At 45.0% G+C, this 72,089-nt stretch overlaps 3 pseudogenes across 1 annotated transcript; all 3 read right to left on the reverse strand.

The window, feature by feature from the left end:
* Nucleotides 1–22,565: 22,565 nt before the first annotated feature.
* Nucleotides 22,566–28,332, reverse strand: LOC147702718 (protocadherin gamma-B5 pseudogene; annotated as a pseudogene).
* Nucleotides 28,333–48,385: 20,053 nt separating this feature from the next.
* LOC147702719 (protocadherin gamma-B5 pseudogene) lies at nucleotides 48,386–51,060 on the reverse strand (annotated as a pseudogene). The gene has a single exon (XR_015297365.1). The product of XR_015297365.1 is annotated as a protocadherin gamma-B5 pseudogene (transcript).
* A 5,359-nt stretch (nucleotides 51,061–56,419) lies between these two features.
* LOC147702720 (protocadherin gamma-A12 pseudogene) lies at nucleotides 56,420–60,682 on the reverse strand (annotated as a pseudogene).
* Nucleotides 60,683–72,089: the final 11,407 nt, after the last annotated feature.

Below are 72,089 nucleotides of genomic sequence, written 5' to 3' on the forward strand. Positions count from 1 at the left end.
GTAGGGCGTTGTGGGGGTGAAAGCAACTCTTCCATGGGCGAAGGCAGCAAACTAAGCTGCCCATCCCCGTGCCCTGCCGGAGGAAGAAACGGCCTGCCCCTGAAGGATGGAAGACCCATGGACAAGTGAGGGGCCTGAGAGGTCTCCGGAGTAGGCGGAGAAGCCTGCAGGGCAACCAACTGTGAGGTGCGGAAGAGCGAGTCTGGGGGCTGTGGACCCGCCCTGGAAGCTGCTGGTTAATAGGCAACGACACAGCGCCCAGTCTCCGGTGAAGAGGAGACAAGAAGATGAAAATTCTCCGGAGAGGAAGGGACCTTCAGAGAAGAGTCGACGATCTGAAGTCGGGACGGCGCCGGAGAGTCCTCAATGGGCACGGCGCGTCCCCGATCGGTGCCGAAGTGTTCTCCATGGCTGCCGAGTCGAGCTCCACCCCCACATGCCTCATAGGAGAAAGGGGCAGGGGCAGCGCTGAAGCAACCAATGAATGGCACTAAAAGGCGCCAGCTCGGCCTCCAGTAAGACAGCCGCCTGCCCAGAGGACCGAGGGGGACTCAGGGATGAACCGTGAGTCCCTGCGACCTCTGCAGACCAAGGATAGGGCGTCGGTGACAAGCTGCAGGACTTACTGCCGGGTGAGCGACGCCCGTGGGGTGAAAGACAATGCCGTAGCTGGAATCAGCGACTCCTGCACCCCTCCGAGGTAGGGGATGGACGCTGTGATGAGACCGATCTGGACAAACGGGCCGAAAGCAATTTCATCCGGCGCTCCTGCCAGGACTTGAGATGCTGACAACCTTCGCAGTCCGTAGAATCATGGTGCTTATCCAAACACCACATACAAATAGGGTGGGGGTCCGTTGCCAACATCTGCCACATACAAGAAGTACACGCCTTGAAACCTGAAGGCATTTCACACTGTTCCCAATGCAAAAGCGTTAACAGAGGCCAGATAACAGGTCAAGGTAACACACTACGGATCTGCGTTGCACGTGCAAAAGAAGGAAAGCTGAAATCAGCGCGCCGGGGTGGGGCTTATGTGACCTCGCTGACATCACGTCCGTGGATGTCGGGGCCAGGGTCATGTGGTACCGCCCCCGGAGCGCGGGGATGCTGTGGCAAAAAAAATTCTGGATCCAGTCTCACGCCTGGGGATAATTCTACGTTAAGGAATCTGTGGCTAGTAGTCTCTATCAGATATGAGAGGACTTTACGGATTAAAAATTAGTCATGAGGTCAAACATAGCTTACAGCAATGAGTGTGTTCAACTGTGGAGCCAACAGCCCTGGCTTTCAGTCACTGAAAACACTAAAAGAATAAACCTTCAGATAGACCAGAGTTTCCATTACCAAATCTTAGCACCACATTCCCTAGCCATTTACTGAGTGAAACCATTGAACAACTTTATTAAAACCTCAATGTGGCCATATATTAAGTCTACCAATAATCCATGCATCCATCATGCATTCAGCTCTCATAAGTACCACCCATGAACTCATTACATTTTTCTGAAACAACTGTGCAACAGATTGTTTTAGCAAGGTGGCATCACCCATGCTGCATATAACACTGCTAATCCACCACACTCTGTGATGAGGTGCTACTGATTGACACACTGGACTTAAACCAAAAGCACCACAGTCAGAGATTATCAGTGACGCTCCCCCTTGTCATGACGGAAAGGACACCAAGCACTTTGCTGGGCTGAGGAGGTCACGACCAAAGGGCTGTGACATTTTCCGCCCAGCAATGTTCAGCTTAGGCAACCACAGCCTGCACATTTAGGGCATATGTAGCGCCTGACTTTAACATAAAGAGAGGCTGTCAGGGTGACCTCTGCTCAGCATGACAGACACTCTTATTGTCTGCCAAATGGTGGGGGGCAAGCCCCTCTGCCCTTCAGGACAGGACGCTGCTGCACAAAGCAACAGCGTTTTGGTATTTATGTCCCTGAGTAACAGGGTCTCGATGTCTGAGCCCCAGGAATAGTGATAGCGTATTGGTTTATGAGACATTCCAGACAGAGGACTCCCTCTGATTATCGGTGACAATGCTATGCTTTGTGTGATCTGGAAAGAAGCCCAGTTGTAGACTTCCTAGAATGACAGACTGCAGTGCGGGAGATTCTCAGAGGCATTCTTATCAATCCAGTGTTTGCTGTATATATACACCACATGGTATGAAGGATCTTCTTATGTTTTTTCCTTGGTTGGTGATCCTTGGTGCTCAGTGTCCAAATCAGTAAATGCAATAGACCACAGAATGCAGGACCCTGTTGCTAAACAGAAAATAGTGTTTTACTTTCATTTTCATTAGCTGAAGTTCCCTTGCCAAGAACTAGAAATCAGAGCCACATGGTATCTGTCACAACAAGAGGTCGGAGTTTCCAGTAGAGCGAGACATTTCAGGCCTAAGCTATATACTATTCTTTGGAACTAAATGACTACATGGCACACATAACTTAAGACTATAGCTTCTTAATGGAAATTAAACAAGCGCCCTAGGTAATAGCTGTACAATTACTTTTTCAGTTTTAAGACCATGTTTGATGATTTTAGGGAAAAGACCGTATTAGCTGCCAGTGTTATCTGGGGCTCTCCAAGTAGCCCTTTGTGCCTATTATCTGACTGGAATCAACAGTGTTGCTTAGGAGAGCACAGAGTCTAAACTAATCTTGTGTTTACGCGAGACAGACATTACTCCTACATCCCTCCCTCGCTTCGATTCATTGCCATTAAGGCTGTATCACCTCTAAAGATACCAACAGCAAGATCCCCTTGTTTACTTTAAAGACTCTCCTCCTGCCACTCCTATTTTTTGTCTTTTTAGACTTACTGATGCCGGTGAAGCCTCATCTGAGCAGGAATGGATTTCAATTTTCTTCTAAAAAGTTTAATTGAGCATTGAATGATTTCCCTGATCGGACATGGGATGATCCAGCAATAAAGTTAGGAATCCTCACTGCCCAATGTTAAGGCAAGTGGACTAGCTGACAGCGAGAGGCGAGAGAGAGAGAGCGAGAGAGAGAGAGAGAGAGAGACCATGACAGAGTCTGGTCAGCTCTCAGGTAGCAGGGGCTGCATTTCCTGGTTTAGAGGGCAGCGGGGATCACACTGGAGCAGAGTATAAGGGAAGGTTTGGTGAGTCGTCCTTTATGGCACATATTTACTTTTTTTCAATACTTATGCCGGATTACTTATGCCTGATTAAAGTTTTAGGGATTAGTAAATGATCCTCTAGCACCTTATTGGGCCAGTGACTTGAGTTACTTCAGTGTGTAAGTTTTGGTGACTAAGATAAGACTGCTATACAGATATAAGGAAGGAGACAGGGTGCTTCTCTTTACTTGCCGTTTTACTATGACGGGTAAAAGTGCTGTGAAGAGGAGACGTGTTATCTTCCTTGGATGAGGAAGGTCTGATACCGATCCAAAGGTCCCGATCAGAGGACAGAGTTTCACTTTCTAGGGATATTCCCTCAGTCATGACTCCTGCAGAGATCCAGGAAAAGACTGAGGGGAGACAGCCCTGGCTAGCAAGTCAAGAGATAAGGGCAAAAAGGCAAGAGCATCAAAATTGACTGTTAACGTTGATGACCAAGCCTCCTCCTTTTCTGATGCACAGGTTTTCCTACTACATCAAAAGGAAAATATGTCAGAAGGGAGGAGAAGTTGCACATCTTTTCATATTAGAGACAACCTGGGATTCCCTCCTTTCAGATGGATGAAGCATTATTCCCAAACTATGTCAAACAATTTCCCATAGCCATGTCTTTTCATGGGAAGCTAAGCGATCTTGGCATGATGGAGGTGGACACATCCTCAGTTCTGAGGTTTTTGCAAACATTGCACATGCTGGAGGGAGAGGGGATTTATTCCCAAGTCATCTAGGAGGATGCAGTCAGGGCCACAAGCAATCCGGTTGATTTTTTCTTATTCGGATCCATTAGATAGAAAAGTGAGCACTGTCCTAAAGAAGCTGTTTTCAGCTGGAAATCTTGCACTAAAGGCTAGTACCTACTCGGCATTTACAGTCCATTCAACAGTAAAAAAACTTTGATAAATTGGCAGCGGCCATTCAAGAGGAACAAAAATCTTCTGGATTATTAGCAGCAATAGAGCAACAGGCCAGATTGCTTGTGGGCATTTCCTCCAATGTTATTAGATCCATGGTATGGCATTTGGTGCAATGGTTTTTGGCAAGGAAGGCCTCTGGATGAGGGACTCAAAAGCACAGATGGCTGAAAAGACAGCCCTCCTAAAAATTCCCTTTCAGGGCTGCATGAAATATGGAGAGAAGTGGGATGTTATGATAACTAATGAGTTCAAAGACCACAAGCATGCTTTTGCTTACAAGAGGAAATCTGGTTTTAACATGTTTCTGGGCGGTACCTCAGAAACCTCCCCAAAGAAGGAATATAAGACCTTGTTCCTCAAAAGAAAGAAGTTTCAGCCCAAGAGATACTCCTCTGAAATAGACAACCCCAAGCACTCTGGTTCGAGTCAAAAGAAGTCCTGACAACTTTGAAGAATCCCAGGGGATCCTGTTGGGGAAGGATCCAGAAATATCTACAGACATGGGAAAGGGATGTGTCTGATAAGTGGGTCTTGAATATAGTCAAGAACAGCTATGCTATAGACTTCTCAGAGTTGATACCTGTAAGGCATCATCTGTATTCACTTGCCGATGGGGAAGACTAAAAAATTGGTATTGCTCTCAGGATTAGAGGCACTGCTGGAGAAAAAAGCCACCATTCTGGAGCCAGAGCAAGAAAAAAGGTAAGGGTTTATTTGATCCTCTTTATAGTTGAAAAGGCTCACACCCATGCTTAATTTATATAATGTGTAAACAGTGGATCAGGAAAGTCCATTTCTTGATAGTGAATCTATACACAATATTTTCCTTGATAAACCCAGGCTAATTCTTAACATCCATAGATTTGCAGGATATAAGGATTACAAACCAGGCATTTCTGGGTTTTAAAGTGGGAAATTTCCATGTACAATTCAGGGTTCTTCCCTTTGCGCAGAAACCTTCCCCAAGGGCCTTCATAAATAGGTTATCCAACCCCCTACTCCTTTTTGTCCCTGCTTTGTTTGGAAGAAATATTTCAACACCCTTACCTGAAAGACTGATTTATCCAAGCTCCATCAAGGGAGTTGGTCATGGCTAATACTCAAAGGGTGCATTGTCACTTCAAGAACATGTTTTTCTAATACAGTGGGAGAAATGTAATTTAGTTCATGCTTAAGATATTGTTTTTATAGGAGCTAGATTTTTCACTGACTGTGGAACAGTGGCTTTGTGAGAAAAGAGGCTACAATGAATGTAGGTTTATTTCAGAGATCTAACAGAACAAAAGGTATCAAGAGTCTCAGCCTAGCTAAATATCTAAGGGGACTTAACAGCAACAATTTTGCTGGTCCCTTGGACAAGAATTCAACTACACAAGTTGATTAAATGGATCTTAGTGAACTAGGCTCCATATTCGTAGAATCTATCAGTAGAAATCAAATTATAAGAATAACTTGAGTTGGTGGATGGTACCTCCTCACATTTTGAAAAGAGTTCTCCTGGATCTGCCATCTCAGATGATTATCACAACAGATGTCAGCCTCTCAGGATGCAGTGCCTGGCAGGAGATTTGCCAGTCACAATGGTTATGGTTGTTAAGAGACAAAGACTTCAAACTGCAGAGAGGTGTAGGCGGTAAGGTTGCCGTGTTAGCCTTTGAATCACAGAACAGAATCAGCTCAGACCTGATAAAGACAGACAATATCACAACCAAGGCTTGTGTCAACAAGCAGGATGGAATAAGATCATCCTCATTGGACACAGTAGCACACAAGACATTCCAGTGGGCTCAAAATTCTCAGATTTCTCTCTCTGAAATTCACATACAGCAAGTGGGCAATTTATAGACGATGTAAACAGAGATATTTCCTTGACTACGGACTTCGCTCTTCATCCAAAGATGGTCAATTTCTTGGTGTACTGATGGGGTTAACCAGTCATGGACCTATTTTTTTCCACCGGTAATGTGAAGTGGCAAATGTACTGTTCAAGAGGAAAGGAGAAAAAATCCCCGCTAATAGATACCCTTTCAAGCAAAAATGGCCCAGGGGTCACCTATATGCCTTTCCCCCAGTTGGTGGCTTCAGTATAGGCCCGAGCCAATTGGTTTCACTTGTTGACCGCCCGCAAGATATTGGAGGAGTGAAGACTACAGTCAGTTTTTTTCCTCTCCCTTTGCTAGTGCTTAGACAGGACTCCTTAAGGAGACTAAAATTAAGACCTGGAGGATCACTGTATAGCTTATAAGAGGCATTTCTCCCTCTCACAGTAGACATTGGGGTTCTTTAAGCTGTTGAAGTGCCTGAAGAATGTTGTACCCGCCTACTGTGGCTTTGGGTCATATCTTTGAGTTTTGGCAGGATGGATTTAAACTACGACAAAGTAGCTACTCCGAGTTTGCAGCCTTTATGGCTTTCAGGTGCTCTTGGAAAAATCTGTGGGCTGAGGATGGTTTGGCTCATAGATTGTATAAGGGCATAAACAATATCTCTCCAGTGCCTCCAAGGATATTCCCGGCTTGTGATCTGGTCCTGGTACTGGGAGCATTGAGGAGTTCTTCATTTGAAAATTTGGATAAGGTGGATTTAAAACATCCTAACTCTCAAAACATTTTTCCTAGCTGCTATTACCTCAGCTAAGAGGCTGGAAGAACTTGGAGCTCTTTCTTCTAAACATCCATTTTGCAGGGGTTTTCAAGCTAGAATTGTTTTGATGACTAGTCCATATTTTATCCCCAAGGCACACTTATTGTTTCTTAGACAACAGGAGGTGACCTTACCAGAAATTCTCTTATCTCCAACCGTAGATGAGGAACGTATACTATAGTTTTTGGAACTGAGAAAGGTCCTTTGTATGTATTATGGTGAGTAGAGCCCTTTACAAAGGCGGAGTCACTTTTTTGTAAAAGTTATGCCATACAGGAATTGAGCGAAACCAGCTACTTCATCATTAGGTAGATGGATCAGAGCCTAAATTACATTAGCTTATGGTGCTCTGTGTAAGGAGTCACCTTTGGGCGTACAGGGAAAGTTGACAAGAAGTATGTCATCTACGGTGGTAGAGTTGCAGGTTGCTACGATTAATGAAATATGTAGAGCAGGTAAGTGGTCTTCCCACTTGACGTTTATTAAGCACTATAGGGATTCAGAACAAACATATCTAGGTGAAATACTGGGATACAGAGTGCTTTCTTCTATGAAGTAACAGAGTGATGTGCAATTCTGTTCAATAAAAGACTTTCTATTTGAGCATTAAACTTCAGTTGTCCTATGTTTATTGCTTGCTAGCTCTCATTAGTAATGAATTTAAGTGAGGGAGGGACATAGGGGTAATGCCTTAACCTCTTTGCTGCTGATGACGAGCTCAGCTCGTCATCAGCCACGGTGGTCGTGTGCGGATGACGAGCTGAGCTCGTCATGTAACGCAGCTTTTTTAAATTTGCCGCACACAGCGGGAAAAGCCGCCGCAGCGATGCAATTAATTACTTGCCAGTAATTGCACTACTCTGAGTCCTACTCCCTCGCTTCAATTCATATACCATTCCAGACAGGAATAACTGAGTCTTAGCTTTGAACTATCAGAGGACCAACAGTGGGGGGAAGGGTTAAGTTTCATATTAAACAAAGGGGTTTTGGGTTCTTAAGAGGCTATACAGCATCATTGGCAATAAACTGAAGCAAGGAAGTGGAAATCAGAGTAATGCAATTAACAATATGTAACAAAGGCTTTAGAGGTTTTAGACACTGGGGAGAATGCAAGACATCGATTTGCTTTGTCGTGCACTTGCTGGGGAAATATCTGCTTCTACCGAGGATTGCCAATGAAAATTAACTTGTGTCAGGGCAGGGATGCTGAGCTTTTAATTGAATCCAATATTCTTAATGTACTTTTTCAGTTACCGGTTAACAATATGTAGGTGAGGTGTAGTAATATGCCTATTACCACCATCTCTATACATATATCAAGGATCCACTTTACAATTTTGCAGCCCTGACTCCAGAAACATATCAAGAAATGTATTGGAACATAGCAATGTGTGCTATCAAAACTTAGGCATTAGAGGAAAATTTCTTCTCTCTCACAGAACATAACTATCCTCGTCTGACAGCCTGGAGACAAAGGAGCAACATTAGGCATTCCTCATTCCAATGTGACAGGTAGTAACTGATCTTGAATGCAAGGCTGGGGTAGAGGGATAGGGAAATGTAATGACTCCCAGTGAGAGACAGGACATAGGGACAAGCCCAACGCAGAAGCAACCGGTTGGACCTTTCTCCAAGAGTCCCCAGGTAGCATCTGGTTTGCTTCCAGTCTGGGAAATTTTGAGGATGTGCTTGTAGCCATCAATAACAGTCATTGAAGGGCTGACTAGCCGTGATAGCATGCATCACCCAGTAATCTATAAGACAGTTGTTCAGGAAAAGGCTCAACATAAACATTTGTTACAGTGGAGCAATGCATACATTCTTACTTTGATGTAAAAAAAGTCACTGGTTTGATGACATAGGCACAGCTCCTAATAAACCAGCGATAGCCCACACACCTTGCAATTAGAGTAGATGGGACATTTTTATAAATGATGCACATAAGAATTTGGAGAACAGCTTTAGTGATGTATTTTCTACAACATTCAGGAAGTGGAATGTGGGAAATGGGCAGCCAGTCCACAAAAGTCATTAGAGGAGGCCAAAAAGAACCATGAATGCTGACTTATGTTAACAATTGATCTAACAGCTAATCATGCAAGAAGGGGATTGTTCCTCCACTCATGGATCACTGACAGTATATCGGTTACAAAAATAATGTGTGCACAGAATATTGTTTAAAAAAAATGAGGACTAAAATACTTACAAGGTAAGTGCAAATAGGTAAGCATAGATTTACTATTCTTTACTCTACATCTACATACCTTGAAGATATATAGATTGTCATGGTACAGATATGTGGAGTTATATATTTATAACTGGCTCTGCTGCTGGTTATTTTTAAACTGCTCTTAACTTATTGAGTTTTAATTTTCCATACATTCCTGTTTTATATTGTTACAGTGTTGACTGGGCATTAGGCATTCTCCGCTCACGCACTCGTGTGCTCCGACCCCGGTCCACCACAGCTGATGCTGTTTGAGTGGAGGGCAGACACACACGCATGACACACCCCCAGGCACGTCAGATGATAGGCGGCAGGCAGAATACCATTTAAACGCTGGATGCCACGGAAGCGCAGCGGACGCGCCAAAGGCAACCCTGTCTGTGCCTGTCCGCGCTTGGACCGGGCTCAGGGCCATTCTCTGTGGCCCTTTGTCACCAGGTATACTGTGTTATTCCAGAGATATACTTATGAGACTAGACCCTGTCAGGGGTAAGGCGAGCTACCCTAGGATCTCGCCCAGTATCCATCCCGAAGATCAAGAAGCCGCATGCACAATCTGCCTTTTGCCTCTTCCCCATATCATGGCTCTTTCTATTAATCATCTGCCCAATTCGACAGGATGTAATTCCAGGCAAAATGGTTCGCCTCTTATTACATGTCTCCTTCTCAATGCTAGGTCTCTGATTAAAAATAGTATGGAATGTGCTCTCTTTATTGAGGAACACAACATCAGGATGGCATTTATAACAGAGTCCTGGACTAATGATTCCTCTGGCCCTGATATTGTGAAAGCATTGCCCCCTGATTTTCTTTCCCACACCCTTAATAAACCCCTAAAGAGGGGCGGAGGACTAGCAGTTATTTATCACAATAGCTTAGAGCCCTCTTTTACCATAGCCTCTAACTTAGCTTGTGAAGCACTATCAATTAGTGTAAGGATCTCTCCCCATGACACTTTCAAAACTATTCTCATTCATCACCCATCTGGTCCCGGGAGTGTGTTTCTTGATTCCATCGACACTCTCCTGTAGGAGGGGCGGTGCGCCTCCTCTTTTACTATAATGGGTGACTTCAACTTTCATTTGGAGCATCCTTTGGACCCGGATAATATGAGGTTGAAGTAGATTATGAATGTAGGGGGCCTTGAGCAGAGGATAGCCAGCCCCATGCATGTAGCCAGACATTCCTTAGATGGATTTTTTTCCAATCTTTCTAGCCTTTCCATCGCTGAGGTACTACCACTCCCATGGATAGATCATGCCGCTATCATTTTCACTTTATCAAATACTCCTCATTTCCAACATAAACTTAAGCCTAAAGACAAGATAGCTATACGGTCTTGGAAAAATGTAAATAGCCTTGAATTAGGGAAGATTTTAATAGCAACTGCTCTGATTCTCCCAGTTGTAGTGGAGGAGGCTACGGCAGCAACTCGGGTTGGATTGAGGCCGCATGCAACACTTTAGCACCGGTTACACTATACACCCCTAAGCGCGCCTGTCCCTTTGCCTCCTGGTTTTCGGTTAACCTACCAAAACATAAAACAGACTGCAAAAGGCTCAAACGGTTATGGAGAAAGGGGTACAGCATTAATAACAAGGAGGCCTATAGAGCAAGCCTAGCAAAGTATAAAACATTACTCATGGAAACAAAAAAAGTATACTTTGCGGAGCAGATTAATGAGGCCAAATCCTCATCAAGAGAACTGTTCAAAACTATCACCAAGTTCCACATCATCCTGGATGACACGTTTCTAGACTCTTACTAACCTCCATGAACAAGTGATTACCATTGATTCATATCCTGTGCCTTTACTGTTACCACTATAATAATCATATTTAAGTTTAATAAGGAATATGCTACTTACCAGTATGCATCTGTTCTTGGCATGTAGGGCTGCTGACATTCATATCTGTGCATAGATCGCTGCCTAGTGTTGGGTCCGGATGATTGCACATTGTTGTCCTGGAAGAGTCTTCGAAGTATCACGAGATAGGTGGCCACTCCCTGGTCTACAGTGCGCATGGGCATCCTCTCCATCTTCAGATTGTTTTTCGCCATTGTGGCAGAGATGGAGTGTAATACAGTACCATGCCTGAGAATGATTCTGAGTGCTACAGCTGCGACAGGCACCGGGGAGGAGGGTGGGCGATATGAATGTCAGCAGCCCTACATGCCAAGAACAGATGCATACTGGTAAGTAGCATATTCCGTTCGAGGCATGTGGGCTGCTGAATTCATATCTGTGCATAGAATAAATAGCAGTTACCTCCTTAGTGGTGGTTGCCCGTGCCAGCTGCAACAGTCTGAAAAAGAGTTTTCAGAACAGCCTGTCCTACAGCAGCTTGATGTTTGGAGTGTACATCTACGCAGTAGTGTTTGGTAAATGTATGTATGGTAGTCCATGTGGCTGCTCTACATATATCCTCTAGAGGAATGTTACCCAGGAAAGCCATGGATGCCCCTAACTTGCCTGTGGAATGCGCTCTTGGGGGAACTGTTAACGTGCGTTTAGCCTTTTGATAACATATCTGTATGCACTTAACAATCCATCTGGCTATACCTGATTTGAAAATGGGGTTGCCTTTGTGTTTTGGAGAGAAGGCAACAAACAGTTGCTTAGTTTTCCTGAAATCTTTCGTCCTGTCAATGTAATACAGGAGAGCTCTTTTAACATCTAAAGTGTGCAGTGCTCGGTCTGCCACTGAATCTGGATTTGGGAAGAAAACGGGCAGTTCTATGGTTTGATTAAAGTGGAACTGCGACACCACCTTAGGCATGAATTTAGGGTTGGTACGCAGCACTACCCTATTAGCATGAATCTGTATGAAAGGCTCTTGAATAGTTAGGGCTTGAAGCTCACTAACTCTTCTTAGCGATGTGATTGCCACTAGAAAAGCCACTTTCCATGTCAGAAACTGTATCTCACAAGAGTGAAGAGGATCAAAGGGTGGTCCCATTAGTCTGGTGAGAACTATGTTCAGATTCCAGACTGGTGAAGGAGGGTGTCTGGGAGGAATCACTCTTTTGAGTCCTTCCATAAAAGCTTTAATGGCTGGTACCCTGAAAAGAGAAAGATGCTGTCTGTTTTGAAGATAAGCTGCCATTGCAACCAAATGTATCCTGATGGAACTACATGCCAGATTGCATCTGTATAGATGCAACAAATAACATATAATGTTTTGCGTGGACGCATCTAGCGGATTTATGTCATTATTGGAACAGTAAATGACAAATCACTTCCATTTGGCCGCATAGCATGCCCTGGTTGTAGGTCTTCTTGCCTCCTTGATGATGTTCATACAGTCAGGGGGAAAGTTGTGGTATCCAAACTATGACCTCAGGAGCCATATTGCAAGGCTCAACTGTTGCGGATCTGGGTGCTGAATGTCTCCATGGCTCTGAGTGAGGAGACTGGGCATGAGGCGCAGTCGTTGGTGAGGCACCACTGAAAGTTCTAGGAACGTGGTGTACCATGCCTGCCTTGCCCACGGAGCATCCAGGATGAGCGTCATGGAGTGCTGTTGCAGTTTGCGTGCCACTAGCGGGATGAGCGGTGCTGGAGGAAAAGCGTACACAAATCTGCCTGACCAGATCATCCATATCGCATTGCCCTGAGACTGGGAACCTGGCGGCGAAAGTTTGGCATTTTGCGTTTTCCTTTGTGGCGAATAGGTCTATCTCTGGAAGACCCCACTGCTGGAAATATGGTTGAAGCACCGAGGGGTGTATCTCCCACTCATGCATTTGATGGCTGTGCCTGCTGAGCAGGTTCGCCATCTGGTTGTCCTTGCCTGGGAGATGTTCCGCCATGAGGAACATGCTTCTCTGAATGGCCCACTTCCACATGCTCTGGGCTAGATGAGACAATTGTGGAGAGTGTGTGCCTCCCTGCATCTGGATGTAATACATGGCAGTCATGTTGTCCATCCGGATCAGCACGACTTTGTTGCACAAATGCAATTTGAACGCCTTCATTGCCATGAAGATTGCGATCAGCTCCAACAGGTTGATATGCATCTTTTGCTACTGCGTCGTCCATAGTCCCTGCACGGTATAATGGAGGACATGCGCTCCCCAGCCCTGGAGAGATGCGTCCGTCGTCAGCACTATTTGTGGTACAGGCTCTTGGAACGGTCGTCCCCTGCAAAGGTTTTGTGTGTTCCACCAATGCAGAGAGTTGTATGCACGACCGGTCACCAACACTAGGTCTTTTAGATGTCCATGAGCCTGGTTCCACTGTTGTGTCAAGCACTCTTGAAGGGGACGCATGTGTAGCCTCGCGTGCGGGACTATAAAGATGCAGGAGGCCATCATACCTACCAGATGCATAAATACCTGCGCTGGGAGTGAGTGTTGGGCCTGAATTTCTGAAACAGCAATTGCATGCTGTTGACTCTGGCAGAATTTGGCTGCGCTGTGCTGTCAGAGTGTTTATTGTCGCACCTAGGTACTGTTGCACATGTGCGGGTTGAAGGTGTGATTTCGGGTAATTCAGTGAAAATCCTAGACTGTGTAGGAGGTGAATCGTGCGGGACATGTGGCTGGTACATTGCTGGGCTAACTTTGCTTGGACAAGCCAGTCGTCCAGATAAGGATAGACATGGATGTGTTGTCTCCGAAGGTGCGCAGCCACTGTCGCCAAGCACTTGGTGAACACCCTGGGGGCAGAAGTGACCCTGAAAGGCAGGACCTTGAACTGGTAATGCTGGTTGTGTATGGTGAACCTGAGATATTTCCTGTGTCCTGGGTGAATGGGAATGTGGAAATATGCGTCCTTTAGGTCTAGAGTTGCTAGGAAGTCCCCCTGACTGAGAAATGGTAGAACATGCAGCAAAGTCAGCATGTGAATGTTCTGACAAGATGTACTGGTTCAGGGGTCTGAGGTCTAGAATGGGCCGAAGAGACCCATCCTTCTTTGGGATTAAGAAGTACAGTGAGTACACCCCTGTACCCTGCTGTTCTAAAGGCACGAGTTCTATGGCCCCTTTTTGCAGCATGCAGAGTACTTCTTGCTGCAATAAGTGCATGTGCTCTGCGGACATAGGACGGTGCCTTGGGGGTATGTTGGGTGGAGTGGAGGTTAGTTCCAGACAATAGCCTTATTGGATAAGTTGTCTCACCCACCTGTCTGTGGTAATGCCTTCCCAGACTGGCAGGAACTGCTGAAGTCTTCCCCCGACCGGTGTTATATGGTCTGGGGGCAGTGACAAGGCGTCACTGCTTATTGGTGACGGAGGATCTGGCATTATTATTTCCTCGTCCTCTGCCTTTGGTGCTGTTCCCACGATATCCACCCCTATTGTTCCTGTTATAGGTGGCCTGTGTGCTCCCTTTGTTGTATTGGGCTTGCTATGATGCTTGACCTCTAGAGGCTCCCCTGTTACCGGAGCAACGAAAGGAACCGCCCCTGAACTGTTGTGACTGCAGAGCCCCCATGGATTTTGCTGTCTCAGTGTCTTTTTTTTATTCTTTTCAAGGGTCGTGTCTACATCAGGACCAAAGAGGAAGTCAGGGTTAACAGGCTGATTGAGCAAAGTTGTTTGGATCTCTGGCTTAAAACCAGAGATGCGTAGCCAGGCATGCCTTCTAAGCATCACACTTGTGTTGATGGCCCTAGCTGCTGTGTTTGCTGCATCTAGTGCACACTTGATGGAAATCAACTTCCCCTCCTGTATCAGCATTTCTGCTCCCTCCTTATAGGCATCAGGCAGGTGTTGTAGTAGCTGCTCTAACGTGTCGTAGTGAGCCCTATCATATCTGGCTAATAGGGCCTGTGTATTTGAGATCCTCCAAATATTAGCCACTTGAGCCGCTACTCGTTTGCCAGAAGCTTCTAAGATTTTGGATTCTTTATCCGGAGGAGGAGCATCACCACTTGTTTGAGAGTTCGCTCTCTTACGAGCATTAGCCACCACTAGGGAGTCCAATGGGAGTTGGCCCTTGATGTACGTAGGGTCGACTGGCGCAGGCCGGTATTTCCTTTCAATCCTTGGGTTTACAACCCTTGCCCTTGTGGTCTCCTTGAAAATGTCTGTAGCGTGTTTAAGGACACCCTTTAGCATAGGCAATGTCTTTACTGATCTTTCTGAAGTTGAGAAAGTATCAAACAAAAAGTCCTCCTCCATTGGGTCAGCGTGCCTTTCCACATCATGGTTATTGGCTGCCCTTTCAATCAATGCGTTAAACGCAGCAGTATCTTCCGTAGGTGAGGTTTTGACGGTATAGGACTGAGTGTCAGGCGTGGTGTGTGGCTCACCAGGGTCAGTCCAAGGTTGAGGTTCCTCTTGATCTGTGTCAACAGGATAAGTAAATTCATCCTCATTGTATCCCTCCCCCACATCCTCATTGGTGCATGTGGGAGAATAGGCATAGTCTCGTCCATAGGACTCCACAGGTTCAAAAAGAACAGGTGAGGTGGCAGAATCCCTTTTCCTTTTGAGAGGGATTTTATATGACTCCAAAGGATTTTCCGGAATGATCTTCCGTTTGTAAATGGTGAGTCTGCCAGATTCCGAGTCGATGAACAATTTCGACTGATTGTCATAGGAGGGCGCTTGGAACACCACATCCTCCTCAGTGGGCTGAGTCCTTGAAACTACTGACACCTTTTTGGCCGTGTCGGCACTCTTTTGTGGCACGAACGCTTTGGGTCGAGCAGTCGGAGGCAGTCTGTACTTAATTGGTGGCCCAAGCATTGGAGACGAACCGACCTTCTTCGAGGGTGGCGCTGTCTTCGATCCGACTGACTTCGTGTGATCACCAGTTGGCTTGCGGCCTTGCGTCGACTCGAGCTCTCGGTGCGCAGCAGGCACGCTCTTTTGCTTCGACGCAACATGCTCTTTCGGGTCGGGTTTGCTCTTCGCCTTACTCAATATTGGCTTGGAGGCTGTAAGCTTCGGATCGATAGCCTTTTTAGGCTTGAGTCCTTTGCCATTGTCGCCATCTTTGGACGTCGACGGCGTCAAGGCGACGTGCTTGACCTTAGAGACAGGCTTCGGAGCCCCGGTCTTCGGGCCGACGCCCCCTTGTGACCCGGAAGCGTCGATGACATTCTTTGATTTGATTGGAGCCGACGAATCCGAGGCCGTCGATCCGAGGACTGGCTTTAGCAGTTTCGGTTTCGATTTAGCATCCGTCGGTTTCGGTTTCGATTTCACCGCTGAGAGTGGTTGATCGACCGATGGCTCTTTAGAAGTATTCTTAGCCTTGACGCGGGGCTTTAGAATGTGGATGACGATCTTGGCTAAGGCCTTCCGGCGATGCCTCGACCTGAGCCTTAGAGAGTACAGTGTCAGTATTGGGCCCCGCGACTGCGGGTGGGCCCTGCTCATCGCTCGAGTCGTCATCGACGGCTCCGATGGCCTCTGCGTCGTCTCCTACCTCGACGACGTCTTCCTCATGGACGTAGTCTTCTTCTTCGTCCACATCATAGGTAGAGTCGTGCTCCGACGCAGGGTCCGACTGCTGGTCAGGATCCTCTTCATCGACGCCCTCGTCGTCATCAGCCTCAAAGATGTTCTCCAGGTCGGGCGCCGTTGTCCGCGCCGACTGTCGTGCGACGCGTCGAAGCCGAAGTGTCTTCTTTGACCGGAACTTGGAACAGGCCATGCAGCTGGCCTCGTTGTGGTCCGGAGGTAGGCATTTATTGCACACTGGGTGCACATCAATGTGAGGGTATTTGGAGTTGCAGACGGGGCACCTCTTGAACGGGCCCCGTTCCATCATCGATCGTTGTTGGGAGGAGCCTTGGGGTCGAAAAAGGCAAACGGCCTTCGACGTCCTGTTCGAAGAACTGGATCAAGTACTAGGCACCGAACGAGAGACAATACCGACGCCCCAAAGGCCTTTTGGCCTTGCGAAATAGTTTTATATCGATTCAGAACTTGAGTCAAGAAAGTACATCCAAACCCAATGGTGGAAAAAACAATCTGAAGATGGAGAGGATGCCCATGCGCACAGTAGTCCAGGGGAGGAGCCACCTATCTCGTGATGCTTCGAAGACTCTTCCAGGACAACAATGTGCAATCATCCGGACCCAACACTAGGCGGCGATCTATGCACAGATATGAATTCAGCAGCCCACATGCCTCGAACCCATTGTTACATGTACTAGGCTGCTGCTGTATTTTAGGCCTGCCAATACATGATTGCTCTTGTGCCAACACATGCATAGAATGTTGGAAGTGTTTGATACAGCTCGACTAGCCGTTGCTCTTCCTTCCCTTCTCTTCTTCTTTCTTTTCTTTTTCCCTTCTTTTGCCTGTCCTTTCTTCTTCTACTATTGATCACTTGGGTTAGTCTCATGTTACCCATAAAGGCGCATTACACTCACTTTATGACTATATATGTATAACTTTGTCTTAGATATCTTATGCTAACCCTGTTACAGGCTGTCTGACCTTGTGAAATTCAATACAGTATTTTGAAAGAAAAAAAATGGAAAAAAAAGAAAAGAAAAAAAAACTATCACCAAGCTGACTAATCTGGATAGGCCCCAAACACCTAGCAGTTCTGTTCTTTGTGAATCACCGGCTTCCTTTTTTAGAAAAACGGTGGAAGCCATCTTCTCCTTTTCCCAACAGCAAAGAGGGGGGTTGGAGGTCTTAGTTAGGCCATTACCAGGTGCCCTAAAATCTGTACCTCTATTAGAGGATTTTACACTATTCGAGACACAAGATGTAGTCAATCTCTTAAAGGCATCTCAATCCGGATATCCCATGGCCCTTGTCCAGTGTCGGTGATTAAAAGTGTCCCTGGGGCCATTGCCCCTATCCTTACTACTTTGTTCAATATCAGCCTTAATTCTGGCCAGTTTCTCAAGTGCTGGAAATCAGCCTCAATACTGCTTATAAAAAAAAAATTTGACCTTTTGGATCCTAACAGCTATAGACCTATCTCGCACCTCCCATTACCAGCTAAAATGATTGAGAGGGCTATGAATGTACAACTCACTACATTTATTTAGATCAATAATGTGCTAGATCCTACGCAATTTGGCTTTCCTGCTGAACAATGCACAGAGCTTGCCTTGATCAAAGCTACGGAGGAGGTACGAGAGGAGATGGACCAAGTTGGCACAGCAATTCTGATTATGCTGGATTTATCTGCAGCCTTTGATATGTTCCATCATGAAGTTCTGATGGACTGGTTATCAGCTGCAGGGTTTCAGGGCAAAGCCTGGAACCTCTTGACATCTTTTCTGGCTGACAGAATGCAGATGTGGACTTGGGTAGGCATAAGTCAAAGCCGTTCTCCCTTACTTGCGGGGTCCGTCAGGGCTCCTCCCTTAGTCCATGCTTTTTAATATCTATGTGGGACCGCTGTCAGCACTGATAATATCATATGGACTCCAGTTAACATCTTATGCGGATGACTCACAAATTATGTTGTCCTTACAGCGAGGCAAGGAACTGGAAACTGGCCAAAAATGCTGTGACTGCATGAAAGCTATTGCCGGCTGGATGTCCTCAAATTGCCTAAAACTAAATGCAGGAAAGATAGTAGTCATTTTCGGTAACAACCCTAACATCTGGACCCCTGATTGTGGCCTGAAGAAATGGGAATGCCCCTGGCCCCTACTAGGAAAGCCAAGAACTTAGGGGTGATTATGGATAATAAACTAACTTTTGGGGAACAGGTTAGCGTAATTGTTTCAACAAGCTTTTATCTCCTCAAAGTTTTGAGTAAAAAAAAATTATTTCTATCGGAGGATAGTTTTAGGATGGCAGTCGCAGCGCTCATTTTTTCTCAGCTGGAATATTGCAATAGTCTGTATCTGAACAATCACAAGAAACATCTAAACAGACTCCAGCTGGTGCAAAATGTGGCAGCCAGGTTGCTAACTGGCACACCTAGGTTTGTCTCTGTTAGGAAGGAACCTAAGCAGCTTCACTGGCTCCCAGTGAAGCAGTGTGCACAATTCAAAGTACTTTGCATGGTTTTTAAGTCTCTGACAGGCAGAGGTCCTGAATATCTGAGGAAATGCCTTTACTGGCATGTCCCCGGGAGAACATTGCGATCCCCAGAGGCAAAGCAAGTTGCCGGCCCCAAAGTTAAAAAAGCCAATTGGGGTGGCAGAAGCTTCATTGTCTATGCTGCTAAAGCCTGGAACAACCTGCCACTACAGCTCAGGAATTGAAAACGTGGGGCTGAAAACGTGGCTGTTTTCCGAATAACTATTTTGTTTTTTGATAACCAGTTAGGCCAGCACCAGCGCCAGGACACCATTGGGTAGAAGTGCGCTTTAAAAGCTTATTAACATAACAAATATATATATATATATATATATATATATATATATATATATATATATATATATATATATATATAGAGAGAGAGAGAGAGAGAGAGAGAGAGAGAGCGAGAGAGAGAGATGTAGAGTTGCACATAATACAACTTTGCTTTTTTTTACACAATATTTTGTACACACACTATTTTCCCCAATATATTCTCTAAACACCCCGTCCCCTCTACCAAAAGGCTGAAACATCCCATGTACATAAGAGAACCCACACAGTTGACAAGTGGTATTTATTGGTGAACTGCAATTGTTGCATTTATGTCACTCTAACAAATCCACCACTGATAGGAGGGAGTGAACTGGTCATAGTATCACACTAAATCTCCATGTTAGAAGACAGCCACAGCAGCCCACTGGTCTTTGCAGAAGATGCTACCTTATAAATATGTGGTCAGAAGACATACATTGATGTGGAGGGACAGAGAAATAAAGCTAGCAATAGAGCTCGAATTAACAGGAGAATAGAGCGTCCACCAGAGATCAAAGGTTGCGCTGAAAGAGATTATATAGTAACACTGGCCACCACTATGTTCATTGGAATTTTGGGGAGTAAAAACTAAGGCACTGGAAAAGAAGATCTGGAGACCTATAAGAACGCTTTACAAAGGATGTAGAGGGCAAACTGATTCCTTCCCCTTTAAAATCACATTGTTCAGATTGAGATCCGTACACCATGATGGTTGTAAAAAATAAGAACCTTTCTCCTGGGTCTATGGCGAACTAATTACATTACCTTAAGAATACTAAAGTAAAAAGCGTAATCACCATCATGACCGCGTTTTACTATAGTTGTTACATTTAGCCATGTTTTTATATTACAATGTATAGTGTGTCTAAATAAGCTTCCATACAGTTCTCAAACCATGAATTCCTTTGAAATGTACTGAACTGTACCATGAACAAAATTATGTATTAGTATGTATATGTAGATTAACCATCACATGTATAGTGGAGGCACACACACAGAAAAACATAAAACAAAGTAAAAATGTTTGTATTTTAACTATAAAGAAATTGTCATAACCTAATAAAATAAAGCTTATATATTTTTGTACCATGCACGGTGTTTACCTATAGTTATTGCTGTCTCATGTCAGGTCTTGTCCTTTAGTTAAACCAGTTCCTAATTAATTTGTTTTTTCAAACATCGCGTTTTTCTATTACACCAATCATTATCAGGCACCTTTTGAAGACTACAGAGAAGAATGTGGGTTCCAAGGCCTACTCAGAGAGCACATAAATCTCCTTTTATTTACAGTTGTCAGGCTAGCTCTTGAACTCTGTTTTAGTGACTCAAACAATACTGTCTGAGGAGTCCTTGAAGTATAGCAAATAATGTCCACGTAACATGTTCGCTGAATGACAAACTGTTGAGTATATGGTTTCCTTCAGGCTGGAAAAGGTGTATAAAACATTGTTTGTTTTTCAAGCAAAGCAATGTGGGAACAGAAAAAAAAGTTAAAAAAGTGTTCACAAACTGCAACGGAAACTACAGGCTATAAAATAAAATGCAGGTTAACCACACCCCTAAAAATACCCTGTCCATCAAAATCGTTAAGTATTTTCTACACTGCATAATCCCAATGGTGCAACTGCAACACTTGAGAAAGGTAATTTAGATTATTACAATAGGGTCCGAATGGAAGTGGTAACAATGTAGTCGGCTACATTTAAACGAATGCCTGCCACGAGGAAGAAAAGGGCAACATGTGCTAGGTAGGCAAGTTCCAGAAAATGATGCAGATAAAAGCAACAGCAAATATTCGTTTTAGATTCACAAAGAGGGCGTAATAAATCTAAGAGTGTTTTACAGTAAAAGACCATAAATGGTATGGTCATATTGGCCCACGTGAGATGAAATAAACATCATTGCATTGTGAAGAGCATATTGGTGGGCTAAATCAAGAAATGGCAGTACATAATGTTGTCTTACAGTATTCCAAAGGACACATGGCCATGTGGTCATCATTGCAATGAAGACACATGAAAAAATGCAGGGGCATATTATGAAGGAACGGCAGACTCCCATGTTCTGGTGTGAACATGGGCTTCTATTGGAATTCTCAAGGGCAAATTATCAAGCCCATTATCGCCGCTTTAGCAGCAGTTTTCTTCCCTTGAAGCGGCAAAAATTTTAACGCCATTCTTGAAAACATGCCAGCAGTTCTTCAGAATTTAGAGGGACAAAAAGAACATCCTTGGATTTTTCAAAATGAGTAAGCCTGGTGTAAACTTAGTTTACGCAGGTGCAATCTCCAGTAATTTTCAACATTTTGTGTTATGATTGTTGCCAAAGATTACGATGGAATATATCACATTGCTTAGTTGAGAGTTTGTGTAGACAAAAATGCTACATTGGGAGAAACTCAACAAAGCAAATTGAACGCCGTGTACGGTTTATGTCATGTGCGACATTGCTTTTTATTTTTTACCATGAAATGCGTTCTTGCTCCAAAAATGGATATAAGGACATACTTCAAGCTACTAAACATAGGAAAATGCAGATTAGCGAATTAATATAATAACACTTAACTTTGTGCAATGTTTTGGACATTTCATGCAATTTCGACAAAGGAAATACCATGAATTCGGCCCAGGCTTAAAAATTAGTTGGCTTTACAACAGGGTTGGGCGGCATAACCACCATCACTTCTAATTGTTCTGCTGAGGAAGGGAGCAATTTACACACCATTGTTCCAAGTAGGCGGAACATAAAATATATTTGCAATTTTACATAGTTTGTCACTATTAAAAAATACAGCAAAATATGTCCCAAATAATGATAGTGTGTATTTACCATCTGCATCGTTTACATGTACAGACAAGCTTGACATCACTAAACACATCTACAGTGGCCTATATGACGGTGTATAAAACATGGCACAACACAGCCTTTTAATGGCCATTTGTGGTCATATATAATTCAGCTAAAATATTAACATCCAATTATGAATTTCTCCACTGTTATGGACTAGCTAACCTTCGCTAATTTAAAGGTTTCTATTAGACTCCTGGGATTGCAGTTCAACACCAAGATTTCTGGTTTTCGTGAAATATTGTTCAAACTGATTTCATTGCGAATGTCTTTTAGCATGTCTCACTCTTTAAATTGTTACTAAATATTAGCACCATGCTCCCCTACAACTGAAAAGTACAGTTAATTATTCTAGCTGGAATATCAGAATTTGGTAACTATAATGTTGTGCTTCAATATTCATTCATCAATAAAACATTCACATGTTTCCATGGTTACTGATTTGGAATGAACCAAGAAATATCACCCATGTTCCTAAACTGATGTTGCATGGGGAAACTGATTCTAACTACAACTGGCAAGAACTCTCACCTGATTCAAGCCGTCACTCCCAATAGATTCTCCAACAGACTCGTTTCCGATCCCAGAGTCATTCCCAGAAGAGAGGACATCCGTGGAAACCTCCTGACTTGGTTTAAGGAAGGTGAAGTGATTGTTCCCAGAATCCATGGCTACAGCGACCTCATAAGAGTAGGGCAGGGGCAGAGTTCCATTCTGGTAGTTAGATGTGGCTCTTGGATCAATGTGTGAATAAAGAGCAGGGGTTAGAGATTCAAACTTACTGGGTTCCTTGTGGTTTTTGCACTTGAAAATCACAACGAGCATCAAAGATAAAACAAATAAAAGCGAAATTAAAGCTAATGCTAAAACCAAATAGATATTTAAATTAGATTGGTTGTCTGTGTCCCGTGGTTGGTTGCTTAGCTCAGGAAGGGCCTCCTGTATGTTTTCTGCAAACACCACGTTTAGCGTAACAGTGGCTGACATGGGCGGCTGTCCATTGTCCTTCACACGGATGACCACCTTCTGCTTGAGAGCATCCTTCTCTTGAAACACTCTTGATGTCCTGATTTCTCCAGTGTGGAGTCCAATTGTAAAGATTGAGGGGTCGGAGGTCTGGAGTAGGTGGTAGGAGAGCCACGCATTGTGTCCAGAATCTGCATCCACAGCCACTACTTTTGCGATTAGGTGGCCCTTCTCGGAATAATGAGGGACCATCTCAAACATTACAGATCCATCTGGACTGGGTGCCGGGGAGAGGACTTCAGGGGAGTTATCATTCTGATCAACAATAAATAACCTCACAGTGACGTTACTGCTGAGAGCAGGAGACCCAGAGTCCTGACCTCTCACCTGGAACTGAAACTCCTTCAGCTGCTCATAGTCATAGGAGCGCTGAGCGTAGATCACACCGGTCTGGGAGTTAATTGAGATGTAGGAGGAAAGAGGGATGTCCAGGTGAGTACCTTGTACAAAGTAAGTGACACGGGCGTTTAGATCCAAATCTACATCTGATGCCTTTAGACAGTAAATGGAGACCCCGGCTGCATTGTTCTCTGGGACATAGACCTGGTAGGAAGATTTATCAAAAATGGGCGGATTATCGTTGATATCGGATAGCTGTAGTCGGATAGTTCTACTGGTGGCCAGAGGCGGAGATCCTTTGTCTGTGGCTGTAACTGTGATGTTGTATTCTGGGACAGCTTCTCTGTCCAGGTTGCTTTCAGTTACAAGCTTGTAATACTTTCCAGATGAGGAGATTAAGCGGAAAGGTATGCTTTCTTGAATTTGACAGACAACCTTGCCGTTGTCTCCTGCATCTCGGTCATGAACACTGATGAGCGCTACCACAGTACCCGGGGAGGAGTCCTCAGGGAGGGAACTGGAGACAGAAGTCAAGGTTATCTCGGGGGCATTGTCGTTCTCATCAGTAACTTCTATATGCACCCGACACTGGGCAACATGCCCCCCTCCATCCCTTGCTTCTACTACCATTTTGTAATTATTCATCTTTTCAAAATCGAGGGCACTCTTAATTTGAATTTTTCCAGTATCTGCATCCAAAACAAACGTATTATAGAACTTGTCAGGTATGTTGCTAAAAGAGTAAGTGATTTTGGAATTTGAACCTTCATCCTTATCCGTGGCTTTTACCTGCAGTACCACCGAGTTAATTGCTGCCCCTTCACTGATGATGGCTCTGTAGACCTCTTGACTGAACACGGGGATGTTGTCATTGACATAGGGTGACCAGATTCTCAAAACAAAAAACGGGGACAGGTCATAGACATAGAAGTAGGACTAAGGTTTGCAGAAACCATCGCCATAAAAGTAGGACTATTTGACAGCTGTCATAGACATAGAAAAGGGACTACAATGACAGTTCCCTCCACAAACTGAGATGTAGCATTACAGATGACAAATCAGAGGTCTTTTATCAGCAGTAACCATTAATTCCATTTAAACACACTTTGCCTCAACATTTGCTATAGTTGGTGACCACCCTTGCCTTGAAATTCCATGTATGTTTGCTGATTAAATAAGTGTATATTATCATTGTGCGATTTTCTTTATCGTTCAAAGTTAACAATCTAAGAGGAGTTTGTGCTCTTGTTTTTGCCGCAAGGAAGTGAACGAGTGCATCTCTATCGATTATGATATATTATATATATACCTACTGTTTGTCGTCAAAATCAGATACTGCTGCTCGGCAGCCAAGGGAAGAGAGGCCAGCCACCACAGAGTAGGAGGTTTGAAGAAAGGCTTATCCACTGGCTGAGACTGGCTTCGCAGTGCACAATGTTGTGTCAGCTTTGAGAATCACACAATACTCCACTAAGTCCCAACTCTAATGATTTATCTGCAGAGTGAGGTCCTGCAACCCTTCCATTTTTTAATGTAGTAAAATATGATTTTCAACTTGCTAACTGCTGTGTGCTAGCACTATTTTGAAATCAATGTAAAAAAATTCAAGAACAAATATGTATAAATGACTGTATGAGAGCACTGAGAAGGGGAAATGTAGAGAAACATAAAAGGTAGTAGGATGTGCAAACAGAGAAGGGGGTTTAGGAGGGCAGATCTGTATTTTTAGGTTTCCCCTGACAAGGTGTGGTTGGGTGGATGGAGTCAGTGGATGAATGGAGTTGAGTGGTTGCTAGGTGGATGTACTTAGTGGGTGGATGAAGTATGTGTGTGTGTGTCTGTAGCTGTGTGTGTCTGTGTATGTGGCTCTCTGTATGTGTGTATGTGGCTCTGTGTATGTGTGTGTGTGGCTCTGTGTATGTGTGTGTGTGTGGCTCTGCGTGTGGCTCTGTAGGTATGTATGTGTGTGGGACTCTGTGTGGGTCTGTGTTTGTGTGTGGCATTTGCAAGAAATTAAGCTATTGGCATTGTAAATGACAGTGCCATTTATTTATCTGTTTTCAAAACCAACACATAAATAAAAATGTTGTCATTTACAATGCCAATAGCTCTAACTTTTTCAAAGGTGAGACTGTTGCATTGTAAATGCTTGTTATGGAAGATACAGTTCAATTTCCGAGTGTCTGTCTCCCCAGGCCTCTCTCCTTTAGCCAGGGCAGATCTGGGCACACTGGCAGCACCGGGTGGGGGGTGCTCCTTAAGTAACTAGAACCGAACACTTGTCTTTGAACAATAATCTAATGTTTTCACACAAGTGCAGTACTGTGTGAAAAACGGCTGCCTGTTGTGCTAAAAGCTGCCAGGAGGGTGCACATTTATCAATAAAGAAGCATGGATATATTCTAGTTGAAACGGCTCTCTCTGCCACACATCACGTCAGTGGGGAGCTGTCACTAGAGGCCATTTCTGAGCAGCGCCTATTTGGTGCGTGTTACTGGCTTGCCATGCAGCTTTTTGACCCGGACCAGGAGTAATGAAGAGTACCGCTAAGTAATTGGACATGTGTTGTCCACCGTCACTTTATAGCTACTGATTCCCTGAATCCTTGTGTAGCCACAATTGTCACAAATTTTGAAACCATATCAAGTTTTATACTTCTCATGTCTGTACCTATGCATTTATTGATCCGCCGATCCTTGCGTTTATTTACCTCGCCAATCTATACCTCCACTCAATGACATTCACACATTTGTGTAACTACAAATGTCACACCCAGCAGCCACCTCATTCTGCTTACTTTTAATTGCTTTTTTTATCTGTGCAACGTCTGCGTTCATGCTGTACAATGTGAAGACATCAGCAGACTCAATAGGCCTTGAAGAGGAGATCTTTTATATCTTTGCCCATGCTTGTTACACAGGTTAACACAGTTCAACATCCAACATAAAGCAATAAATAACTGAAAGGTGACCCGTTAACCCTTGCGAAGGACCTTCCACTGAGGAGAAACATAGGTTGCTGTGGTTTAGTAACTTTTGATCATTTTTTTTTAATCTGCAGATTATGCGGCAGGTGGAGAATTATGTTGCAAGTGCAGTACATCTATAAATATACTGAAAACGCTGGGACCCAGAATCAAATAATTCCAGTTGCCCCAGCAATAATGTTTCTTTTATCGATGCACGTGGTCCAATGAGGCAGATTTGTCAGGACACAGGAGGCGGGAAAAGTGCAGGATTAAAAGTTATTACTTTTTACAGATGCCAGGCAGTGACGTAGAATAATGTGCTAAAGTGAAATATGTGCCGTCAAGAAATAATGTTTTTAATCAGAAACGGTCTTTGTCAGGTGTTTAGAGGACGTTTATTGGACCAGTCACATGGCAATCTTTCCCTAGCTGGGCTCTGCCTTCATCTCTTTAAACAAAGTCGGGCATAGGTGGTTTTCTGCGGGGAAGGGGATTACAATACACACGTTGCAGGCTGGCAGGGCAAGTCTCGCTGTGTGGCTTGAGATGATTCTGGCTCCAGGCTGAGGCAGGTCCGATGTGGAGGTAGCGGGTCCCGACGACGGTGCTGGTTCGGCTGATCGGGGGAAGAGTGACGAAGCTACTGCTGGATTCTGCTCTAGTCAGAGAAAGAATGTCCGGCACTCGCTCGCTTTAAGGCACAGCAGGAGACTGAAGGTAAAATCAGGGTCATGCCGGTCACAGGTGGTTCTAACCAGCTGCTGTGCGATGGTGCAACGCAACGATGACGTAGGTGGCGCTGCGACGTGGACAAAGAAGGGAAATCCCGAGAGAAAATATCTCTTCAAAGGATTTCCCCTGCTACGGCTCACCTCACTGAAGTCACAGTCACACGCAGTGCGAACAGAGCATGCGTGCAACCAGAGCACTAAAAAACCGGGACATTTCTCTGTTTGCCCCGGACACTGGTCTAAAACGGGGACATTTGACTAACTTTGGGAAAAGTGTCGGGACACGGGGACACTTTGCCAAAAACGGGGACCGTCCGGGGAAAACCGGGACGTCTGGTCACCCTACATTGACATCCAGTACATTAATATTAATGTCCACGGTGCTGGATCTGATTGGATCTCCCCCGTCAGAGGCGGTCAGAACCAAGCGATGGTGACTTTCTTTTTCACGATCTAAGGCAGTTTCCAGAACTAATTCTGCATATCTGTAGCCGTCACTACTCACTCTTTCTTCCAAGGCAAAATGTGGGTTTGGGCTCAGCTTACAGCCCTGCAGGGCATTAATGCCAAAGTCAGGGTCACGGGCATTGCCAAGAGCAATGCGGGTCCCTGGCAAAGAGGCTTCGACTATTTCTACATCCACGGACTTCTTTGAAAAACTCGGGGGGTTGTCATTAATGTCCTTAATAAAAACTTCTACGTGAAACACATTCATTGGATTTTCCACAACAGCCTCGAAGGTGAGGGAGCAGGTGGGTGACTCCCCGCACATCTCCTCTCTGTCGATCCTGTCACTCACCTGCAGGTCCCCGGTCACAGGGTTTACCGTCAGATACTGCTTGTCAGCATCAGAGACAACACGCAGATTCCTGCCGGACAAACTCCCGATATTTAACCCCAAATCCTTCGCCATGCTCCCAACAACGGAGCCCCTCTTCATCTCCTCTGAGATTGAATATTGTATCTGTGCACCGACCGCCTCACAGACCCACAGAAATGAAAATGAAAATGAAAATAAATTTATTGAGCGCGATTGCTGCCCAGGGGCGTCCAAGCGCTGAGTTGTGCTGAGGCGGAGTTACCAGGAACGGAAGAATTAGGACACGAAAGATTTAGCAAACAGTAGTGTCAGAAACAACAAAGACGCCAGTACTTGCCGCCTGCCTCTCGGTGCTGCGGCTCCGGGGTGGGCTCCGAGCCCCGTCATGGTCAGCGCAGCTTTCCTCTAGAGCTCTTTCAAAACGTACAGATTTCCGTGAATATTCCAAATAAAACACTAACAAAATCTTGAATTGTGAATCCACGCTGCGCCAATTTCCGGAAATTAATTAGGGCGCTTCCGTTACATCCCAAACTCGCGCTATAAAGCAGATTTCTGCTCAGAGCTCCCGGCTGTGAATCCCTTCCTTCGCGTTCTCTGCTTCACTGCAAAGTGACCGAGCTCTGAGATTACAAGAGGCTCAAGTGAAGCTCGGGCTCTCGCCCAGGATTGGACAACAGCGCCACCGCGCGGCTCTTACCGGGCACTGCTGGCACAAAGCTCTACTAACCACGGCAATATTCTGCAAACTCTTTTTTTAAGAAATGTAGGAATGGTTTCCATTAGAAGAATCACCAAGGAGCCAGTAATTGTGGTGGACACTTGTATTTATTGACTGAGCACCGGGGAGAGCGTCCGGCAGGCTCCGGAATCGTGGCACTATCCGAAATGGCCGCACTAGGTTCCGCCTGCGGCGCCCGCCCCGAACAACTAGAACGTCACCACATACTCCCCCCTTTAATGCCCTCGCAAAGAACACAATTTGAACACGATAATTCTCAGTCTCCGAGCATGAGTGGGGGGAAAGGGAATGAGGAACAGTCTTACTTGATCTCCATGCTGAAGTCTTCCAATTTCTTGGGGATCTTAACCGCTCTGCCCGACCTAGTTCTCGTTTGCCCCCGGCCGGTGGTTTTGCCTTGGGTCTTGTCAGGGCTTCCTTCCTCTTCCACCATTGCTGTTCTTGGTTCTCGACTGAGTCTATCACCTCCTAGACTCCTTGGCGTTGGGGACTTGGCTCTTCGGACTTCTTCCTCTCCCTCCTGGTAGCACTGGTCTTCATTGCCTTCCCAACGTGTCCGGTCTCCTGACCTGTTCATTTCCTCTGTCGCTTCGGGTCTCTGTTCCTCACCGTCCAGTCCTCTTGCTGGACTTGTCTCCTCAGGCACCTCCCACTTCAGGATTTTGCTGCACCTCGCCATGCTGTCTTGCGACCATACCTTACCATTGCTGAGTAGAGCCGATCTGAAATATGGCTCTATCACCCGTAGTGGTGGTGTGAATTTGTTGTCACCCTTCCTTTTCATGATCGCCTGCTTTACTCTCACCCATTCACCCTTTTCCAGGGCCACGTCCTGGACATTCCACCTTGTGTTGTAATGTTCCGTGTATACAGCTTGTGCCCTTTCAATGTTTCGTCGCACCACTGCAGGGGACCATTTGCTCTGGACAATTAGATGTTGCCACGCCAGATTGTCCTTCGTGAACGGTTCTCGCCCTCGCAGTATGCGGAAGGGGCTGTACCCCGTGCTGGCCGGAGTGATGCGGTAGGCCCACAACATCTTCAGGAGTTCTCTTTCCCAGTCTTGCCCAGCGCTGATTGCAGCCTGCACCGATCCCATTACTACTTTATTGAAACGTTCTGCCAGTCCATTCCCTGCCGGGTGGTAGGCAGGGGTATGTTTGACTTCAATTCCATTACGGGCCATGAAGGCGTCCCATTTTGCGGACACAAATTGTGGTCCGTTGTCACAAGTGATCACCTTGGGAATCCCTCCCCTCACGAAGGTAGAGGTCAATAAGGACAGTACCGTTTCTGTGGCCGCAGTCTCTTGCACTTCCACTTCCGGCCATTTGGAATACCGGTCCAACAAAACAATGGCATACTTCGGCACTCCATTGGTGTTGAGGATGGGTCCTAAAATGTCTACGGATAGCAATTCCCACGGGCTGGAGGGAACAACGAATTTGCCCAGGGGCGGCCTCAACAGGATCTGTGTCTTGTCCGCCCTGCTACATGGTTCGCACAACCTTACGTGTCTTTCAACTTGGCTGTCCATGGCTGGCCACCAGTAGGCTTGTTTCGCTCTGGCTTTAGTTTTCATTATGCCGAGGTGTCCCTCGTGGAGGATAGTCAGGAGGTGTTCTACTAACATCTGAGGGGGACTACTTTATCCCCTCACAATAGGAAGACTGGGTTGTCTCATATCGACAATTTCTCTTGCACTTTCCAGAATTTCTTCAATTGGCTGTCGAGATGTTTCTTATCTAGCCATCAGTGCACCACGTAGCCTTTCACTGCTTCTAAAGCTTAATTTTGCTTGTACGCCTCTTCCCAATCCTTTTCACTGATCACCCCTTCATGGTCTTGCGTGACTGCCACCATGTAGTTTTCCCATCCAGAGGGTTCTTGGTCTTCTGCCTGTTCCATAGCCGCTGCTCTGCTTAGGTAGTCAGCCACTCAGTTTTTGTTTCCTGGAATGTATTCCACTTCATATACATAGTCCAGTAACCTCAAGGTCATCTTGGCTATGAGGGGCGTTGCATAGGCATGTCCACTGGAGGGGAGGACTTTTACCATGGGTTTATGGTCCGTGCGAAGTAGGAAATGGATCCCCACAGGAACTGTTGGAACTGCTCCATGGCCAACACCGCCGCCAGCATCTCCTTTCCAATTACGCTGATTTTTCTTCGTTGGGCGCAAGCGACCTCGAGGCAAAGCTGACCGTGGAGACTTCTCCCTCTTGCGACCTCTGCATCAATACAGCCTCCAAACCTTTGTCGCTCGCATCAGTGGTCAGTATGGATAGGACTGCTTGGTCGAATCCCTTGAGGGGTACTGCGTTGCAGATCTCCTGCCTCAGGGCATCAAACTCTGCTTGTTCCTCTTCGGACCATTTGAACACATTCTTCTCTTTCAGAAGCTGCCTTAGGTGATGGGCTTTGGAGGCGAAATGCGGTATGAATTTACTGTAAAATTCAGCCATTCCTAGAAATGAGCGAATGTCCTCCTTCCTCGCTGGTGTTGGTGCATCTTGGATAGCTGTCATGTTTGCTTTTTTTGGTTCTATTCCCTTCTCGCTGACTTCGTGACCCAGGTACGTCACTGAATTCACTCCAAATTTGCATTTCGCCCATTCCGCCATTAGCCCGTTCTTCTCCAGTATGGACAACACCGTGTGTAGTTTTGTATCATGGTCCCTCTTTGACGTCCCCATTATGAGTATGTCGTCCTGGAAGTATTGCACTCCTTCCACCTTTTGGAACAGTCTATGCATCAGTTTTTGAAATACCGCTGCTGCTGACGCTAGTCCAAACGGCATCCTTAGGAACTTCTAATACCCAAACGGGGTTATGAACAAAGTTAGGTGACTACAAGACGGATGCAATGCGATTTGGTGATAAGCGGAAGAGAGGTCCACTGTGGAGAACCACTTTATTCCTTTAGTCTGCGACAGCATTTCATTGATCCTGGGTAGAGGGAACTTGTCTACCCATATGTTCTTGCTCAGTTCCCTGAGGTCCACACACAGACGCACCTTCCCTTTGGGCTTCTGTGCCACGACCAGAGGTGCGAGCCATTCGGCACTCCTAATGGCCTCTATAATGCCGCTCTTTTCCAAGCGCCTCAACTCCTGTACTGCTTCTCTGCTTCGGAACAGAATGTTGCGCAACTTGTGACTCACCGGACATGCACCTTCTTTCAAGCATATTTTATGTGTGAACTTGGTCATCCGACCTATAGTTCCTTTGAAAACCTCTGGGTATTCTCTCCTCCACGCCTCCTCCTCGTATCTACTTGCTGTGTCCGTCATTAATACCTTATCAACGCGACTCCTCCTGGGTTGAGCTGAATGCCCAAAGCGCCCTGATCAATCCAACCTAATACTGACAGCCCTTTTTCAGCCACGTACAGCTTGCCGTTTGCCTTGCGTCCTTTGAATTAGAAGGCGAGGGGGCAATATCCTACCATGGCTTTAGGTTCACCGGTGTATGTGACTGGACGTATGTCTGGGGAACTTAGGCTTGCTTTCGTCTCATTCAGAAAGTTCGTTTCCCACATGGATCGTTGCACTATCGTGTAAGGGGAACCCGAGTCTGCCACTATGTCGTTCTCTACTCCTCCAATTCTCATTCTCAGTACGGGTTTTTTGGAACTTATGCAGTATATCCCCAGTACTTGGTCATTTATGCACAGAACTTCCTCTTCATCTTCTTCTTCTCCCTGTGTTTCTCCTTCCTCGCCCTCTTGGGTTACATATTTCACTTCGGCCTTCCTGGGTCGGCGTCTGAACAATATTTCGTAGTGGCCCGTGATGCACCGTCTAGAACCTCGATCGTGTGTTGGAACTCGTCTGTGTCCATGGGAGGCCTGGTTTTCTTCATTAGGTTGTCGTATAATAAGATTCCCTCCGGGCCTAGGTTGTGCAGGAGTATCTTCTTCTTCCTGGAGCTCAAATACGCCCCTTCGCCCTCTTCTTCTAGGGCTGATAGATAATTCAGGAAATACGTCTTCCAGTCTTCCCATGGCATAGTTGGCTCGCCTCTGGTGGGTAAGAACGGGACCAAGTTGGTGAGGGAGGACTATTGCGTTCTCATTTTTCCCGTGTTATGTGGGACCTGGTTTTGCGGCGCGACTGCGCTTGGCGGGCTTCCCGGCGCTTGCCTCTCTCCCTGTCAGCCTTGTCGTGCGTGCACCGGGCTTCCTTCCTCACTGCTGGACGTACTTGGGGGGTCCAGGGCTGCGTTTTGGGACACTTGTGCTGGGCCACGGCTCACTCTGCACTCCGGTAGGGTCGGTCGGGGGCTGAAACTTTGTGGGTTTCGCTCGCTACACCTCTTCTAGCTCCTCTCAGATGCCCTCCTCTTTGGTGTCCCCGTGGACCTGGGTGCACTTCCTCTTACTGTGCCGCCTCTTTCCTTGTTCGCTATGGCTGCATGCACTAGTGCTCTCCGGGTCCTCCTCTGTCTCCTCACTATTAGCTGGGTGTCTAGGGTGAACTGTGCACTCACCAGCTGTACACGGGTGGTGTTTCTCTGGTGGCCTGTTCTTGCCTGCCAGTGCACCGCTCTCTCTCTGCTGGGGCCATTTCCTCCGGTTACACTCCTCTCCCTCTGCCACGCTCAGTGTTCGTGGGCCTCCGAGTGCACTGCGCCGATTCTGCCCGCAGTTAGACTATCCCGTGCCTCGTCGCCATTTGTAGGAATGATTTCCACCATAGGAATCACCAAAGAGCCAGTAATTGTGGTGGAAACTTGTATTTATTGACTGAGCACCGGGGAGAGCGTCCGATGGGCTCCGGAATCGCGGCACTATCCAAAATGGCTGCACTTCCGGTTCCACCTGCGGCGCCCGCCCCGAACAACTAGAACGTCACCACAAGAAGATGTATAAAATGGTACTAGGAACACATTACCGGCTGCAAACCTTACCAGGTGATATCAGCACATCAAGTGTATCCAGCTAGATAGAGCACGTTGCAAGTCCTTGTTCTACGCCTCTTATGCAAATAAGGATGGAGGATAAGACCACGTACACAATATTAGCAAACAACCCCGTGCTTTGGGTACCTGACTCGGGAACATTTATAGTGTTAAAAAATACAGTTTGACTTTCGGGAACTTTAATGCTGACAATATGCCTCAAACAACCTTTTATAAACCCATTCAATCATTCTGAATGCACCAAAACTATATGATTTTTATGAATGTAAATTTGAGATTCGACTTTAATTGAAAGGAAGTGAAACATCGAGGGGTGCTGTAGAACCACAGACTGCAGTGACAAAGACAGCAGGGTGTGGTTACGAGATAGGGTGGTACTGCACTGCGTGGTTCCTTCTGCAAACAGCTTCCAAGTAAGGGAACATTAAAACATACCACAAAGGCGAATTACCGCATGCGCGCGCACGCAAATATATTATGTTTGCAAAATAGGTTTTAAAATGTTGCTAAGAGAATATGGCACATGGAGTGGCACCAGTGGGAGGTGAGAACCGTTGAGGATATCACTGACAGTGACCAATTGGTTGATGTACAGATATTCAAACTTCTGATTCCGATTTTTAATTTTCATTTCTGCTTTCCCTGAGCTAAGGGTAGCATTTCAAACTGAGTGGCCGAATAATTACGGTTGATTATAAACATTGAAAAATAATATGAATAGCCTGTTGGGCGAATCTATATGTTTTCTGCCAGTTAAGCATATTTTAATTATCGAACAGTATGACATTATGCAATTTTATATTTGAATGTCCAATAGGTAGCCGACACTTTAGGCCAGGATGTTTCCACACAAAACAAATACATCCAAAACAAAGTAAACCTACTTGAATAAACGGCTGGTCCTCTTTTTCCATACATAAAAAATCGTCAGTGAAGAGTGGTGGATCTGTTTTTTCAAAATACTGGTTTGATGAAAGATTATGGGAGTCGTTTGAATTTGGAAAGTTAAACTGTTTTTTCCGAGCATCTGTTGTTGAAAATGCATTATGAAAGTATGTGTGTAGAAAACTCTGACTCCATCAATGCCCACAAACTGGGAGGCTGGAAGTGAATTGAAGTTGACCTCGGATGATTCACTGAGCTGAGTTTCCCTCCAGTAGTGAATCCTGATTAGGCATGGGCGGATTTTGCGGATTCGCAATCCGCGAATTGCGAAAATCCGCAAATTCTCGCAGATTTTGTGGATTTTTTTTTGTGTTCGCACGGGTTTCTGAAAGTTCGCGAGGGTTTTGTACAATTTCGCAAATTGCGAAATTGTACAAAACCCTCGCGAACTTGCAGAAACCCGTGCAAACACAATGTGCCCAGCCTACTCATGTAACAGACATGCCGGCTGTGTGTGCGCCCTGGAAAGCCCACGGTTGGGGGATGCACAGCACTTGCATCACCCTCTCTCTGCCTGCCATTGCGCGCATTGGCGTTTCAATGTCCGATCCTGCACACAACACACTTCCAAAGCCCGTACATGCCAGTAACCCGATTCAAGGCCCAATTCTCCCGATTTATTTTTTTAAATCTCCCACTTTGCTCTTCTGAAATGTTGGCATGTAATATGTAACTATTTTACAATGGCTCCAGCAAGCTGCCAGCGCCGTTGTAAAATAGTTACAAAGTTAGCTTGCACAGGAAGCACTTAGATAAAATAAAGCAGCACCTGCTTCGTTTTATCTAGTTGTTCCTGTGCAAGCTAACTTTGTAACTATTTTACAACGGCGCTGGCAGCTTGCTGGCGCCATTGTAAAATAGTTACATGAGTGGGGGTTCAACTTTTGAACCCGTTACGTCCGAGGATTTTTTTTGCGGATTTTGCGGGAAATCCGCAAAATTCGCGAATTGCGGATTTCCCAAAAATCCGCAAAATCCGCGGGCGTAATGGATTTCCCGCTCATGCCTAATCCTGATGGCCAAAAGAAGAAGAATCAGGAAAAGGAACAAGAAGGAAACAACAGCAACAGAAATCACCAGATACAGTGTCAGGTTTGATTCCATGTCTGCGGGAGCTAAAGGGTTACATATATTGTGAAGTATTTCTGGCAAACTGTCTGCCAACACTATGGTGACTGTCACTGAAGGAGAGGAGTCTGCCCATTGTCCTTCACTAAAACCACCACACACTGCTTTATGGAGTCCTTTCCATAATGGTATGGCTGTCCTGATTTCTCCAGTGTGAAGACCTACAGTAAACAGTCCCTGGTCCGTGGATTTCAACAGATGGTAGGAGAGCAAGGCATTTTGCCCAAAGTCAGAATCAACAGCGATCACCTTAGTGATGAGATACCCTGGTTCAGAGGAGCAAGGTGCCATCTCCACCCCAGAGGACCCATCTGTGGGGGATGATGGGTATAATATTTCAAGAGTGTTGTCATTCTGATCCAGTATGAAGAATGTCAAAGTGACATTACTCATAAGGGAAGGAGAACTGCCATCTTGTGCTTTCACATGGATTTAAAATTGTCGGAACACTTCAAAGTCAAAAGGCTATAGAGCATAGATGACCCCAGATTCAGAATTAATGGCTATATAAGAAGATAGTGAACCGTTTCAAAATTTTCCATCAATGATAGAATAACTGACCTTGGCGTTCTTGTCGCAGTCCACATCTGCTGCCTTGGATGCAAAAATGGAAGGGCCTTGAGGTATTTTTTCCATTATGTAGAAGCTGTAGGACATTTTATGAAATACTGGTGGATTGTCGTTTTCATCTGTAATCTGAAGGTTTATGCTTTTTGTTTAAGACAAAGGAGGCATTCCACTGTCTGTGGCTGTAATTGTTATGTAATACTGTGGAACCTGTTCCCTATCTAAAACACTATCAGTTACCAAACTATAATAATTTCCAATTGAATTAAGCAACTGAAAGGGGATTTGGATTGGCAGAAAGCAAGTGACTTTTCCATGCTCTATTAAATCCCTCATGTACCTGCAGCAGAGCAATGACTGTACCCAAAGGGCTATTTTCAGGAAGCTTTTGAAGCACAGAAGACATTAAGATCTCTGGGCTATTATCATTCACGTTAATGACCAGGTTAATGCAGCGTGATGATAAAATCCCATCACTTCCTCGAACTTCAAACTCATAAAATTCGTTCCTTTCAAAATCTAGATTTTCAATTAAAGAATTTTCCCCAGTTTTAAAACCCAGTCTGAGATTCTGCACAATATTTTCCATTATTTTGCTGAAGGAATATGTTACTTCTGAGTTTGCTCCTTTGTCAATATCAACAGATTTGATGCTGCCCACAACAGTCCCTTTGGCTGTGTTGTTGGGCACACTGATCTTATAGACAGACTGACTAAAAACTGGTGCGTTGTCATTAACATCCTGCACATTGATCTGTATCCACAGTGAACCTGATCTGACCGGATCCCCTCCGTCCGTGGCTGTGAGGATCAAGCTGTGAACTTATTGTTCCTCTCGGTCCAGTGGTTTCTCTAGGACCAGCTCTACATACTTTGAGCCATCTGTACTGCTTTGTATATCGAGTGTGAAGTGTTTATTTTCACTGAGTTGATAGTTCTGCAGAGAGTACACGCCCACATCTGCATCATGGGCCTCGGGAAGCACAAACCGGGTGCTGGGGACAGTGTTTTCAAGGACTTGTAATATTTGATCATCAGTAAACGTGGGGGAATTGTCATTAATATCCTTAATCTCCACTTCCACGGCATACACTTTCATAATGTTTTTTGAAATAATCTCTACATTTAAAAGACACTGAACGATGTTCCCGCAGATACTTTCTTTGTCAATTCTTTCACGGACGTACAACTGTCCTTTGTTTAAACTGAGACCAAATGCTGTGTCCTACCTCTGTAATCAACGCGGGCTCCTCCCTCTGATAACTCGTTTGCATCTAATCCAAGATCCAGAGCCACATTCCCAACAAAAGAGCCTTTCCTCATTTCCTCGGGAATGGAATAACGCAGCTGCCCGGAAGCGGCTCCCCAGACTGTCAGCAGAGCACCAAGAAGCAGCAGAGAAGCCGCGGAGTAACAGCGCCTCGATGCCTGAGCCCTAGAGTAACAGTGCCTCGATCCCTGAGCCCCGTAGTAACAGCGCCTCAATGACCGAGCCCCGGAGTAACAGCGCCTCCATGCCTGAGCCCCGGATTAACATGGTTGCGCTCTCTTAGCCATTCCTGTCACAGAGACCCCCGGGTTTCCAGTAGAAATCTTAGCCTTCTGAGCTGGTCTGGAACGAGCGCCCGGCTGTGTACTCAGCCTAAGGACAGCAGGCAGGGGACTGAGATTTCCAGAGATATTCCCGACTATATAGTGTCTGTGAAAGACCCGTTTCTGTTGCATTTGTACCACGTGATTAAGCGGATCTTGGAGGATCTCTTTCCTTCTTTGGTGAACAGCGGCGCTCAGTGTCCCAATTGGTAACTGCAGGACCTGATGCACTGCGGCAGAAATGGACTGAAACAGGCTGTAGAGCTGCTTTTACTTTTACTTTCACTTTCTTCATTTTAATTTTCCATGCCCAATCCATGGAAAAGTGAGACTATGGTGCATCTACCACTGACTTGACACGGGGTCGAGTTGCGGGGAGAGTGCGGACTTCGATGAGTTCATGTCAGTGTAAAGTAAAAGTTCATCAGGTACCTTTTAGATATACTTTTGTCCTTAAACAAGATATATTTAATCACTCTGGTGCAGGACTCGCATTGGTTTTTAATGTTTCCAGCAAACATTTTAATATATTGCCAACACATATCCAAATGGGCTCTAGAGAGTCATTCAACAAACAAACACAGATTCTTCAGTAGATGCCTCTATTTCCGTGATGCTACAATGGTGCAGACGTCTCAATGCAGCGGTGTGAGGGTCGCATTTCTCTCCTGAGAGCACAGAGTACATACTTGCGGTGGCTCTAAATTCACATTTACAAATCCTTCCAGATTCAAACCATCAGTGTGGCAAAAAAACGCTCAGAGGGTCTAGAAATGCGGTGCTTTCCGCGACAGAGGCAGAACTTGATGATACAGGGTGTGTGGAGATCAATTTATAAGAACAGCTCCTATTATTTAATTACCCATGCTAGTAAACACCTGCTGTCAGTCGAAGAATAGAACTGAAAACTAACCTGGTTCAGTGCGGAGTGTCTGAGCTTTCAGCTGAGTCCGTTATTCTCTCTGTACCTTTCGCCTACAATTTAAATCAGCCAGGATGGCGGACAATGCTTAATTTGTAATATAATGAGTGCCGGTGCCCAAGGCGCTGCTCAAAATCACACGGCTGTGTTTTTAATGTCTCCACCCCACATACCAAAGCGGGCCTTTCATTTGCAATCAGACACTCCTCCTTTATCTCACTTGTGGAGGTCCCTTCTTTCTCCGTTTTGGACAGTTTTCCCATCTTTCTCCACCCTACTTCTTTCCCCTTTGCGTGTTTAACCCCTTCCTGCTCGCAGTCATATTCTATTAAAAAAAATGTTGGTGTGCCCCTCCTGCAACCACCGGCTCAAATTAAGTACAGGCTAATATATCTGTGAAAAGGAAGCACAGATCAGTTTAACATCCTCACGTCCCCTTCTCCAAACTTCGAGGAATGTATCTGAGCTCCGGGCACAGGTTCTGTGCTTGTGTCTCTGTGGACCCAACAAGTGCGACGTGGAGCTTTGGCATCAGAGGGACCGCTCTTAAGCAGGGCCGCGGCTGCCCTCTGCCTACTGCCGTAGGGCTAAAGGGACAGCGCAAGCACGCCTCACCCCAGCTTGACCTGTAGAAGCGAGGTGGGAGGACGAGGAAGCAGAAACTCCCGCCCGTTCCTCTCCTAAGCAGCCCTAGATGGCACCTGAAGTGCTTCCAGCTCAGGAAGAGTACCCAGGCCTGCAGGGGGTGCAGGAACAGATTAAACATGTTCCAGCTGTGAGTGGAGCGGGACATACGTGTTCAGTCACTTCATGCCATGAACAACCAATGGCTGCACTGGCAAGGTTCCAGGTTTAGCAGTGGCAGCTGAGGCGCCCTTGTTCGGGGTATGTGAACTTTATTGATAGTAACGGCCAGTGCAGTTTAAAGAGGGGGGGGGGGGGCAGAGAATATCCCTGACACAACATTGATAAAGTGGAGTGAGATGAAAGGGCTGCCCGTGAGAATGATCCATCAGGGGCAGGCAGGTTAGCACTGCTGTTGTAGATTCACAACTGATTCCACAGTTATTCCAGCAAGAGGGGGGTTGGGCCTCCCCGCCCCTCCTGCGGGGCTGCACATTCTGAGCTTTGTGTGAGGGTAGACGGCGCACCTACACCTGAGATCCTGGCACCGTTAACACACATGGTTTATGATAGTGAGTTGAAAGTGTGGCATTGACTGAATGAATGAATGACTACACATTTGTATAGCGCATGGTTACCCGGAGGCATCCCAGCGCTTCAGTGGTCCATTCATTCCCGATGATTTAGGGGAACAAAAATTTTTCAGCATATTCCTAAACCTTAGATGGTTCTCCTCCAGACGGATAGCATCGGGCAGGTTGTTCCAGAGTTTTGCCGACTGTACAGCAAAACGTCTGCCGCCCATACGGCTTCTCCTTATCCTTGGGACTGCCAGTAAGTTCTTATTACTGGATCTAAGGGTCCTGTTGGTTTGATAGGGGTGAAACAAAGGTTGAATAAGATTGGGTCCTGTCTTGGTCAGGGCTTTATGAACAATGGTCATAGCCTTAAATTCAATCCTTTGTTGTTCTGGCAGCCAGTGTAGTTGCCGGAGCGCTGGTTTGGCTGAGGTCCTTAGTGGAATGTCTAATAGCATCCGGGCTGCACAGTTCTGGACAGTCTGTAGGGCCCCAAGTGTCCCCTGTGGGGCCCCTAGGTAGACTGCGTTGGAATAGTCAAGGCGAGTTAAAATCAGAGCCTGTACTAGTATCCGCCTCGCTTGAAACGGAAGCAGCCCAATGATTTTCCTAAGTGATCTAATCAGTGCATAGCAAGTAGCTGCTACCTTCCGAGCTTGCACCAGAAAATTAAGCACTGGGTCCAGCCATACTCTCAGACTCTTAATTCGCTCTTTTTGGGGAGGGGGCTGGCCCAGAGTATTCGGCCACCATCCCTCCACCGAGGAGGGTGCATTATGTCCTAGCATCATGACCTCCGTTTTTGCTCCGTTGAGTTTCAGGAAGGAATCATCCATTCACTCGCGGACTCTGCTGAGGCAGGAGGAAAGCTTGTCATAAGTTGACTCCTGCCCAGAAAGAGTGATGATGAGCTGAGTATCATCAGCATAGGTCACCAGTTGCACCCCCCAGGGTAACACCACCTCAGCCAATGGTCTCATATATATATTAAATAAAGTTGGGCTGAGGGATGAGCCCTGGGGGACACCACAGTGTAGATGCATAGGGGGGGGGAAGAGATGTCATCCTCAAACACCGAAAAGGTTCGATCGGAGAGGAAGGACTGTAGCCACCTCAGTGCAGTCCCAGTGATACCTATATTACTCATCCTTTGAGTCAGAATAGAATGATTGACAGTATCAAAAGCAGCACTGAGGTCTAATAACAGTATGGCCGCACAGCTGCCTCCATCAACAATCTTCCTTGTTTCCTCTACTACTGCAATAAGGGCAGTTTCCGTGCCCTGTTTGCACCTAAACCCAGTCTGGGTTGGATGTAGTAAGTTGTTATTTTCGATAAAAGTGGATAACAAGGAGTTAACGTATTTTTCGGCGATCTTACTGATAGTGGGCAGCAAGGCGATAGGGCGGTAGTTGGCCCAGTCATCAGGGTTAAGACTGGGTTTTTTCAATAACGCCTTTACTCTTGCCTGTTTCCAAGAGGGAGGGACTAGTCCAGCTGCCAGGGAGGAATTGATCACCTCCTGAATCACCGGGGCCACCGTGTCTGAAACCAAATTAAGGACACTTGGAGGTGCTGCATCAGCCGGTGAGCCTGATTTCAGGTTACCCAAAAGCGACTGAACCTTCAGACAGTCGGGGGGGGGGGGGGGGGGGGGGGGGATATCTCAAGTAGGGTCAAATCTGGGGCCGGGCGGAGAAGTGGTCCTACAGGGGTCCCCTGAAATGTCAAACAGATGTCTGCTACCTTCGAGGCAAAGAAGTTTGCTAACTCCCTGCAACGTGTGTGGGCAAGAAGAGGATCACTAGTGGGGGTCGAAGGGGTGACTAAGGACTTAAAGATTTAAAAAATTTCCCTGGAAGAGCTGGCAGCAGATGTAATTTTTTCTTGGTAGTAGTTGGACTGGGTGACTTTAATAGCTCGCTTGTAATCATGTAACGCTGTCCTATAGCTATTTTTACTAGCTTCAAGGTAATCTTTCCTCCACATCCTCTCCTTCTGTTTGCAAAGCTGTTTATGGGCTCTAAGCTCTGGAGTGTACCAAGCTTTTTTGTTCACCCCACTACGATGGGACAGTTCAGTTTTTGGTAGAACCAGATCTAATGATGCCTCCAACCAATGATTATAGCGAGAATTTGTTTCCGAGGGATCATTGCTAGATTTAGGCAGGGTTTCTATAAGATTCGCCATCCATTTATCCTTTGACAATTTGGACCAGACTCCTTATTTTTTTTTTAGAGTTTAGCCTGGCCTGGCTGTTCTTGGGGGGTAAGGGAAATTGCTGCCACTATAACATATGCACTAATGATCAGTGGAGCAAAAAACCCTCATATGTTGTACTGAGTACGATGTACACACATGAATGTGCGCTGAGCACATTAGTGCCTTGCAGGGGACGCTGACAAGGCCAATGCACATGTGGTGTTCCAGGACAGCAAGTTGCTGAATTAAAAAATGATGGATTTCCGACCTTTTTCCAGTGGAACCGACATGAGGGTGAAGAGCACCAGCAGTGGCAAAGGCTGGAGTTGAAAATGTGAGCAGCACTGACCAGCACGGCGCATTCTAGGGTTGGCGGGAGAAAACCCCCAATGGACAGGAAATAAAACGGTCTAGAGACTTATAAGAACCCACTGTAGATGGGGGAGGAGTGTGCAGGATGTATAACTGGAAGTATTTCCTTAAAAGCTTTTTCTATGTAATATTCGCTCAGAATGTTTACAAGGCTCATGCGACTGACCATGCAACCCCCATTTATTGTAAGCAAGAACCATCTTCTACATATAACTCTAGTCTGATGTATTTCCAGTCCAAGAAGACGAATAGGGTCTACTTCAGGAAGCACAACATTTCTGTTATGTTCAGTAAACAGGGAAGGCGCTGAACTAACTGCGTTTAACTGCTTCATACGATTGAGCAATCCTTGATCATAAAATATAATAATATTTAGATTATATTTTGGGAAGAGCAACACACAGTTCTTTAGAAGCTGCTAAGCTGTGCAGAATAAACCTCCTTACATGGCTACAATGATAAACAAGCAAAAGAAATTAAAAACCGACATAGTTCTCCAAGGCCAGTATGTTTCTGTAAAATTAAATACACTTAAAACCTACTCAATAAATACCCTGACAAACATATCTAGGGCTTATTTCTTTTTATTTTGAAATCTCCAAAGAGTGCAAGCAAAATAACCCAGAAAGTCTGTGCAAAAACTGCCATGGGACCCCAAAGAAAGTGCTGTAATTGTGGCATGCTGTAGATAACGCCCATCACAAACAGCACAAGAACCAGTAAGCTCCACATCACAGAGGAGATAGAAACAACTTTAAAAACTGGTTGCGTAAGTAGAAGGAAGAGGTGAGCAAGACTGACTATTTTCTTCTTCTGAAGTGTTGCAATATTTAATCAAAATGTAATGAAATTACACTTTCCTTTCGAAGTGAGGTTTTCCTATATCTCCCAAGACTTTTTTGTATTTTTAAAGTGAGCGCGCACCTCACACACAACAGGGTTGTAAAATACTGGGAAGACATGTTCGAGCAGAACATGTTCTTCGGTGAGAAATATTCTGTGCAAATTAGAGTACATTTGGTATGTTGAAAGACTTTTTTTCTTCTTTACTGTAGGGCATGCACTTGCTGTAATTTTGTTTTGCAAATTTAGGCAATGGGACATGTGAAATTCTGTGTAACATTAGTCTTCATCATGTCTGTTTTAATGCAGTGCATTTACGACATCTCATTTCACCCAATTTAATTTCAGTTTTGTGATGTCCATGGTTTTATTTTCAAATAATTTCAATACTCAAGACAGAGAAAAGGAAATACAGAATTTTTATGAAACAGAACTTGATTTTAAAATAAGCAAGTAGAACACTAAATTCGAATAACCATCAAATAAAATGGTAGTCTAAATGAATGACTGTAACAGAATACACAGCAGTTGATCTTTTGCCATCTTAAAATAATCAAATAAGTCATGTCGCTTTGTTCACAAACCCCTTTAAAACAGACGCCGAGGACCTCACTTCTTAAAAGCTGTATCATATGAACACCCCCAATGTCCTGCTTGTGAAATCTCAACTTTATGCCACACTGTTTATATAGAAGGAGGATGCTAGACTAAGCTGCAATACAAGTGCGATTTAAAATATCAAATGACTACCCAACAGCATATGAATGAAACGTAAAACCTGGTGAATCACACACAAAATCCGTACAGAAAACGCGATTGTGACAGATAGTAGATGTTATTATCCAACTCGATGCTACTCATTTTGTCGACCCCTGAAGGATGAAAGACTTAGAAGTACTATTGGGATTCAAACCCGTGAATAAATGATTAGGCCTGGACCTTGCTTTGGATCGTTCAGGAAAAGGCTCAAGGATTATCTTTCCAGATATGCGGCACACTCCATTACCATCCATTTGGAACCTCGTATCTTGGCCACACAATGTGAAGCAATTGAGCAACAGCATAAAATACCATTATGTCACATTTCCAGTCCATCAACAATACAGGGCCATTTCCGTATACAGCAGTTCCAAGTGTCACACAAGAAAATCATATATGTATATTCTTAAAACTGCACCACCTTCTTCATCGGGTAATATGACCCATACCGCAAATAGTACTGCACATGAACTAACTAAATAAATGAATGGTGCCTACCTAATTAAAAACAGATGCATATGTTTACACACATACTACATAAAACAGCTCTACCCACTGAAATGCATAGTTAGGCTCTTATTACACATGGCCTGGTTTTTTCTGGGCTCTGTATGTGGCTTGTATAGGGACCAGAATTATAAGTTTTGTAGCAAATATCACATTATCCACAGTTTGCGAGGTAAATTTACCCCAAGAAATTGCCTGTTAGAATCTGGTCTCTGTGGAATTCGACCTGAAGCAAAAATTTCACACACCTTCATCATTTTCAGTGGGGAAGTCACTTAGGAATTAGTGGTAATTACTGCTGCTGGAAAACAGTGAACCCAGGGTTTTGAATTTCACCTGGCGTGATCACCACCTTAACTGGGCCACTAATACTGAAGGTCTTGGAGTTCTTTTCACATGCTGGTTTTTAATATTTATTCCAGACAAAAAGCTGACAAGCGGCTGTTGATATTACGCATTTCTAATGGTAGAGAACTCTATGAGGGAAGAAAGCAAAGGCACCCTGAAGCCATCTCCTTTGCTAAAGAAAATGAAGCCATTTCTCCCAAAAGTGACTTCAGAACTGCTGTTGAAGTCCTTGTACTCTTGCATCTGGATGGTGGAAGCCCCCTGTTCCAAGTCCTTCAGACTCCACATTGGTCCCCCTCCAAAGGTCATTCTACATGCTGCACATGTCTCCTCCTGGGCCTAAAGACACATGAACACATCACCTCTATCTTGATGGAACTCTACGGGATAATGTGTCACCCATCCCCATTGCCAAGACCAGCTGCATGATCTGTAAAGCCACCATGAACATCACCCCTGCCTATCTGTCCGAGAAGCTCGCCATTCTTGGGGGCTTTCAGCATGTCTGTGTTTGGGGTGTTCCTTGAATATGATTCAAGCCTGTTCCTGTCAATTTACTGTCATTTAATTGTAGAGTAGGAGCCGGTATAGGGTTTATAAGCACTTTTACAACTGGATTTGTTTATTTGGGTGAAATGGCAGATTTCTTTTCTCCTCTTGCTAATACCAGCACCAGAGATCCACACAAATTCAGATGCTGAAACTGGAAAGTAATTTATTAACACTTCGATCTTCAATAGCAGCTCATTCAGATAGCACAATAATATCCCATGTAATGTTCAAAAAAGACCCTTTATAAACTACTTGTTAAGGTTACCCAGCAAGTCACTGCTTTAATTATGTGTAACATGTTTAACACATTTGAAGGGTTAAAGTAATCTTAGAAGTCTTCAGAAGTACACTGCAACAGATGCAAGTGTATTCAAGTACAACTTTCTGTACGGACACAACACATTGCCTTTCTGGTAACTTTTACTCATTAAAAAGTCAGCTGTGTGGCACAGTAGATTTTGCATTACACAAACACACAGCCACATGCACTGTATGTGATTTCAGATTAATTCATAAGGCCAAAATGCTCTTAATCAACTGATCTCTCAATTTGCTGAATCTAATTGGAAGTACAGGCTAGTTTTGTCTCCTATCATGGCATCTGGTTTCCTTTACTGGTTATCTCACGGGACCCTAGACACATGTTATATCCTTGAGGGAGAGCTGTGCTTGTGCTACTTGAGCTCAGAGACTTATTCAAAACCGCCCCACAATCATTCCGTATTAATATAATCTAAATAATATTAACAAGGTGGAGATCCACAACCTTGTTCTGCTCTTCACCTCTTTTTTGTCAGACAGGACTCAATCTGTCTATCTAGAGTCTTTCCGCTGTTCTGCCAACTCTCTCAATGTGGCATCTCTTAAGATCAGCTCTCAGCTCTACTCTCTTTAAATCCTCATACTCTTTAGAGGATGTGTAGGCCCTGGATCATTTGTGGTCATATATAAATAATTCAGCACAAATATTAATATCCACCGAGTAGTTTCTTCTGTTAACGACCAGCTATTTTGGCAAGTTGTGTGGTGCCTGTTAGATTTCTATTATTTCTGTTTTGTATCAAGATTTATGTTTTATGTGAAACAATATTCAAACTGATTTTCGTGAGAACGTCTTTTAGTATGTTTCACTCTTTAAATTGTTACTAAATATCAGCACTATGCTTCCCTTAAAATGTCAAATACAGTAAAATGTTCTAGGTGTCATATTATAATTGTATAACGTGAATTTTGATTACAAGTTTCGTTAGACATTAGCACAATCTTGGCATCTCCAATAAGTTTTCATATAAAACATCTTAATAGTGTTAGCTTTGCAAACAGAAATGTGCTAGGTAAGAAGAAGCCATGCAAATAACACTACGAGGGATAAGCATATGTGTTAATTGTTCTGCATGTTTAGCAGTATGTGAGGTTTCATGTTGTAATTAGTTTACAATTGAGTTTGAATGTTATTCGCTTACCCCAGGCTCTCTGCCGAGGAGGTGCAGTTAAAGAGAGGCGAGAGGGTGAGGAGCCTGCATCATTGTCCTTTTAACAGCAGATGGTGCATGGGCCTCAGGGGCACATGAAGTGCGCTTGGGGTGAATGTGATGGGGTGAATGGATAGTAGTACTGGGGCATAAGTGAGTGACCACACCAGTTTGTAATATCAGGTAGAGGATGTAAGGGTCCTGTGGCCAGTACTAGAGGTAAAACACTACTCATAATTCTGACAAACTATTAAAAATACATATTTGTATTTATTGGTGCACACTAACTGCTGGTTACAAACCACTGACACTAAATAACTAGTAATGCTGCTATTGAGTTGTTTAAAGTATTGAGCTGTGTTTAAGCGCACCAGCATTTGGAATACTAAGTGAAAAGACTGGCCATGATCTTCACACTTAACCTGCAACAGACGAAAAAGCATGCAGCAACTGTACTGTAAACACAAAAGCGGACACACATACATATACACACACACACACACACACAGCTATACACACATACACACACAGCTATACACACATACACACACTCTCTGTCTAACACATGCACACAGCTTTTCCGTAGTCAAACGTTTAATTCAATATAGTGTGTGGGGGCCGGTTACGCACTAACATTCACTGAGTTCCCACATTCAGGAAATCCACTGATGTCCCTGCTCCTGAAGTTGCTTCATGCAGACCCCTCGTGAGCTATATCCACTCCTCTTAGACTCATATGGTGACCTCTTATGGTGACCTCTTTTACAGTTCATTAAGGACTGAAGGTGTGTGGTCTACTTGTAGGCAGAGAGGGTTAACACCTTGGCTGCTTGAGATATTCCTCTCCTGTGCTGGGCCCTAATAGAATTGGGTGTGGTCATGCCGAGCTCAGCTCGTCATGAGCCCACAAGCACTGTGCTTCATGACGAGCTGAGCTAGTCATGAGCACTGAAGGGGTTGAAACACTGCTTGGGCACTAAATTGCAAGACAATGGTGCCTCTGTATGGGAGGCAGGGCAGGAGGCCTGAGTGGAAACGAAACCTGCAGAATGTGCCTCCTTCAACAGGGACCAGAGAAGCCCCCAGTCTTCTCTAGGCTTTGCAACACCATTGCATTGAGGTCCAGGGGATGGGGGGCAAATTTGCAATGAGACACCTGCTCTCCATTAGATGAGCAAGAGGACCAGTGTGCTGTGGTCTGGCTGTGGCGTACTGGTGCATGCCCCATGTTAGTGGGCTGGGCACAAGGCCCTGGGCATCCACCCATACTACCCATGTCTAGCACCGGCCTTGCCCACTTAGACTGATTTGATATGAACTAAGAAATATCCACCATGTTCCTAAACGGATGTGGCAAAGGCAAGCTATTTGTAATCACAACTGGCAAGAACTCTCACCTGATTCAAGCCGTCACTCCCAATAGATTCTCCAACAGACTCGTTTCCGATCCCAGAGTCATTTGCAGAAGAGAGGACATCCGTGGAAACCTCCTGACTTGGTTTAAGGAAGGTGAAGTGATTGTTCCCAGAACCCATGGCCACGGCGACCTCATAAGAGTAGGGCAGGGGCAGAGTTCCATTCTGGTAATTAGATGTGACTCTTGGATCAATGTGTGAATAAAGAGCGGGGGTTAGAGATTCAAATTTACTGAGTTCCTTGTGGTTTTTGCATTTGAAAATCACCACAAGCATCAAAGATAAAACAAATAAAAGCGAAATTAAAGCTAATGCTAAAACCAAATAGATATTTAAATTCGATTGGTTGTCTGTGTCCTGTGGTTGGTTGCTTAGCTCAGGAAGGGCCTCCTGTATGTTTTCTGCAAACACCACGTTTAGCGTAACTGTGGCTGACATGGGCGGCTGTCCATTGTCCTTCACCAGGATGATCACCTTCTGCTTGACGGCGTCCTTCTCTTGAAACACTCTTGATGTCCTGATTTCTCCAGTGTGGAGCCCGATTGTAAAGAGTGAGGGGTCGGAGGTCTGAAGTAGGTTGTAAGAGAGCCACGCATTGTGTCCAGAATCTGCATCCACAGCCACTACTTTTGCGATTAGGTGACCCTTCTCGGAATAATGAGGGACCATCTCAAACATTACAGATCCATCTGGACTGGGTGCAGGGGAGAGGACTTCAGGGGAGTTATCATTCTGATCAACAATAAAGACCCTCACGGTGACATTACTGCTGAGAGGAGGAGACCCAGAGTCCTGACCTCTCACCTGGAACTGAAACTCCTTCAGCTGCTCATAGTCATAGGAGCGCTGGGCGTAGATCACACCAGTCTGGGAGTTAATGGAGATGTAGGAGGAAAGAGGGATATCCAGGTGAGTACCTTGTACAAAGTAAGTGACGCGGGCGTTTAGATCCAAATCTACATCTGATGTCTTTAGACAATAAATGGAGACCCCGGCTGCATTGTTCTCTGGGACATAGACCTGGTAGGAAGATTTATCAAAAATGGGCGGGTTATCGTTGATATCGGATAGCTGCAGTCGGATAGTTCTACTGGTGGCCAGAGGCGGAGACCCTTTGTCTGTGGCTGTAACTGTGATGTTGTATTCTGGGACAGCTTCTCTGTCCAGGTTGCTTTCAGTTACAAGCTTGTAATACTTTCCAGATGAGGAGATTAAGCGGAAAGGTATGTTTTCTTCAATTTGACAGACAACCTTGCCATTGTCTCCAGCATCTCGGTCATGAACACTGATGAGCGCTACCACAGTACCCGGGGAGGAGTCCTCAGGGAGGGAACTGGAGACAGAGGTAAAGGTTACCTCCGGGGCATTGTCGTTCTCATCAGTAACTTCTATATGCACCCGACACTGGGCAACATGCCCCCCTCCATCCCTTGCCTCTACTGCCATTTTGTAATTATTCTTCTTTTCATAATCGAGGGCACTCTTAATTTGAATTTTTCCAGTATCTGCATCCAAAGCAAATATAATACTGAACTGGTCAGGTATGTTGCTAAAAGAGTAGGCGATTTTGGAATTTGAACCTTCATCCTTGTCCGTGGCTTTTACCTGAAGCACCAGTGAGTTTATTGCGGCCCCTTCACTGATGCTGGCTCTGTAGACCTCTTGACTGAACACTGGGACATTGTCATTGGCATCCAGTACATTAATATTAATGTCCACGGTGCTCGATCTGATTGGATCTCCCCCGTCAGAGGCAGTCAGAACCAAGCGATGGTGACCTTCTTTTTCACGATCTAAGGCAGTTTCCAGAACTAATTCCGCATATCTGTAGCCATCGCTGCTCGCTTTTTCTTCCAAGACAAAATGTGGGTTTGGGCTCAGCTTATAGCCCTGCAGGGCATTAATGCCAATGTCAGGGTCCCGGGCATTGCCCAGTGCAATTCGGGTCCCTGGCAAAGAGGCTTCAACTATTTCTACATCCACGGACTTCTTTGAAAAACTCGGGGGGTTGTCATTAATGTCCTTGATAAAAACTGCTACGTGAAACACATTCATTGGATTTTCCACAACAGCCTCGAAGGTGAGGGAGCAGGTGGGTGACTCCCCGCACATCTCCTCTCTGTCGATCCTGTCACTCACCTGCAGGTCCCCGGTCACAGGGTTTACCGACAGATACTGCTTGTCAGCATCAGAGACAACACGCAGATTCCTGCCGGACAAACTCCCGATATTTAACCCCAAATCCTTCGCTATGTTCCCAACAACGGAGCCCCGCTTCAGTTCCTCTGAGATTGAATATTGTATCTGTGCACCGACCGCCTCACAGACCCACAGAAACAACAAAGACGCCAGTACTTGCCGCCTGCCTCTCGGTGCTGCGGCTCCGGGGTGGGCTCCGAGCCCCGTCATGGTGAGCGCTGCTTTTTCTTTTCACGAAAGTACAGATTCTCGTGAATATTGCAAACAAAACACTATCAAAATCTTGAATTAGAAATCCACGCCGAGACAATATCCAGAAATGTATAAGGGCGCTTCCGTTACATCCCAAACTCGCGCTGTTAAGATTTCTGCTCAGAGCTCCCGGCTGTGAATCCCTTCCTTCCCGGTCTCTGCTTCACTCCAAAGTGACCGAGCTCTGCGATGACATGAGGCTACAGTGATGCTCGGGCTCTCGCCCAGGATTGGGCAACAGCGCCACCTCGTGCCTCTTCCCGGGCACTCCTGGCACTGAGCACTACAAACCACTATTTAAGAACGTGCATACAAGCAAATAAAACTGTTACTAGAAACGCATTAACGGCTCTAAAGGGTTAATGACTTCATATCAACACATCAAGTGCATCCAACGTGATAGAGCGTGCTCTAAATCCTTGCTCTATACATCTTATGCAAATAAGGCTGGAGGATGAGACACATTGCTTTGGGTACCTGACTCAGCGCCTTGATCCTTTTATGAACACAGTGATAAAGTTTGTGGGACTTTGAAGCTGACAATATCCCCCATACCACCCCTTAACTGTCCGTTCAAACATCTAGAATGCACACAAATTATATGATTTTTGGGGTTGAACCGCATTTGCCCTTGACTTTCCTGTCCCTGGATAGAGGGCTTACCTGATAGCTGACGCTCCTGCTGTCATCTTTGGTAGCCCTCCCGCCGCCGCTGCTGGTCATCTTGCGGCTGCCCATAGGAGGGAGACTACACTTCCCAGTCTGCCCTGCTCCCACCACGAACTCGACACAGCTGACACCGCGCCCGGAGGCGCTTTAAATTCCAGGCAGACCCGCGTCGCGGAATCGCGCGTGGATCGCGCCGGGCGAAGCCCGGGCAAAGGGCGGGCCCTCTGTGGCCCTCAGTGGCACAAGGTGGGCAAGGTGGCCGACCCCCTTTCTAGTATCGCAGGCGATATGTCTGTCGGAACAATCCAGGACACTGAAGCTTAGCTAGTAAGATATTATACTATTGTCCTGCTAGGCATAGTTATGTTTGCATTGTAAAAGGGCCGTGTGGAGCATTATAGTCACCACTGTGTCATCTTAGTTACCCCATGTAATATTGATACTGTTGTGTTATCTGGTTGTTTTCCTACTGATAATTCCCCCTTATCTAATATAGGGAACAAGCAGTACATATATTAGCAGTTCGTAATGCCTGCTTCTAAAGACAAAATACAGGGGAGGCTAAAAACCACTCTTCCTAGCTTGACGGCGATCGGCCGTATGCTCCAAAAGACCATTGGGGTGGTGGCAAATGCCATCGAGCATACAGAGAGGCGCCTTTCGCTCCACCCCTCATCCACATTAAATATCGTAGGGACAAGCATTAACAGGATTCTTATTTGGCTCCTTCTTTTGTATCCCTCCCTGGTACTAAACAAGTCTTAAGTACATGCCCAAGTCCCACTAGAAGAGGAAATGTTTCAACGGATGTAAAGGTGTTATCTGTTAGATTATCTCTGCCATCTGACTCCCTTAGTAAACGTTCATCACTGGGGAAGATCTCAGAAGCTGTCACCCCACCAGCTCAGGTGGGAAAGGACAACTATGAGGGTGATATCAGCATCCCACTTGAGCTACGTGACCAGTCCCGATCCATAGAGATAAAGGAGAATGGAGTACTTGAAGATAAACTACTAGCATCCACTTTGGAGGACCCATCACTAGCTGACCTAGTACTACCCTCCCCTATAGAGATCCAACAGATCCCGTCCACCCGGCAAACGAAAAGGAAACATAGGGGTGGGAAAAACAAGGTAGATGTGCCAAGATGGCTAAATTGGTACGTAGCCCGCAGAGGAAGGAAACTAAACAAGAGTATTCAAGCCCACTGGTTAGGGGAAATGGGCCTGTACATAAACTCCCCTGTTCCAGTTCCAATTCTGATTTTATGACAGAACTTATCGGGACTAAGGAACATTTACTTAGGTCATTTATAGCTCCTCTAGTTCATAGGGTTAAAATTATTACAGATAAACTGGGTGAATTTGAACATATGTTAAAGAAGAAAGTCGACCAGACCAATGAGATAATGATTAATTTACCCAAACATCTGCTTGTTAGCCCATCTCTACCTCCGGCTCCAGTAGAAAAAAATCTAGGAAAGACCCTACAATCGGAACCAGTGAGGGTAAGCAGGACTTCTAGTACTGCGGTCATTAAGTCCGACCAACCTATGAGGAAAACAGGGGTTGGCCAGAAGTTAAAGCAAGCAACCGCCCAACGTGGAACTACCCAGGTGGAAGGAAATAGGCCTTATCCCCACTTCAAACACCCAAGGGGTCTTAGGAGGAATGTACATCTTTCCCCGCAGGCGGCCCCTTTTGTAGTATTACTGACGGGGGTACCAGAATTAGCGATAGGCAAGACAGAAGATCACCAAATGCTGAAAAATAAGGTTGTTCATTGGTTGGCAAGCAACAAGCCATTGCCTCCCAATCTTAATGGAAAAATACTTCATGTCAGAAGAGTAGGGTGGTTGGGTCATAGAACAAAGGACTTAATGGGGGATGTTGTCATAATAAACTTTAAGGACCACAGAGTAGCTAAACATATAGTCGAATGGTTCGACAACAGAGCTGGTGAAGGAAATTCTACTAAGGCAATAACCTTTTTCTATCTCCAGTCGTTAATATCTAGAACTCCTTTTCCACCATCCGATTCGGAGCAGCTGTCACACCATAGGGTCACTGGGATGTTCCCCCCAAGACCCAAGACCCAATTATGATACTCATACTCCTAGTATGGTGCACACTATCCACCAAATTTCAAACAGTCAGGTTCCTGGGTATGAGGACAGGCTATTTACTAATTTTGGTCCGAGGTTACAACTAGACCAGTGCCCTCCTCGTTGGACCCTCCCAATGTACAACAGGTTTGGAGTTTTAACTGGGATGGACGAACAAGATTGACTTACGAAAGTAAGCGTGGGAGTGGCCTCGCTACCTGGTAGTCTCCCCTCTGTCCAAAAGGGGGTGGTGGGCGCCACTGCACTTGAGAAATCGGATTGTGTCTCCGCCCTCCTCGTTGGACCCTCCCAATGTACAACAGGTTTGGAGTTTTAACTGGGATGGACGAACAAGATTGACTTCCGAAAGTAAGCGTGGGAGTGGCCTCTCTACCTGGTAGTCTCCCCTCTGTCCAAAAGGGGGTGGTTGGCGTCACTGCACTTGAGAAATCGGATTGTGTCTCCTCCCTCTCTCCCCAAAGTGTTACTTCTACTCCTAGCCCTGTTAGCGCTGATAGAGTACCTTTGGTTAAGCCCTTGGTTTGTCGGGTGGGGTCGGGTAGCTCTGTTGCTTCTATGATGAAGGCCTCTTCGTGGAATATTGCTGGCCTTGAATCTAAGCTTATCCTTCCAGACTGGGCTAGCTTTATTGACAATTCGGATATCTGGTCATTCCAGGAAACTTGGGCTTCATCCCTGGTCTATCGTAGTGTTTTTTTAAATTTCTCCAGACCAGGGACGAGGGGGGCACGTGGTAGACCTTTGGGAGGCCTAACAATTTGGGTTTGTCAAAGAGAAGGTGTGACAGTGGAAGAGATCCCCATTGACAACTTGGATATGATGGCAATTTGGGTTAGCTCCACAAAGGGTTTGGATGTTGTTATTGTGAATATTTATATGAGGGGCCTTTCAGGTGGCAAATGTTCACCGGTTGGCCATGTTTTGGAGGACTTCCTAAACTCATTACCAAGGAGTGCTAATAGGGTGGTTATGGGGGATTTCAACACCTGCTTTGAGCCCCTAGTCATGAAAGATAGCAGGCTTTCAGAGGATGAGGACTCCCTGTGGGGTATTCCTGGGTTGGACCTTAATCCAATTAAGTAATGGACCCAAGCGGCCCTGTTTATGAAGGGTTTATCATTAGACAAGGGTATGAGAGCAGCTAATGGTAGACTGAAGTCTGACAGGCATGGGGCAGTGACCTATGACAACGGAAGATCCGGGTCTCGAATAGACTACATTTTGGTTAATCTAGAGATGTGGTCAAGTCTGGTAGATATGGTGGTCGAAAGTAGAGCTGAAAAAGACCATAACCCTTTAGTCCTTACCATTAAAGGTAGCAGCTTCTCTGAGTCTACAAAGGTAGAAACTGCCCTGCCCCAGGTTACCTTGGCTAATAATGAAAGAAGGGTAAGATGGCCCAAAATAGTAATAAATGAGGAAGCTATGTCCCGGATTAGGCGTATGCTCATGGTCACATTAGCCAAAATCCATAGCTTGGAACATCAGCCAGAGCTCATAGCCAACTTCCGTACGCTACATAATGAACTCTTTGCAAAACTTAAAACTGTATTTGTTAAGAGTTCGCCTTTGAGTACAGGAAGCAAAAAGTTGAGAGCCTGTTCATGGTTCGATAATAATTGTAGACAGGCCCAAAGGTCACTATACACTGCTATAAAATCTAGAGTGCAGGATTCTATTCGTAGTTGTAGGGCCTCCTATAAGGCTGCCCATTATACTGCTAAGAGGAACTGGGATGAGGAACGCTGGAGAGTACTGTTGGAGGCATGTCAGGGGCACAACATGACCACATTTTGGCACCTTCTCAAATGGGGCAATCGCCCCCAAGATGCAGCCCCCTCAAACTTCGTGGAGCCTAAGGAATAGGTCACGTATTATGGAAATCAATTTAAAGTTAACAATCATATTACCGCTACCTTGCCTCCTATTATATGCGAGGATGCCCTGGTTTTTACTTCTAGCGCAGTTAGGGCGGTCCTAAAGGCTATTCAGAGTGGCAAAGCACCTGGCCCTGATTCAGTTCCGGCTGACATGTTTAAACAGGACCACGATATTTGGGTTCACTATCTCACTGCATTGGCCAAAGCATTGGCAAAAGAGGCAGGGGTCCCTGACTCTTGGCTGGAGGCAGAGATCATACCTATATATAAAAAAGGTGATCGCTCCTCGCCGGCTAATTATAGACCAATCAGTCTTATTGATTCAGTCCAAAAGATTGTGGCCCGTCTATTTTTGGGCTGTGTCTAGTGTTGGATTTCGACATTTTATCGCCCTTACAAGCTGGCTTCCGCCCACACATGGGGACTTTGGAACAAGTATTTAGGTTTATGACACTATACTGGAAGGTGGTTCTTATAGGGGGTGGCTTATTATTTGCGGCCTTTGTTGATCTTAGGTCTGCTTTTGACCTCGTACCCAGGACTAAGTTGTGGGATGTCCTATTGGGGTTAGGCATGCTAAAGGAGCAGTTGGCCTTACTTATTAATATGCACGCAAATACCTATGCCAAGGTCAGGTGGGGTAGGCCAGGTGAAGTTACAGATAGCTTTGTGGTTGCTAAAGTGGTATGGCAGGGGTGCGTCTTAGCACCAACCCTGTTTTCTCTGTTTATTAACGGGGTAACAAACTATTTCTCTAACTTCCCGACGGACGCGCCCTCTCTTGCTGGGAGGAAAGTTCCCCTGCTCATGTTCGCTGACGACACGCTCATAATATCTAAAACAAGGCAGGGTCTCCAGCTAGCACTGTCCCGTTTTGAGCGTTTCTGCAGCGAACATGAGCTGGAGGTGAACGTTGGGAAGACTAAATTCATGGTTCTCCGGGGCCCAAAGGCAATCAAAGCACATCTGATGATGAATGGTGCTACCCTGGATCAAACAGAGGTGTTTACATATCTGGGTATCACATTGAGTGAAAACTTAAGTTGGAAGCCCCAGTTGGACCTTCTGTCTCTCAAACATGCCCAGCTCGGGGGAGCATTATTGAAGGAACACTCGATCTCTTTAACCAAACCCCCGGTACCCTTGCTTAAAATCTATGGCTCAAAAATCCTACCCTCAATTCTATACAGTGCTGAACTGTGGGGATTTTGTGATTTCAGATTACAGGTGGAGCAGAATAAGTTCCTTAGACTGGCAACAGGTTTACCCCAATCTACCCCTCGCCTTCCCCTATTGTTCTATCTAGGTAGTAACCCTATAGAGGATGTGGTACGGTATAGACCAGTGTCGTTTTGGCGGCGCTTGTGGACTACACCGGAACTCTCCATGTTTGCCGAGGCTATCCTGGAGATTAAGGGACTAAAGGGGTCTTCGAGGGTACCTTGGTTATCATCACTTAGAGCGTCTTTGCTGGACATGGGATTGGAGGCCTTGTGGGTAGACCCAGCCAGTGCCACTTTCCCTTCCAAGAAGTCCCTTAAGGAAATATACTGGAGAAGGATCACAGATAACAGATTGGTCTCAGTGAGGGGGCCATCTATGACCTCGGCTTTCTTAGTTAATATGGAAGTCCCGTGCTTTGAAGGTTATTGGGATATAATAACGAAGCCTCTTGATCGGAAATTGTACCAGCAGTTGAGAGTGGGCTCACTTCCCCTGCGTGGGCTCACACATTCTTGGAACCCTTGAAGTAGTGATAAATGTCCTTTTTGTATCAAGGCCGTAGAAACTATCAATCATTTTATATTTTGCTGTCCAATGTACGCAGTACCCAGACGTGTTTGGTTAAAACCCGTGTGCTGTTCCTTGGGTACTAGCTCTGCTATCACTGCGAGTAGCATTTTGAAATCGGACACTACACCCTATATTGTCATTGGCATATCTAAGTTCATTAGCTGGGCCTGGGCCATACGATCACGGAATTTGAAGCCCTGATTTATCTGTTGTTTTTATTACATTTTAACCCCTTTTTAAGCATTAACTTTGATTGTAGATGGTTTCGGTCATGTGTCCTTCGTTGTGATATTTAATATGCTTCATATATAGATTTTAACTTGTTTGGTATTTATTGTTTTAACAACTATGGAATGTATTTAGATGATGTATTTTTGTCTTTTATGATGTAAATCGAATAAAGACTACTTTGACTGATATGATTTTTCTGTACATAAAGCAGAGGTGCGACTTTAATTGAAAGGAATTGAAAGATGGTAGATGTGGGGAGAGTAGAGTGGCTGGGACAAGGGGGGTACTGCATTATATCAGTGTCTCCTTCTGCAAACAGCTTCCAAGAAAAAGTACATAAGAGCATATCATATACACAAAAGCGAATGGCGGCATGCATTCGCTCTCACAGACATACATTAAGTTTGCGAAATATGTTGTATAGTTCCTTACCAAGTGAATATGAACTAGCACGAATGGGAGATGGGAACCGTTAACAATATCTCAAACATTGACCACTTTGTTCATGGTTAAATATTCAAACTTTTGTTTCCGTATTTCAATTTCTACTTTCCTAAGCTAAGTGAAGCATTAAAAATGAAATACATTTACTTACGGCTGACTCTAAATATTGTATTATTCAAGGATAACATTTTGGGTTTACCTATTTGCTTCTTAACAACTGAACATAATTTACTTAACAAACACTGTGAGGTCATGCAATTTTAAATTTGATTTTACAATGTGTAGCCAACAATTTAAATCAGTGAGTGCTCCACAAAAAAGAAAATAAAAACAAGGCCAACTTACTTGAATAAACAGTTGGTCCTCTTTGTCCATACATAAAAAATCGTCAGCAAAGAGTGGTGGATCTGCTTTTTCAAGATTTGGGTTTGCTGAAAGATTACTTGAGCCACTTGAATTTGGGAAAATCAACTGTTTTTTTCCAGTTTCTGCTGTTGAGAAACCATCATGAGGGTATGTCTGTAGAAAAGCTCTGACTCCATCGATGCCCACAAACTGTGAACCTGGGAGTGCATTAAAGTTAACCCCAGATGACTGACAGAGCTGAGATTCCCTCCAGCGGTGAATCCTGATCGCCAAAAGAAGGATGATTAGGAAAAGGAACAAGAAGGAAATAACAGCAACAGCGATCACCAGATATAGTGTGAGGTTTGAATCCATGTCTGCGGCAGCGGAAGGGTTACTTATATCATGAAGCATTTCTGGCAAACTGTCTGCCAACACTATGGTGACTGTCACTGAAGACAAAAGAGGGGCCTGTCCATTATCCTTGACTATGACAACCAGGAATTGTTTTATGGCATCTTTTTCCATAATTGGACGGGCTGTCCTGATTTCCCCAGTATGAAGACCTACAGTAAACAGTCCCTGGTCTGTAGACTTCACCAGCTGGTATGAGAGCCAGGCATTTTTCCCAGAGTCAGAATCAACAGCGATCACTTTAGTGATTAGATAACCTGGTTCAGAAGAGCGAGGTGCCATCTCCACCCCAGAGGACCCATCTGTGGGGGATGTTGGGTACAATATTTCAGGAGTGTTGTCATTCTGATCCAGTATGAAGAATGTCACTGTCACATTACTCATAAGGGAAGGGGAACCGCCGTCTTGTGCCTTCACCTGGATTTGAAATTGTCGGAACACTTCGAAGTCAAAAGGCTGAAGAGCATAAATGACACCAGATTCAGAATTGATGGATATATAAGAAGATAATGAAATGTCTCCAATTCTTCCATCAATGATAGAATAACTGATCTTGGCGTTCTTGTCGTAGTCCATATCTGCTGCCTTCGCTGCAAAAATTGAAGTGCCTTGGGGAATATTTTCCATTATGTAGGCGCTGTATGACATTTGACTAAATACTGGTGGATTGTCGTTTTCATCTTCAATCTGAAGATTTAAGCTTTTTGTTGTAGACATTGGGGGAGTGCCACTGTCTGTGGCTGTAATTGTTATGGCATAGTGTGGAACCTGTTCCCTGTCTAAAACACTATCCGTTACCAAACTATAATAATTTCCAATTGAGTTAAGCAACTGAAAGGGGAGATGAGGGGGCAGAAAGCAAGTGACCTTTCCATGCTCTCCTAAATCTCTATCATGTACCTGCAGGAGAGCGATGACTGTTCCCACAGGACTATTTTCTGGTACCTGCGTGAGCACAGAAGACATTAAGATCTCTGGGCTATTATCATTAACATTAATGACCTTTATCATAACTTTGCAGCGTGATGATAAAATTCCATCACTTCCTCGAACTTCAAACTCATAAAATTCGTTTCTTTCAAAATCTAGATTTTCAATCAAAGATATTTCCCCGGTTTTAGAATCCAGTCTGAATTTCCTTACAATATTATCGTTCATTTTGCTAAAGGAATAGGTAACTTCCGAGTTTGTTCCCATGTCAATATCAACAGCCGTGACGCTGCCCACAGCAGTTCCAATGGATGTGTTTTCGGGCACACTGATCTTATAGACAGACTGACTAAAAACTGGCGCATTGTCATTAAAGTCCTGCACATTGATCTGTATCCGCATGGTGCCTGATCTGACCGGATCCCCTCCGTCCGTGGCTGTAAGGATCAATCTGTGAACTTCCTGTTCCTCCCGGTCCAGTGGTTTCTCTAGGACCAGCTCTGCATACTTCGTGCCATCTGTACTGCTTTTTACGTCCAGTGTGAAGTGTTTATTTTCACTGAGTTGATAGTTCTGCAGAGAGTACACGCCCACATCTGCATCGTGCGCCTCGGGCAGCACAAATCGGGTGCCGGGGACAGTATTTTCAAAGATTTGCAATATTATTTGATCATCGGTAAACGAGGGGGAATTGTCATTAATATCCTTAATCTCCACTTCGACCTCATACACTTTCATAATGCTCTTTGATACAATTTCTACATTTAAAAGACACTGAACGGTGTTTCCGCAGATACTTTCTCTGTCTATACTTTCACTGACGTACAACTGACCTTTGTTTAAACTGAGAACAAAATGCTGCGTCCTACCTCTGTAAAGGACGCGGGCTCCGCCTTCTGACAACTCGTTTGCATCTAATCCAAAATCCAGAGCCACATTCCCAACAAAAGCGCCTGTCCTCATCTCCTCGGGAATGGAATAACGCAGCTGCCCGGAAGCGGCTCCACAGACTGTCAGCAGAGCAACAAGAAGCAGCAGAGGAGCCTCGGAGTAACAGCGCCTCGACGCCCGAGCCTCGGAGTAACAGCGCCTCGATGCTTGAGCCCCGGAGTAACAGCGCCTCGATGCCTGAGCCCCGGAGTCATAGCACCTCGATGACTGAGCCTCGGAGTAACAGCGCCTCGAAGCCTGAGCCCCGGAGTAACAGCGCCTCGATGACTGAGCCCCGGAGTAACAGCGCCTCGATGCCTGAGACCCGGAGCAACATGGTCGCGCTGTCTTAGCCATTCCTGTCACAGAGACCCTCGGGGTTCCAGTAGAAATCTTAGCCTTCTGAGCTGGTCTGGAACGAACGCCTGGCTGTGGACTGAGATTTCCAGAGATATTCCCGACTATATAGTGTCTGTGAAAGACCCGTTTCTAATGCATTTGTACCACGTGGTTTAGTGGATCTTCGAGGATCTTCTTCCTTCGTTAGTGAACAGCGGCGCTCAGTGTCCCTAGTTGGTAACTGCAGAACCAGACTGCAGTAAGTGCTGCTGCTGAAATAAAATGAAATGGACTATAGTAGAGAGCTGCTTTACTTTCGCGTTCATTGCAAGACTACCGCGCATCTATCAGTGACTGACAGGGGGTCGAGTTTGAAGGACAGTCGGGACTTCGCTTAGTTCATCTTAGTTTTTTAGGCTACATGTTTTTAAGCCAAGTCCTAATTACATTGGCCATGCCCCTTTGAGAGACCCCCCATTTTTTCCATCCCACTTAAAGCCCTGGGTTGGCCCCTCCTGCAACCACCAGCCCAAATTAAGCACGGGCGGCGGATTACTAATGTATCTGTGGAAAGGAAGCACAGATCTGTTTGACAGCACTGTGGGCCCTTGTCCAGAAAAATCTCAGAGGAAACACGTTCCCGTCTCAGTCGACCCAACAAGTGCGACGCAAAGCTTTGGCATCAGAGGGGCCGCACTTTAGCGAGGGCTTTGGCTGCTCTCTACTCCATGCGCAGGGAAAAAAAGACAACGTAAGCACACCTCACCCCCGCTTGACCTGTAGGAGCTCAGTGAGGTTGGAGGGCGAGGAAGCCGAGACGCCCACCAGTACCTCTCCCAAGCAGCCATACCTGAAGTGCTTCCAGCGCAGGAAGAGTATTCAGGCCTGGGATGGGAAGGAGGGGGGAGGGTGCAGGAAATGATGATACATGTTCTAACTGTGAGCAGAGCCAGACATTTCGTGCTCCTTCACTTCACCGGTATAAACAGCCAATGATTTGGTCGTTCTGCAAAGTTCCAGGTTTAGCAGCGACAGCTGAGGCGCCCTTGTTCGGGGAATGCAAACTTGATTGAAAGTCACGGCCAGCACAGTATGGAGGGGGCGGGGCAGAGAACACCCCTGCCACAACATTGGTAAAGTGGAGTGAGATGAAAGGGCGGCCCATGAGAATGATCCATCAGAGACAGGCAGGCCAAACTAGAACTTCTGATTCCACAGTTATTCCGGGAAGAGGGAGATTGGGCCTGTCCCACACCTCCCGCGAGGTTGCAAATTATGAGCTTTATGTCAGTGTAGACAGTGCACCGACACCGGAGATCTCAGCACCATTAATACATAGTATAGGATAGTGAGTTGAATGTGTGGCATTGCCGCCGCTCTAAAAACTGCACCGATGATCAGTATACTAAAAGTCCTCAAATGTTGTACTTGTTATCAAACAATTCGGGAAGGAAGGAGCACGCAAGGAGGCTTTTCAGTCAGTTGAAAATGTCAGCAGCTCTGACCAGCACAGCGCATTCTAGAGTTGGCGGGAGAAAACCCCACTGCACAGGAAATAAAGTGGTCTAGAGACTTATAAGAACCCGCTGGAGATGAGGGAGGGGTGTGCAGGATGTATAGCTGCAAGCCTTTACTTAGAAGCTTATTCTTCATACTAAGCGCTCAGAATGTTTACCTGACTCATGTGACCGACCATGCAACCCTCATTTATTGCAAACAAGAACCATCTTCTAAACATAACACTAGTCTGATCTATTTCCAGCCCAAGAAGAAGAATTGGGTCTACTTCAGGAAGCACAACATTTCTTTTATTTTCAGTAAATAGGGAAGGAGCTGAACTAACTGCGTCTAACTGCTTCATACAATGATTGATCAATCCTTGACCAGGTGACCTGATAATATTTAGATTATATTTTGGGAAGAGCAACGCACAGTTCTTTAGAAGCACCTGCAAACTGCTAAATTGTGCAGAATGAAGTTTCTTATATGGAGTCAAATGACAAAGCAAAACAACGGTGAAAAACGGGCATAGTTCTCAAAGGTCAGTATGTTCCTGTAAAACTAAAGACACTTGAATCATACTCATAAAATACCCTGACAAAAACGCAGCTGTGACTTAATTTTTACTTTGAAAGCTCCCAAGAGTGCAAGCAAAATAGCCCAGAAAGTGTGTGCAAAAGCTACAATGGGACCACAAATAACGTGCTGTAATTGTGGCATGCAGAAGCATACTTTAAGAGAGCGCCCATCACGAACAGCACAAGAACCAGTAAGCTCCACATCACAGAGGAGATAGAAGCAACTTTAAAGACTGGTTGTGTAAGATATTTAATCAAAATGTAATTAAATTACACTTTCCTAGCAAAATGTGGTTTTCCAATATCACCCAAGGTTTTTTTTCCTTAAGTGAGCACGCACCTCACACAAAACAGTATTATGAAATACTGGGAAGATACATGTTCGAGCAGAAAATGTTCGTTGTTCTGAAATATACTGTGCAAAATAAGAGTGCATTTGGTATGTTGAAAGACTTTTTTTTTTTACTTTAAGGCATGCACTTGCTTTCATTTGTGTTTTGCAAATTCAGGTAATGTGACACGTTGTGAAATTCTGTGTAAGATTAGTCATCATCATATGTGAGTTTTAATGCACTGCATTTAAGACATCCCATTTCACCAAAGTTAATTTCAGTTTTGTGAAGTCCATGGTTTTATTTTCAAATGAATTCAATACTCAAGAAAGCAAAAGGGAAATAGTACAGTAGTTTTATCAAGCAGAACTTTATTTTAAAATAAGTAAGTAGAACACTTTAACTTCGAATAACCGTCAATTAAAATGGTAACCTAAACGAAGGATAAGACTGTGTAACAGAAAACACAACAGCTGATCTTTTTCCAGCTTAAATTAATCAAATATGTAACGTCGCTCTGCAAAAAACATTTACTTTAAAACAGACATTGACTATCTCACAGCTGTATCATATGAACACCCTAAAGTCCTGCTTGTGAAATCGCAACTTTATGGCACACAGTTTATATAGAAGGAGGATGCTAGACTAGGCCGCAATACAAGTGCTATTTAAAATATCCAATGACTACCCAACAGCAAATGAATGCAAAGTAAAATCTGGTGAATCACACACAAAAACAGTACAGAAAACGCTATTGGTTGCTTCTTAACTGGCCTCGCATAGCAAAGAACGTCAGCTGGAATCGCCATCTTAATGCTACAAGTGAACATGCAGCACACATTGACTTGCTCTAGGCTGCTTTTGCTGCAGTTGTTCGGGGCTGAGTAACTGTTCTCCTGAACCCCCACATTACTGAAACCCCAACAGACACACTGTTGATTATCATAACAGGCTACTTGTAAAACTGCAACTTCACCTCAAGGGGGCTCTTGGCACTGTTCACAGATGATAAATATTATCCCACTAAACGCTACTCACTTTGTGGACCCCTGAAGGTTTAAAGACTTAGAAATTCTATTGGGATTCAAATCTGTGAACAAGTGATTAGGCCTGGATCTTTGCACTGGGTGCTTCAGTGGACGCATTACTACTCCACAACGCACAGACCTTGCTTTCAATCATTCAGGCAAAGCATAACATATTTTTCCTTCAGAGATGCCGCACACTCCATTCCCACCCTTTTGACACCTCACAACCTTAATTGAGCAAGAGCATACAATATAATAATGAGGGCACATTTTCAGTCTGTCACCATTACGGAGTCTTGGCCGTGTACCCCAGTTCCAGGTGTCACGCAAGGAAATTGTATATTTCTATTCTTAACACTGCACCACCTTCTACATCATGATAATATCACCCATACCGTAAATAGTACTCATACGAACGAACTAAACAAATGAATGGTTGCCTGCCTAATTAAACAGATGCATACGTTTACACACATACTACAGACAACAGCTCTACCCACCTTGAAATGCATAATTAGGCTCTTATTACACGTCTTGGTTGTTTCTGGGCTCTGTATGTGGATTGTATGGGGACCAGAATTATACGCACATTCCCCACAATTTGCCTGGTAAATTTACCACAAGAAAATACTTGTTATAGTCTGGGATCTGTGGAAACTGATGTGAAAGCAAACATATTTTCCCCATTTTCAGTGGGGACGCTAATTCAGAATTAGTGGTATTTACTGTTCCTGGAAAACAGTGAACCCAGGGTTTTGGATTTTACCTGGTGTGATCATCACCTCAACAGGCCACTAATACTTAGGGTCTTAGAGTTCTTTTTATATGCTGGTTTTTTATATATATTCTGGACAAAAATCTGACAAGGGGTTGTTAATATTACACATTTATAGCAACAGAGAGCTCTAGGAGAGAAGCAAACAAATGTACCCTGAAGCCACCTCCTCTACTTAAGAAAATGAAACAATTTCGCCTAAAAGGGACATCAGAACTGCTGTTGAAGTCCTTGTACTCTTGCATCTGGATGGTGGAAGCCCCCTGTTCCTTGTCCTTCAGACTTCACATTGGTCCCCTCCTAAGGGCATTCTACATGCTGCAGCAGGTCTCCTCCAGGGCAGGACTACAAATAAACATATCACCTCTATCCTGATGGAACTCTTCTAGCTCAGTGCCAATCCTCCCCATTGCCAAGACCAGTGCATGGTCTGTAAAGCCATCATGAGAATCACCCCAGCCACTCTGGCAGAGAAGCTTGCCATCCTTAGTGGCTTTCAGCATGACTGTGTATGGGATGTTCCCGAATATGGCTCATTTCTGTTCCTGTCAATTTGCTGTCATTTAATTCTAGATTAGGAGCCGGTTTGGGATTTATTAGCACTTTCACTACTGGATTTGTTTCTTTGGGTGAAATGGCGGATTTGTGTACTAATATAACTGCATTCAACTGTTCCTGTTACTAATACCAGGACCAGACATCAGTGCAGGTTCAGGTACTGAAACTGGACAGTCATTTTTTACACTTAGATCTTCAATATTAGCTCATTCAGGTAGCACATTAATATCTCATAACACACATGGAATGTAAAAAAAAAGCGCCTTTATAAGTACATGTTAAGGTTACCCACCATGCCACTGCTTTATTATGTGAAACAGGTTTAACACATATGAGGGGTAAAAGAAATCTGACAAGTCTTCACAAGTAAACTGCAACAGATGCAAGTATATTCAAGTACAACTTTCTGTACACATAGAACACATTGCCTTTTTGATAACTTTTAGTCATTAAAATGTCAGCTGTGTAGCACAGTAGATTTCTTTTTTTTTTTTTTGTCCTCATTTGCCTTACCCCCTGCTTAGGAAGTGCCAACCACCTTGCGTGTCCCCGACCAAGAGAGGGAATCAAGAAAATGATACCCATCTCTGAAACTGGACTCCGAGATGTTTTACTGGTGGCAGAGAAGTCCCAAGAAGAAGGGGAATTTACATTCTTACGCTGACTCCATCTAGGTATGTCTCAACCTGCAGGACCACAAAAACCGTATCGGGGCCAGACCCGGTCCAAGGAGTGTTATTGGCATAATCATAGGACCCGGGGAAAAAAAAACAAAAAAAAAAAAAAAACCCGGAACACTATCTCCACTGTATCAACAGATCCCAAAAGGCCAGATTACGGTTATTGCAAGCTCTAGCCATGTCCACCTTTGATGTTTCATATAAAGACGTGAGCCAGTCCGAATATGTTGGAGCAGATTTTTCCACCCACCGTATGCAAATCTGCCTCCTAGCCAACAGAATAGCATAAAACAGAAAAGATCTTGCTTCGCCAGAAATACTGTCCTCGATTCCAAAGATGATTAGTGGCAATGAAATTACTAGTGATGTGTTCATAATGGAATTTAGGGTAGACAGCACTTCCTCCCAGAACTGACCGATGTTGGGGCATTCCAAGAACATGTGAATATCTGAAGCTCCTGGTAAATTACATTTATTACATTTCTTGTCTGGGAGAAATTTGGAAAGTCTCAGCGGTGTTATATAAGCCCGGTGTGCTGTAAACAGATGATTGCGCCTCAGCCATGATGGCTTCACCACTTTATAGAGGAGCGCAAAAGATCTTAACCATGTCTCCTCACATTGTAAGCCCATTGACTCTCCCCACAATTCATCTGGAAGGGTGAAATCCCCATCGGTTTCCTCCAGAAGCTGCCAATACCAGAAGGCCACCTCCTTACCACCCTTAGGTCTTTCTAGTAGCAGCTGCTCCAGGGAGCTTGATTTCCCAAATAATACATCTTTGCACCGCTGGGCTCTCCCCCAGCTTTCCAGCTGGATGAATTTAAATCTAGAGAATGCATGACCTATACGCACATGTAATACATCCCAAGGAAGTATCGATCCGTCCACCAATAACTCCCCCCATCTAGTAATTCCAGCTTCCTCTAGTGAGGAAGATAAGCTATCCCTAAGACACTCCGGTAAACCCGGGGAGTCCCATATGGGAGCGAAATTAGAATAGTAAGACAGCCCCAATCTTCTTCTAATGGCTAGCCAACCCCTAGCCCAAGACTGTATGATTTTCAGTCTTATTTTCTTAAAATATTTCTGACTCCCAAATTTAAATAGAAATCCGTCAGCTGGTAGATTTGCTCCGGTTAACATGGCTTTATACATTGACACCTCCAGAAGACTCGATGGTGTTTTTAGTAACATCCTGGAGTAGGACAACTGAAAGGCCCAAGCGTAATACACTAAGTCCGGTAGGGCGAGGCCCCCCTTCTCCCTTCTCCTCCTCAACTTCTTCCACGCAATTCTAGTTGACTTATAATTCCAAATAAAGGAGTTAAGCTCTTGCTGACATCTGTCCAACATCTTCACATCAAACCCCAACGGAATGGCACCAAATATAAATATAAACTTGGGAAGGATAGACATTTTTATTAAGTTGACCCTACCCATTATAGAAAGTGGCAAGTGAGTCCAGGATTTCAATAGGCCCTTACATTCCCTGAAGACTCGATATAAGTTAGTTTGGGCAATGGTCCCAATGTCTTGGGTGATTCGGATCCCGAGATAGCGCATAGAAGTGGTGATATTTATGCCTAACCGTGGGTCCGGAATATTCCAGACCATAACCTCGGTCTTACTTGAATTGATATTATAGCCCGAGATCTTGCCGAACTCTGCAGCCTTCTGAATCACGGCAGGAAAGGACAACACCGGATCCGAGGTAAAGATTAAAATATCATCGGCATATAATGCCGTCCGCCTCTCCCACTCCTTAAACTTGAATGATGGTATATTCTCGTCTGCTCGCAAAGCCTGGGCAAACGGCTCAATGTACAAATTAAAAAGGAGGGGAGAAAGCGGACAACCTTGCCTCGTACCTCTAGTGATCTTGAAGGGTTCTGTCAATATCTCATTAATCAGCAGCCTAGCCGAAGGAGCTCGATAGAGTAAGGCAATAGTTCTAAGAAAGCCCTCCCCAAAGTTAAACCTTTTTAACACATCGTTTAGGTAGGGCCAATTGACCCTATCAAAGGCCTTAGCTGCGTCGAGGGTTAAGGTGGCCAGTGGAAGGGAAAAAGCAGAGGCTATATCTTTAGCCCCTACCAAATCATGTGTAAGATCTGAAAGATGGCGCCCCTTAATAAAGCCTTTCTGGTCGTGATGAATAATGGTACCCAATACCTTACCCATTCTTGCTGAAAGTATTGCGGCAAAGATCTTATAGTCGCTATTCAGCAGAGATATTGGTCTATAAGACCCACACTCTGATACGTCCTTCCCGGGTTTGGGTATAAGAACAATTGTGGCCTCACCCCAAGATTTTGGTGGTGGCTTTCCTTCCCTAAGGATACCGTTAAATAGGGTTGTCATTACTTGGACGATGTTCTCCCCCAAAACTTTATAGATCTCCCCAGGGAGACCGTTTGGACCAGCTGCTTTCCCTTTTTTTACCTGTCTTATTGCTTCCTTTACCTCTACCTCTGTTATTGCAATCTCTAAACTATTGCTCTGTGCTGTTGATAAGGTTGGGAGCAATATTCCATTCAGCCACGTGTTTCGTGCCAACTGATCATCAGGCAATACTTCCCTATAAATGGTCTCAAAGAAATCATAAAAGGCTTTACCTATCTCATGACTAGCTGTCCTTGGTACCGCCTCCCCTTCCACCTTGATTTCCCTGATGTATTTCTGAGCTTGGTCCGATTTAATTTTCCACGCCAGTACTCTACCCGCGGCCTCTCCAAACTCAAAATGGGAAATCTTACTTGCATTCCATCTTTTATTAACCCTCTCTTGTAATATATTTTCTAGTTGGTGCTTTAGCTCAGCCAATTTTAACTGCTCCTCCGGAGAACCTAGAGACTGACCTAGATTGAATTCTATGCCCTTCATTTCCTGTTCCAAACTATTTATCATATCTTTATATTTTTTACTACGATATGAGGACCTATTTGTGATGCAGCCTCTCAAAAAGGCCTTAAAGGCCTCCCAAACCACCTCAAGAGAGGAGGACTCCATATTAATTTCAAAGAAAGCAGTTGTCTCTGCGGCCAGGAATTTCACTTCACCTTCTTCAAGTAGGAGTGTCCGGTCAAAAGACCAAGAAGGATGTTGCCTCCTACTGTCAGATCTAATTGAAAAAATGAGAGCTGAGTGGTCTGACAGATGAGATGGGAGGTAATCAATCGCTGTTAAAGCGTCTTTCAAATTATAAGTAAACAGAGCGTAATCAATTCTGGATGAGTCCTTGAAACGACAATTCCGATATGAAACCCCCAGTTTACTGCCTGCTCTTTCCCGCCAAGGGTCCGCCAGGCCTAGCTGAACCATAATATCTAATAGAGTTCGCCTAGACTTTGGTGAGCTACAGGCCCGGGAATTTGCTGATTTATCCAATTTAGGATTCAGCACAATATTAAAGTCGCCCATCCAAATCACCGGATCCTGAAAAAGTAGCAAATGATTTCTGACGGCGTCCAAATACGATGGATCGTCCGAATTTGGGCCATAATAGCCCACCAAGATGTACCGTTGACCCACCAACTGAACTCTCAATATCAGCCATCTCCCTGTATGATCCTCTATACACTCCAAGATTTGGGCTTTCGCAGCTCTTTTAAAAATAAATATAACCCCCCTAATATTTGCGTTATGGTCAGTAGAGCTGAATTTATCGACCCATTTCTGTTTTTTAAGTATCTCTACTGCCTCTGATTTAAGAAGGTGTGACTCTTGAATTGCAATGATTTGTGCCGGGGAGTCCCTCAGGTACTGCATTATACGCTCCCTCCTACTTCTCCCCCGTAAGCCATTGACATTCCAGGACAAATAGTGGAGAGCTGTCATATTACCACTGCTACCCCCCTCGTATCAACCTTTCCCAAAAGCTCTTGCGGGAACCTTAATATTTGCCATTTTTGGTGTTGGACAGATGTCAGAAATAACCCTTCCGCAAAATAGTAGGCAGGCTTATGAGGATTTTTTGCTTTATTCCCCCTCCCCCCCTGCACCCACCCTCCCCAGGAAAACCCTCCCCTACTTACTCTGACCTGGTGGATGGCCAGATTTACACCCATAACGACTCTCCAACCTCACCTCCACCCTATTGGTACAATCTGTAGACAAACTCAGGACCAATATGGCTAATAAGAGGAACCTTATATTTGTAATGTCAGAGGACTCTTACAAGGTGAAGGGAATGCAGCAAGTGGGCCACACTCGTATGCACTCAAACCTTATTAGGATTATGATTTAACTAGTGTTTCACCTACACTCACTCTTGTCATAAGATAGGTTAGGAGAAAAAATAGAGAAGGAAATTATTTTTTATATCATTACTAATAGCAGGTGTAGTTATGTATTTATTATTTTATGCATTTATTTGTTTATTATAAATCATTCCTACTCACCCCCCTTTGCTATTTCCCTTCCCCCCCTTTTTTTTTTTTGAGTTCTTTTTATTTTTTTATTATTATTATTATTATATTTTTTTTTTCTATGCATTTCCCTTCCTACCATGATTTTTACCTATTGTGGTTCAGGGCTATATAGACTTTTAACAGAACTAGTATAGACCAGACATAACTTGTAATGTCAGTTAACCTATATCAGACCCCTCTAACCCACTATCCTTTATTCTCAGCCTGAGCCTGGGCATGGTCTCTAATAGATTCTAATAGCTCATCTGCTTCTGATGGTGAACGAACATTATGCATTTTATTGTTGTACATAATACGCAAAAATGCAGGGAACCTCATCTGGACAGTGGCGCCTACAGCTCTAAATTTTTCCATGCGCTGCCCCAACACCCATTGCCTGTCAAGCGTAGTCTTAGATAGGTCTGATCGCACCTCAAAAGAGAAGTCCGGGCCCTGTAATGATCTGGCTTTTAGTGCGAGGTTCAAGATTTTATCCTTAAGTGAGAACGTTAGGAAGTTAATCAAAACCTTTCTAGGTTTATCTCTCCCTGGCTTTAGGCGGAATGGGTCACGGTGGACTCGCTGGATGTCATTGTCGAGCATCTCAGCTGACTCCTCCAAGTTAAGAGAATCTTTTAGGATCTTGATCACAAAGCTTTTAAGATTTGTGCCCTCTTTTCCTTCCGGGATCTTTAAGAGTCGCAGGTTATTTCTCCGGGAAAAATTCTCCAAACTCTCAACTCGCTCTCGCATACTTTCACCATCCTTCTGCAGTGCTTGAATTTTGGATCTAGCTATCTCGAGTTTAGATGACAATAGTCCCACCGAACCTTCCAAAACCTCTGTCCTTGCGCATAATCCGTCCACTTTTTGGTCCAGCATGTCACAAGATGCTCTAATCTCATTCTGATTCCCCTTAGAGACTGCGAAATCAGCGCGGATTTCCTCCCTCATTGCGGCTATTGATTTTACTAGGGCCTCCAGTGTATTCCCAACCCCTGGGCCTTCCAAATCGCCCTCACCTCCACCTTCGTCTGTTGCTGCTACATTGTTAGAGGCAACCCCCTTTTGGGGCCCTTGATATCCTTCATGGGATTGCTGGTTCCTTACTGCTGTGACATCTGTTTCATTTATAAGTGCGGGGGGCTCCGCTAACCCATTTACTAAACTGGAAACGGGGATGGCGATTGGGAGTGATATTACTACAGGCGCTGTTGTCTCCTTTGACCCACTGTCAA

This window comes from Lissotriton vulgaris, chromosome 7, assembly GCF_964263255.1.
Source record: "Lissotriton vulgaris chromosome 7, aLisVul1.2, whole genome shotgun sequence".
Lineage (NCBI taxonomy): Eukaryota > Metazoa > Chordata > Amphibia > Caudata > Salamandridae > Lissotriton > Lissotriton vulgaris.